The following is a 72,089-nucleotide window of genomic DNA, read 5'->3' on the forward strand; positions in this document are numbered from 1 at the left end:
GGGCTCACCCTGTTATCCCCCAAACTGCTTGGGAGAATCACAGGGGAGCTCTACCTCTATCCAGGCAGGCTCGCCTCTCCCTCTTCTCCCAAGGAAGAAGCTCCAGCGCCGCGGAACAGCTGATTTTCGCTGCCTCCGGGCGTTTTGACGCTTCCCAGGATCGGGCGGCTTCAGAACGCCGCCATTCAGCGTGGCAGCGCTACCGGAAGCTCGATTATAGCTCGGCTTTCAATACCATTTTGCTGAGCACTCTCATTGAAAAGCTGACTGACTTGAAATTTCCCCCCTCCATCTGCGATTGGATTCAAGACTTTCTCAGAGACCAGTTACAAACAGTGAGGGTCGGATCTGCTTTATCCACCCCGCTGAAGCTTTGCACCAGCTTGCCACAGGACTGCGTGCTTAGCCCCTACCTGTACTCATTGTACACATATGATTGTGTATAATCCGACCCATCTACTGTGATAATTAAGTTTGCAGATGATACTACTGTAGTGGGTCTTATTACAGGTGGGGATGAGACAGCATACAGGGGGGAGGTACAAAAACTATCCATATGTTGTTGCAACAACAACTTGCACCTGAACATCGGCAAGATGAAAGAGATGGTGCTAGACTTCCGGAGGAAAAAGGAGGAACCTGCCCCACTTTACATCAGGGGGGACTGTGTGGAGAGAGTTTCCTCCTTTAAATTTCTGGGAGTCTACCTCTGTGAAGATCTTACCTGGAAAGTTAATACAACCCAGGTGGCCAGAAAGGCCCAACAGAGACTTCACTTTCTCAGGGTCTTGCAGAAGAACAGGGTAGAACAACGGCTAATGACCTTCTTTTACCGGTCTACTATAGAGAGCGTCCTCTCGTACTGTATTGTGGTTTGGTATGCTGGTCTGACAGCTGTGTATAGGAAAGTATTACAGAGGATGGTGAGCACAGCACAAGACATTGTTGGCTGTCCCCTGACACCACTGGATGACATTGCCAGGGCTCGCTGCCTTGGAAGAGTGAGGAAAATTCTCAGGGATGACTCACACCCTGGACGGTATCTCTTTACTCTCCTACCATCGGGTAGGAGATATAGGAGTATAGCCAGCTGTACCAACAGGCTGAAGAATAGCTTTTATCCATGGGCTGTTAGGCTTTTGAATAGGAAATAATTTTATAAACTTTATGCATGATTGACTTGTGAGGCCAGTGTGTTGTGCAATTAGCTCACATGGTGTAATAAGATGGAGGGTTTGTGTCATTGTGAGTTGGGGGTGGGGGCACTCAGGGAGGCTCAGCCAATCTCAATGTATACATGGTTGTACTTTGACAATAAAGGTTCATTCATTCATGTCATTAATGCCATTTTTTCAGTTTATATATATATTAATTCCAAATTAGTCTTGTAGGTTTCTCCATTTTTCCCAAGTAATTAATTCACCGCTTTTCTTTTCCTGAGGGAATGGGGTGGAAATTCCCTTTCCCTCCTCATCGGGGGGAGTGATTTGGGCAGATTTTCAGGAAGAGGTCTTAAAGTCATAAAGAGAGGCTCAGGTCTCACCCAGTTTCAACCACATTGCTGTAAGATTGATTGTTAGTGCTTGTTGTCTTCTGTTGACAGCAGCTTCTGACTGGCTACACCAATGTAGCCAGTCTTTCCCCCGCTGGTTTGGAGGGCTTCCTTGGATCAAATGGGAGGGCTGCCATCCCCCGCAATCAATGAGTTTCCCCTCCTTCCTTGTCGCCTCTACGGGGCAACTTTTGACCCTTTCCATGGTCCCACAGTGGGGCGAAATTAAACACAAAAGACGGAGCCCCATCTTCCTGTGTCTGCATCACCACGACGTCAAACCCAGAAGCCCGTCTCACTAGGGTTTTATAAAGTGGTATTTGTTGTGATTCATGGTCAGCCTGTGGGTTCGGCAGTTGGGTCGGATGACTCAGAGGAGGAGGGGGGTGTTGAAGACCTTGCTGAGGGGGTTGAAGATCTTGCTGATGATAGCCCTCAGCCAGGCCCCTCCCACTTGGTCACCACAGAGACCCAGCTGTGTGAGCCTGACAGTGTGGATGAATATGACCCACAGCTGGCCCTGTTCAAGGACGCCCGACGCAGGAGGCAGTCAATTAGGAGTAAACAGAGGAAGGCAATGGGGCTTCTCAGAAGGAGGCAGAGAGAAGCCACGCCCTGAATTCTATATAAGGGGAATGTGTGGGGAGGGCTGGTTTGCTGAAGGCAACCGCTCGGATAGTGTTTCAAAGCTCCTGTTTCTTGGTTCGTGTCTTGTTTGTTTTTGTAGTAATAAATTTGGCAGGCGTAATTCCAGCCTCTTGCCGTTTGTAAAGGGGTTGACTTTTCTGCAGGGCCGGTAGCAGGCTGGTACAGAACAGTTTGCCTTCAGCCTCCCACCCCTTACTAATATTATGGAGCAGCTACGTGCTGAGAATGCCCAGCTCACCCAGCAACTCACTTTGCTGGCAGCTCAGGTGGCTCAACTGCAAGCTCAGGTTCATGCTGCACCCCCACCATCACCCCCACCCAGGAGAAAATGCCAAGTTGCAATGCCGGATAAATTTACAGGCACTCCAGAACTGTTTCCTGCTTTCCTGGGACAATGCCAGCTCTTTATCAGCGTGAGAGCAGCTGATTTCCCCACTGACCGGGATAAGGTGGGGATTGTGTTAAGCCTTCTTTCGGGTGATGCAGCTCGTTGGGGCACGCCTCTGCTGGCTCAACCTAGCCCATTGTTGGACATTTTTGTGGGGTTTTGTGATCATATGCATCTGATGTATGAGGACCCTATTAAGACGCAGACTGCTACTCAACGCCTGAAAGCTCTGAGGCAGGGTCAACAGGGCTATATCAGCGATTTTCAGCTGCTTAGCCAGGATTCCGCCTGGAATGAGGCTGCGCTCGTGGATGCCTTCCAGGATGGATTGTCGGAGGAGATGTTGGATGAGCTGGCCCGTGTGGATATTCCCTCAGACCTGAATGGGCTGATCCATCTCTGCCTGCGGATCGATGCTCGGTTGCAGCAGCGAAGGAGTCGCCGTGCCACCCCACAGACCCCTGCAGCCCCTGTTGTGCGTGAGCCCCCAGTTCAAAGGGAGGAGCCAATGGAGCTGGGAGGCATCATCTGGAGGGAGCGCGGCATCAAATCGAGGTCCGGACGGACCATAAGAATTTGGAAAGCCTGCAGACCGCTCGGAATTTGAACCAACGCCAGATCCGGTGGTCTCTTTTCTTTGCGAGGTTTGACTTCCGGGTTCAGTACATACCTAGCGGGCACAATCAAAGAGCGGATGCTCTGTCCAGGAAGCCCGAATATTCCCGAGTGGAAGACAAGCTTCTGCCCAGGACAGTGATCCCCGTTGAGTCTTTTGCTGCGGTGCGGGAGCCGGTTGATATACGGGCTCGGATCCGGGAGGCACAGCAGCAGGAGGTGTGGGTGGCTCAGCGGAAGGAGGAGGTGGGGCCAGATTCTCCTTGGACGGTCACGGATGGACTCTTGTATTATCGTGACCGGCTCTACGTTCCGGGAGGGCCACTCAGGGGACTCATCCTCAGCCAGTGTCACGATAACCCGGCGGCGGGGCATTTTGGCCTGTTCAAGACCCTGAACCTGGTCTCCCGTACCTTCTGGTGGCCCCGGGTCCGACACGACGTCCAGTCCTATGTTACCTCCTGCATCCCATGCAGGCAGGCCAAGTCAGCGACAGGGATTACTGCAGCCTTTGCCGACACCCAAAAGACCCTGGGGGGCTGTGTCCATGGACTTTCTGACGGATTTACCCCCATCCTCTGGTTTTACGACAGTGTATGTGGTGGTGGACATGCTGACCAAGATGGCGCACTTCATCCCCTGTCACGGCTTACCGTCAGCCCGCGCCACTAGTCGTATGTTCATTCAGCAGGTGTTTCGGCTGCACGGCATCCCTGATAGAGTCGTCTCTGATAGGGGGGCCCAGTTTACAGCCCGCTTCTGGCAGGAGTTGATGCATGCGTTGGATATCAAGATTTGCCTCTCGTCCGCGCATCATCCTCAAACTGACGGGGGAACCGAGAAGGTCATTGGTATCCTGGAACAATATCTGCGCTGCTATGTCAATCTGCAGCAAAACAATTGGGTGGACTATCTGGCCATAGCTGAGTTTGCATTTAACAATTCACAGCACACCTCCACACAGATGACACCGTTCTTGGCCAATGTGGGATATCACCCCCGGTTTTTCCCCCTTTCTCCCGTGGACTCACCGGAGCCGGCAGCGAACGACTTCATGGCAGAGTTACAGGCGATCCATCGATTGGTGCGACGTCAGTTAGAGAAGGCCAAGGCTGATTACAAAAGGTTTGCTGATCGGTCAAGACGGGATACGCCTCCACTATCGGTGGGAGATCGGGTCTGGTTGTCCACCAGGAACCTACCGTCAACACGGCCGGTGAGAAAGTTAGATCACCGATATTTAGGACCGTTCCCAGTCGAGGCTGTCATCAATCCTGTCGCCTATCGCTTAACTCTGCCACATTCCCTGCGCGTGCACCCAGTCTTTCATCGGTCTCTGTTGGTCCCCGAGCAACCGGCCTGTCCACTCCGCCGAGCGGAACCTCCCCCATCAGGACCTTGTGATGGAGGCAGCACCCCCGAGTACGAGGTCTCCAGCATCAGGGATTCCCGTTGGCTGAAAGGCCGTTTCCAGTACCTGATTGAATGGAAAGGTTACGGACCAGAGGACTTCACCTGGGAAGACGCGACCGCCGTTCATGCCCCTGCATTGGTGACCGCTTTTCATGAACAATTTCCATCCCGACCGCATCCGGATCAGCAGACCCGGGGGAAGGGCCCTGCGGTGCGGGATAGTGTTGTGATTCAGGGTCAGCCTGTGGGTTCGGCAGTTGGGTCGGATGACTCAGAGGAGGAGGGGGGTGTTGAAGACCTTGCTGAGGGGGTTGAAGATCTTGCTGATGATAGCCCTCAGCCAGGCCCCTCCCACTTGGTCACCACGGAGTCCCAGCTGTGTGAGTTTGACAGTGTGGATGAAGATGACCCACAGCTGGCCCTGTTCAAGGACGCCCGACGCAGGAGGCAGTCAATTAGGAGTAAACAGAGGAAGGCAATGGGGCTTCTCGGAAGGAGGCAGAGAGAAGCCACGCCCTGAACTCTATATAAGGGGAATGTGTGGGGAGGGCTGGTTTGCTGAAGGCAACCGCTCGGATAGTGTTTCAAAGCTCCTGTTTCTTGGTTTGTGTCTTGTTTGTTTTTGTAGTAATAAATTTGGCAGGCGTAATTCCAGCCTCTTACCGTTTGTAAAGGGATTGCCTTTTCTGCAGGGCTGGTAGCAGGCTGGTACAGAACAGTATTCATACTTCGTGTGATCTTGATTCTATGCCTCTGTTTATACAACCCATGATTGTATTAGCTTTTTGGGCTGCTGCTGCACACTGCTGCTTCATAGTCAAGTGATCGTCCACTAGAACTCCAAGGTCCCTCTCACAGTTACTGTTTTTGAGCCAGGTCTCACATAATCTATACTTATATCTTTGATTTTTCCTACCTAAATGTAAAACTTTGCTTTTCTCCCCATTAAAATTAATTTTGTTGGATAGGGCCCATTGTTCAAGTTTGTCAAGATCTTTTTGGATCCTGAGCTTGTCTTCTGGGGTGTTGGCTATTCCTGCCAGTTTAGTGTCATCTGCAAATTTGATGAGTTCCCCTTCAATTCCCTCATCTAAGTCATTGATGAAGATGTTGAAGAGTACTGGGCCTAAGACGGAACCTTGTGGTACCCCACTGCTTACTTCTCTCCATGTGGACATGGTACCATTGAGGACCACTCATTGAGTACGGTTTGTCAGCCAGCTACAAATCCATCTGGTGGTGATGTTGTCTATTCCACCTTTTTCTAGCTTACCAAGCAGTAGATTGTGGTCTACTTTGTCAAATGCCTTAGTGAAATCTAAGTATACTATGTCCACAGCGTTTTGCTGGTCTACTAATTTGGTCACTTTATCAAAGAATGAAATAAGATTGGTTTGGCATGATCTGTTTTTAAAAAACCTATGGTGGCTACCAGTTATAACTTTGTTTGCTTCTAGTTGTTCACAGATCTGTTTTTTGATTATCTTTTCCAGTATCTTCCTGGGTATTGATCTTAGACTGGTTGGTCTGTACTTTCCTGGGTCTATTTTTTTCCCTTTCTTGAAGATGGAAACCACATCAGCCCTTTTCCAATCCTCAGGTACTTCCCCGGTGCTCCAGAATTTTTGGACAATATGGCGCAATGGTTCTCAGATAACATCTGCCAGCTCCTTCAAAACTCTGGGATGTAATCTGTCAGGTCCTGGTGATTTATATTCGTCAAGGTTGGATGGGTGTCCTCTTACCATTTTCTTGCTTATTTTAATTTTTGTTTCTAGTTTGTCTTTCGCAGTATTATTTTTTTTTGTATCTTGGGCTATAATTTCTTTTTGTGTGAAGACTGATGCAAAGAATGAGTTGAGCAGCTTGGCTTTCTCCCTACTGCCTCTTACTTCCTTGCCATCTTCTCTCTTTAGTGGACCTACAGTTTCCTTGACTTTTTTCTTGTTATTAATATTATGAAAGAAACTTTTTTTAATTATCCTTGATTTCTGTTGAAAATCTTTGTTCATTCTGAGCCTTTGCTTTCCTGACTTTGTCTTTGCATGTTCTGGCTGTCTGCTGATAATTGGTCTTAGTTATATTTCCCTCTTTCCATTTTTTGTACTTGTCCTTTTTGTCTTTCAGTTTGTTGGAGAGATCTTTGTGCAGCCATGCTGTTTTCTTCTTGACTGACTTGTTTTTCTTTTTCAGTGGTATTGTGCTGGACTGGGCTTTTATGATAGCATATTTCAGAGTTTCCCATGCTTCTTCAGTTGTTTTTCCCTTTAGGATTTTCATCCATGGAATCTTTCCTAGGTTCTCTCTGAATTTGTTAAAATCATCTCTTTTGAAGTTTAAGACACTGGTTGAATTATTTTCTATTGCTAGTGTTTGCATTATATTGAATTCCAGTATGACGTGGTCACTTTCCCCCAAGGTTCCGGCAACTTCAACTCCCTCTATCACTTCTTCTCTATTAGTAAGAATTAGGTCCAGTATAGCTTTACTTCTAGTTCACTCCTCTTCCTTTTGGATGACAAAGTTGTCAGCTAGGTTGGTTAGGAATCCGTTTGATCTCCTGCTTGCTGCAGAGTTTGTCTCCCAGTTGATATCTGGGTAGTTGAAGTCTCCTATTACTACTGTGGTATGCTTCCTACATACATTTGTTAACTGGTGGGTAAAGAATCCATCTATTTCTTCTGATTGGTTGCATGGCCTGTAGTATACCCCCGTGGCAATGTCACTTTTTTTCCTTTTATATTGACCCATATACATTCTGGAGAGATTTTATCTTGGATCATGGGCATTTCTGTAGATATGCAGTATTCTCTTACATATAGTGCAACTCCCCCTGCTCTTTTTGTAATTCTGTTTCTTTTGAACAATTTGTATCCATCCATCAGTCCATTCCAGTCATGAGTTTCATCCCACCAGGTTTCTGTTTCTATGTCGTTCCCACCCTTGTGTACTATTGCTTCTAGTTCGCCCTGGTTCTTCCCCAAGCTTTAAGCATTAGTATATAAACATTTAAGACTTTTATGCCTGTCCGTGGGTGTGTTTCCTTGATCTTCTGATTGTTGTTTGATTTTTTCTCTTTTTTCTTTTTTTTATTGAAAAGTTTTACAATTTTTACATTTTTAAATACAATGAACTCCCCCCTCCCCCTCCCCTCTCCCCAACCCTCTCCTCCCCTCCCCTCCCCCCTCCCCGACTTCCCAGAGCTGAATACAGGGTATAATAATACAAACATAAACTAAAATATGCTAACAACAAAAATAAAACACTAAGTTCTATCGGACTTTAACTCTCCAGAATCATAATATTAATAATAATAAAGTAATAAATAACTAATCATACATCATAAAAATCCACTACTTATTCAAATGCTAAATGAAACTTTTTAGTCCCATATTTATTTTGAATATATTCAATCCATCTTCTCCATTCCACAATATATCTCTGTTGCGATTGGTCTTTCAAATATGCCGAAATCTTTGCCATTTCCGCCAAGTTGGAAACTTTCAAAGTCCACTCTTCTATAGTCGGCAATTCCTCCTTCTTCCAATATTGTGCAACTAAAAGTCTTGCCACCGTAATTAGATGCAACATCAACTTAGTGTCTATAACAGTAGTATCTGTAATAATACCCAATAAAAACAATTGCGGAGAAAACTTTTCTTAAATATCTTTTGCATATTCCACCAAATTTTAATCCAAAAGGCTTTAACCTTTTTACAAGTCCACCATATATGAAAATATGTTGCATCCTCACAACCACACCTCCAACATTTGGGCTGGCAGTTCGCATACATGCTTGCTACTTTTTTAGGGTCTAAGTGCCACTTATAAAATATTTTATAAAAATTCTCTCTTAAGTTTTGGGCCTGTGTAAATTTAACATTTCTAACCCAAATCTTTTCCCAAGTATCCATTGTTATAACTTCTTGAAAATTCTGGGCCCACTTTATCATACAATCTTTAACAAGTTCCGTTTCTGAGTCAATTTCTATCAATGCATAATATATCCTTTTAATATGTGCTTGACCTTGATCTCTAATTTGTTTTACCAAATTTTCATCAGTCATCGAAAAGCCAGCTTTCTGGTCCTCTTTCCATCTTGCCTGTAATTGCCCATACTGGAACCAAGTTTGTACAATCTTTTCTTCTTTTAAAATATTATATGGCTTTAATTGCCATACATTCCTTTCTAGACTTAAAATTTCCTTATATGTAGTCTCATCCTGTTTGAATCCCACATTTATACTTTCTATTGCATGTTTAGGTATTGCCCAAATTGGTATCTTATAATTTAACTTATGTCTATACTTTTTCCAAACTCGCAACAGAGCATACCTTAAAATATGTATCTTAAACACATTATCCACTTTCTTATCATACAATAAATATGCATGCCAACCAAATAACAAATCATGACCCTCAAGATTTAATAATCTCCCTTGTGTTAAATTAAACCAGTCACTTATCGATGACAAGGCTGTTAGATGTTTTGTGCCAGCCATGGCAGTTCCCCAAAAAGCCTCTTTGCTCCCACTGGTGGGTCAGGGGTCCCCGGCCCCTGCAGCCCCATTGGCGAGAGAGTTTTATGGTTAGGGAGGGGCTGAGACCCCCCATAAATACCTCTGCTCAAGGGGCTGCTCTTTGTCTAGTCTAGCTATGCTTGCTTGCTCTCTGTTCTCTTTGTTCTCTCTTCTGCTAGCTTACAATCCAGGCATGGAGGCCTCCATGCCAGAAAACTCTTTCTATTTACTTTATCGTTAAATAAAGCTTTGAATGATTGCATCCCTGCGTGATGCCTTTTTACTTGGAAGCACCTTAACGATCCATCGACCTCGTGAGACCGTCTCACAAATTGGTAGCAGAGGATGGTTTAAGGCAACGCTTCCAAGTCACGCAAGATGCCTGGAGGTTCAAAGAACCCATTTGAAACAGATGGCAGGAGGTCCCCGATTGTGACCAGGAGTCTTCAATCAAAGACGGCTGCCCTCCATCCAGCCCCTGACGCAAGCTCCGCTCCAGGTGAGAGCACAGATGACCTCTATTCCCCCAGAGGACCCAGCTCAGCGCCAGGGACCCCTTCGCATGACTCCCTACAGCTGCAAGCCACAGAGGGAAGCATGGAAGGCTACCCAAGACTGCCCAGACGCAGCGGAAGTGGCCCGGGCCGAAGACAAGCGCCGCGTGGGGCAGATGACTGGACAGGAATGCGAGGAACTGCTCTTAACGCTTCTTGCAGCTCAAAGGACGTCACAAGCCTCTCCACAGGCGATGCCAGTGCACGAGGCCCCCTAACATGGCGCCGGCCACCCTGAGTGACCCCGGGACCCCAGGGCTTTTGGCATGAAATTTCCTGCCAAACTGTGACCTACAGCTTCCTGGGGCAACCGGAAGCAAGATGGCGGCCCCTAGGACACCCACATGGCCCGATATTGATAGGCCCCAGCCAAGCCTCGAGGCCCAGCAATCGATAGCATCCAGCCGAAGCAGCATGGAAACCCCCTGGTCCTCCCCACCGGAAAGCCTCAAGGCCTATGATAGCCTCAAAGCCTGCCCAGCCGAGACTGCTACAGCAGAGCTTGAAGCAGCCATCCAGGTCCTGGTTGCGGCCCTGGAAGCCAAAAGGACCGCAGCCTCAACATCGGGGGTAGCCAGCCTCCCTCGCCAACCCCAGGGGGCTCCCGAAAGAGTTCCAAGGCCTCCAATCCTCTCCCCGGGGCCTAACTGCTGGGAGGGGTCCGTCCTGGGGCCTCCCAACTACGCGCCCAGACGCCCTGCTTGCCAGATGGTCTTCGGGGGGGCTCCGGATGAGGCCCCCTCCTCCAGCAACGTCTTCAGCCGCCTCCAGGATCTTCAGGACCAGCGATGGGCTTCTCAGGGCAATCCGTGCAATCCAGGCAATCCATGTGTCATCCAAGCTCCATCCTGCGATCTTCGCCCCCCGGTGAGTGTTCCAGTGCCGGGGGGGCTTCAGGAGGAATCTTCGGGGCTGCTGTAGCCTTCAGTCCCTCTTCCAAACCAAATTCCGGCCTACAAGCCTAGGGCTGGGCCTAGCACAGAAGCAGAAAGCTCTCTTTCCGCCTCCCAGGCCCAAATGAGCTCTGAGCATGCCCAGTCGGGGGCATCCAAAAATCAGAGAAAAATACCACAATCTACCAGCAGAGGGGTCCCTCTTCCATTCAGTTCAATGGAAAGTTCACAGATCTATGAAAATGCATATAGAGCTATGAAAGATTCTCCCCCTTCTGCTCCTGCATTCTTAAATAAATTCGAGAAACTGCAACTTGGGGAGGGAAATTTCAGCAGATGGAGTAAAGAAGTGCAGATGTATCTATTAGAGCAAGGGACTCTAGAGATGGTTCTGGACCCCCCACTTCTTCCCTGGGGACCCCAAAAAGAGTGGTATCATAGGAAAGCATATACCACTCTACTGAGTTCACTGGATACTAACTTGTATTCCAGCATTCCAGATGGGCTCACAGCTGGTGAAGTTTGGCAGTTATTATACAATTTATTCAACAGCAACAGCATCGGTTCGATCACCAGACTCACAACTGAGTTTTACACCTATAGACTCAGATTTGGAGCTAGCATGCCTGAACACCTGGGAAAGTTGAAAACACTCAGGGCAGAACTGATGTCCAGAGACTACCTTGTACCTGAGCCTAACATGGTCGCTGTCATTCTGGCTTTGTTGGACAGAAGTTGGAGCAACTTCATTGTTTCACTGGAGGGGACAACGAAGGAAGCCATGACTCTATCCTACCTCACAGGCAGACTCATTGAGGAAGATAGGAGATGGAGAGATGCAGGAGAATACGCCAGAGTCACCACCCAGCATGCCAGCAGGAGGCACCACAGCTCAGAGCAGGTTAATGCTCTACTTAAGTGTTTCATCTGTGGCTCTGAGGGGCATCTGAAGAAGGACTGCCCCCATCAACAACAAGGCCCCAAATGTGGTCCCAATCAAGGAAGGGGCAAGGGGCAAGGAAGGGGGCGTGGCGGGGGCAAAGGTTGTGCCAAGGGCAATTTTGTGCATACTTGTCCTCTCACCACCACCACAAAGACTGATAGCCCCACTGACTTATGGTTACTGGACTCTGGGGCTTCATCTCACATTACCAATATGAAACAAGGGTTTAAAAGGTTAAAGAAAATTAACTCATCTGTCAAGGTGGCCAATGGAGATAAGGCTTTGGTTGTTGGGGAGGGCACTGTTTCTGTACCCGGGCTGGGAAAAGTTGAAGGGGTATTGCATGCTCCCTCCATTGCCAACAACCTATTAAGCATTATCAAATTATGTGACGATGACAGGGTGGAAGTTTTATTTCGCAAAGGGGGAGGTCATGTCACCCGGAACCAGAGGGTCATTGGAAGTATTGCCATCATTAATGGTTTGCCATACTTCTCCCCTGAGAACTCAGATGGGGCCTGCGCACGGGAAGAGAGAGAGCCCCCACAGCCAGCCCCAAGGCTGTCTAAGGAGCGCAAGGCCGAAGCGGTTGCACCCAAGCCACCTCAGCCAGCCCCACGACTTTCCAAGGGCAGTGTGGACAAGAAACCCGAATCTCAGCAGGCACCTACAGCACCGCTCAAGGCAACCAGAGCCAAGAGGGTGTCAGTGGGGAAGCCGCTCCACGATAAGTGTGCCCATCTCTTACACAGAAGATTAGGTCATGCGAGCTTCCCTGTGGTTAAAAAGATGGGAGAGTTTGCTGAGGGAGTCCAGCTCAAGGATTGTGAGGTGTTCCTGGACTGTGCCATCTGTAAGGGGGCAAAGAGGAAGGCTGCCCTCATCCCTAAGGTGTCACTGCGTAAGGCCCAATACCCGTACCAACTAGTACATGTTGATTTGGTTGGGCCATTCACACCATCCCTAGGGAAAAGACAGTATTTTCTCACTGCCGTTGATGATTTTTCACGATACGGCCACGTGTATACCCTCACAGAAAAATCCGAAGCCTTTGACACCATTAAATCACTGTATGACTTTGTAGAGACCCAGTATAAGACCAAGATCGCACAACTGCAGAGCGACCGCGGGGCAGAGTTCATGTCCCGAAAATTCCAGGACTGGGTAAGGCGTAAGGGCATCCACCATTTTCTTACCGCGCCATTCATTCCCTCTCAAAATGGCATGGCAGAGAAAAGAAATGGAATCCTGCAAACTATTATGTGTAGTCTGATTGCAGATGCTGGGGTCGCAGAATCATACTGGGCAGAGGCGGTGCACTACGCCAATTACACCTTAAACCGCACCTGGAGCAGTGTTGTGGACCAGACCCCATATTTCCTGGTCCACGGTAGGAAACCAAGTCTGGGACACTTGTGTGTGTTTCGCTCCTACGCTTGGGTGCACATCCCCAAGCAGCTGCGGAAGAAGGGGAGATCTGTCTCCCAGAGACTGAGGTTCTTGGGATATGCTCCTGGCTCCAAGGCCTACCGTTTCCTGGGAGAAGGGGGCAGGACTGTGACTTCCCAATCTGCCTCCTTCGAAGAGGACTCCAATTGGACCCAGATCCACTTGAATGATCTGAGCCCATATGTCAACCGACCCAGCAAGGACACACCAACCACGACATCACTTGAGACGACCACATACCCTGCCACCGACGAAAGTGAGGAACAAGACGAAGATGTCATCCTACCTGGATCAGATGGGGAGGATGAGTCGTCCAGTCCAAAGGGGGAAGACACGCCGTCTTCACCCCCAGCGACGCCTCAGAGACCCGCGGAAGAAAATGGACATTGGGCACATCGCGTCTGTCAACAGCGTTGTGGTCACCCCAAAATCCTTCTCTGACATCCAGGAGCTGTCCATCGAAGAACAGGAGAAATGGCAGCTCGCGATGGAGAAGGAAATGGAGAGCCTCAAGAAACTCAAGGTCTTCACCCCCCAGCAACCACCAAAGGAGAGGAAAGTCATTGGCACAAGGTGGGTTTACAAGGCCAAACCACTTGCCAATGGCCTCTACCTGTATAAGGCCCGTTTAGTAGCTCTGGGGTTCGCTCAGCGCTACATGGAGGACTACGGGGAGACCTACTCTCCAACCGTCTGGGCAGAGAGCGTCAAGGCCGCCCTCGTAACTGCAGCCGCTCTGTGGGAGGAAGTCTTCCAATTCGACATCCAGATGGCTTACCTCCACGTCAATTTGGACCGGCAGATCTACGTGAGGGCCCCTCCTGGCTACCAGCAGGAAGGGCGAAATACATGGTTGCTCCACAAAGGGTTATATGGCCTTAAGCAGTCGGGGAAACTATGGTACGACTGCCTTAGAAAAAGTTTAGAACGAGTTGGTTTCACTGCGTCCCATGCAGATGAATGTGTTTTCATACGCAACTCCAAGGGTACCACAGAACGGGTGTTAGTTTATGTGGACGACCTCCTATATGTAGGGCCTGACAAGGAAGGGTGTGATGAATTTGCCAAGGCCCTGGAAGAAAAATTTACCCTGAAGTCTTTGGGGCGGGTTGACAAGTACTTGGGTGTGCACATCTTGGCCACTAAGGGGGGGTTCGCCCTATCTCAGAAAGAAAAGATAGAGGAGTTATTGGCCAAATGCAAAATGGCAGAATCTAACCCAACGCGTAGCCCGATACAAAGTGACTATTACAATCACACTCACAAGGACGGTCCTGAGTTCACAGATAATACGCTTTACAGATCTGTGATCGGCTCCTTGCTATATATCAGCAATTGGAGCAGGCCTGACATAGCTTTAGCTGTGAATCTACTGTCCAGGCATGTGGAACACCCAAAAGAATTCCACTGGACTGCTGTTAAAAGGGTACTTAGGTACCTCAGGGGCACGACCGATGCTCTCCTTGTGCTGGAACCAGAGAAGGGGAAGATGGCCCAGCTCTCCGCTTACTCAGACGCAGACTGGGCTGGCGACACCAAGAGTAGACGGAGCACCTCTGGTTTCCTCATATTGCTAAATGGCTGTCCTATCCATTGGCATGTTAGGCAGCAAAAATTTGTTTCTTGCTCCATGGCTGAGGCGGAATATGCCAGCCTGTCAGACACGGCCAATGATTTGATTTGGTTCGATGCTCTGATAACGAGCATCTGGGCATCTCCCCCTCTGCCCATCCAAATTCAAGAGGATAATACGGCTGCAATTGCAATCTCGGGGGCATATGCAGTGGGCTCTAGGTCCCGCCACATAGACATACGCTATAAAAATGTTAGGCAGCTTGCCAAAGAGGGGTTTATACATGTTGAGCATTGTAACACAACTGACCAGATAGCTGATCTGTTCACCAAACCTGTTCCCATTGACCGGCACAACCTTCTGTGTAAGCATTTATGTTTGGTCTTCTGAACGTGTTTATGCATGTCTATGACACCTGCTCACCCCCTCACACACATTCACTGGTCCCTGTCATTGGCTGGCAAGAAGGGGAATTGTTAGATGTTTTGTGCCAGCCATGGCAGTTCCCCAAAAGGTCATCAGATGGGAGCAAAGAGGCTTCTTTGCTCCCACTGGTGGGTCAGGGGTCCCCGGCCCCTGCAGCCCCATTGGCGAGAGAGTTTTATGGTTAGGGAGGGGCTGAGACCCCCCATAAATACCTCTGCTCAAGGGGTTGCTCTTTGTCTAGTCTAGCTATGCTTGCTTGATCTCTGTTCTCTTTGTTCTCTCTTCTGCTAGCTTACAATCCAGGCATGGAGGCCTCCATGCCAGGAAACTCTTTCTATTTACTTTATCGTTAAATAAAGCTTTGAATGATTGCATCCCTGCGTGATGCCTTTTTCCTTGGAAGCACCTTAACGATCCATCGACCTCGTGAGACCGTCTCACAAAGGCAGCAGCCTCATAATATAAATTGCCAGTCCAATTGATCAAAAGCTTTTTCAGCATTCAAAAACATCAGCGCTGCGGGGATCTGATTATTTCTTTCCAAGAATTCCAATAGATCTACAATATGTCTCACATTATTCTTCATTTGTCTGCCACTTATAAATCCAGTTTGATCACTATGAATCACTTGTTGCATTACCTTCATTAATCTGTTGGCTAAAATTTTTGCAAATATCTTATAGTCAGTATTTAAAAGCGATATTCGTCTGTAGTTTTTGGCTTGGGTAGCATCCTGATCTTCCTTCGGGATCAACGAAATAAAGGCAGTTTTCCACAATGGAGGCACTCCTCCTCCCAATTCAATTGTCTTAAACAATTCTCTTAAAGGTTCCACCATTTCTAACTGTAAATTTTTATAATAAACGGCAGTCAAATCATCAGTTCCCAGTGCTTTACCCACTTTTAATTGTTTAATTGCTAGAAAAATTTCTTCGTCAGTTATCAATTGGTTCATCCCTTCCTTTTGTTCTTGCGTAAGAACAGGAATATTAGCTTTTATCAAATATCCATCTATATCTACATCTCTAATCTTATCTCTAGCATTTTATTAGCATTACAAAAAGTGTTGTGTCTAGCATACCGTAGGTTAGTTGCCACTTGATCTGCCATTAACATATCAAACTGACCCCTTAGTAAAGTAATTACCTCTTTGATCTTCCCATCAGATGGATTCAGAATTAAAGCCTTTTCTTTTTCCTTAATTTCATTCTCTAATTCTTTCCTCTTAAATTCCAATTTACGTCTATGTTTATTATTCAAATATATTAATACACCTCTCATATAAGCTTTACTTGGATCCCAAACCATCTCAATAGAAGTACCTTTATGCATATTAATTTTAAAAAATTCTTTCATCTGCTTTTTACACTCTTCCACATTTTCCTGATATCTAAACAAATTTTCATTTAAACGCCAAGACCGTCTGTCTCCATTATCTTTCTCTATCTCCAACCATACTGGACTATAATCAGATATAGTTCTTGGACAAATCTTGATCTTCTTAATCCTAGGAAAAAAATCATTAGTAATTAATACAAAGTCAATCCTGGAGAAAGATTGATGCCTGTCGGAGAAAAAAGTAGTCTTTTTCTTGCAAGTTCCTTTCTCTGCAAACATCTCTCAATTCCAAGTCATCCTTCATCTCAAAAAAAGATTTAGGCAGTTTAGCATGACTTGGCGTGCTTTTAAAAAGACCTCCCTTGTCCATTTGTACATCCAAGACGCCATTCCAATCTTCCATAAAAATACAAGATTTATAATCCTGCTGAATAATCTTGCTGTGTAATAAATTGTAAAAATCTCCTTGCTGTTGATTAGGAGCATATAATCCAACCAAAAGCGTTTTCTTGCCTTCTATTAATAATTCAATTATAACATATCTTCCTTGTTTGTCTGCTTCAATTAAACTCACTGTTAAAGTATTCTTGACATAAATAACAACTCCATTTTTCTTATCAGGCGCAGAAGCAATAAACTGTGTGCCGAACCTAAAGTTTACCAAGTACTTTTGATCAACCGCTCGAATATGTGTTTCCTGTAAGCAAATAACATCATTTTTAAATTGCTTTAGATATTGAAATACTTTCTTTCTCTTATGTGGTGAATTTAGACCATTAACATTCCAGGTTAGAAGCTTTGTCGCCATCTTTTGCGACCTGAAGCTTTTGGAGCGCCTCTTCCAACATCACCTGCACTCTCTTTGGCTTCGCTCCTCCCACTGCTTCACTGTAAGTAAGTTTTTGAGATGCAATCATAACTCTCTGCTGTTCTTGCTCTTGTCTCATTCGTCTAGCTGCAGCGCGTGTCATTCTTTGGTCTCTGACCTCCTCCGTTGGTACTGAAATCTGATCCACTCCTCTAGCTTTCTGGAATTCTCCATCTTTCAACTGCGTAACTCCTTCAGCACCTTGTATACTCTCACTTTGTGGTTGACGCTCTCCTTCGCCATTCTTCCTTTTAGATTCCAGAAGTGGTATGGGGCCTGCCTTCAAAATATTGGCATAAAAATCACATGCCTGTAAAACTGTGAGAAGGCGGTATCTCGTGCCTGCATGCATCACCACCATAACTACTGGAATCTCCCATCTGAACTGGATATCCCGTCTTCTTAATTCTTCTGCCAGAAAAGCAAATTCTTTCCTTCTCCTTAAAATTCTTGGAGGAATCTCTTTCAAAATTAAAACTTCTTGCTCTGCAACTGTAAATTTATTATTATAAAAGGCTTGAATAACCTCATTTCTAATTGCTCTCTTTCTAAAATAAACCACCACATCTCTAGGTAGCTTCCTTTGTCTTGCAATCCAGGAATTAACACAAAATATTTTATCTATATCCACCATAATATCTTCTGCTGAGCGCCCCAGAACCTGTTCAAGAGCTTCTGAAACTACTTTTTTCAAATTTTCCTTAGGGTCTTCCTTCAACCCTCTAATTCTCACAGCAAACTCCATCTCTCTATGCTGGACCAATAATAAATCGTCATCAATCTTTTCCATCACTGTTTCAGCATCCGTCATTTTGGCATCTAATCTCATATTATTTTGACTAAGTTCTTCCACTTTCTCATCCAGACGTTCAATACAAACAGCCATGCCTTGAAATGCAAGTAAGATGTCTGCCCTTATTTCTGTATTCTTCTCCTCAATAAGCTCAGCTAATTGCTGAGATTGCTTTTTCAAAGCCTCTTGCAAAACATCCTGCAGATCTTTTATTGTCAAGGCTGGTGCAGGTGCAGGTGCCGGAGGGGGGGCATTAAAGCCTGTAATGAAGATTGCTGAACTGGCGAAGCCCCCGCGCTTCTAGGAACTTTAGTTGACTTGGCAGCCATTTTCACCCACTTAATTCTATTGCGCACTTTCACTTTCCCTCCACTTAAAAGTCTCCACAAAGATTACTGAGTTAAAGTTCAAATACTTGCTCTGATAGCATTCTCCTGCACAGCTCTGCCTGCATCCAAGTAATCCAAAATTCACTCTCGCTGGCAGGGATGGTTGCAGTGTCCTGCTCTGCTCCAAAGCCTTGGAGCAGAGGCGTCCCGGAGTCCGGAGCAAACTCAGACTTTGGGGGGGCTCAACCCTTCAACCACCAGAGTTTCAACTCTGGCGGTCTGGGGGAGCTCTACCCCTGCCTGGGTGCTCACCCCCTCCTCTTCTCCTGAGGAGCGGGCTTCCGAGCCGCCAAACAGCTGATCATCGCTGTTTTAGGCGGCTCTACGGAGACAGCGGGGCTGACAGCCAAAATAGCTGCCATCAACGGAGCCTTGCCACCAGGAAGTCCCCTCTTTTTTCATCACTCCCTACCTCATTGTTTGATTTGTTTTCTTGGGATTTGAGATTGGTTTTTTGTTGTAGAGATTCTAAAGATTGGTCAGCCTTCCCCTTCAATTTTAGTTTAAAGCCCTTCTAATGAGTTGTGCCAGTCTTTTTCGGAGTACATTTCCCCCCCATTTTTGTGAGGTGCAGCCCATCCCTTTTTGTTATGCTGCAGCCTGATTCTACAGTTGTTGACATTCATTTTTTTCCTCATTAAACTACACTCAGTACCCCATAATGGACAAAGTGAAAACAGAACTTAAAAAATGTCTGTAAATTTATTACAAAGAAAAAAAACCTGAAATATCACATTGGCATAAGTATTTAGACCCTTCACTCAGTACTTTGTTGAAGCACCTTTGGCAGCAATTACAACCTGGAGTCTTTTTGGGTGTTCTGTACCAGCCAGCTACCGGCCCTTCAGAAAAAGCAGGGACAACCCCTTTACAAACGGCAAGAGGCTGGAATAAAGCCTGCCAAATTTATTAATATAAAACAGACACCAACCATGAAACAGGAGCTATGAAACAGGAACTATTCAAGCGGTTGCCTTCAGCAAACCAGCCCTCCCACGCATTCCCCCTTAAATACAGTTCAGGGCGTGGCTTCTCTCTGCCTCCTTCCGAGGAGCCCCATTGCCTTCCTCTGTTTACTCCTGATTGACTGCCTCCTGCGTCGGGCGTCCTTGAACAGGGCCAGCTGTGGGTCATCTTCATCCATGCTGTCAGGCTCACACAGCTGGGTGTTCTGAACCAGCCTGCTACCGGCCTTGCAGAAAGGCAACCCCTGTATAAACAGTAGAGACTGGAGAGCGTCTGAGGCTGGAAAGCGTCTGCCAAGATTTATTACACAAACAACAGATCAAGAAACAAAACACTGGAACTAGAATCCTCAAACAGAACGGTTGCTTTCAGCAACCAGCCCTTCCCCAAACACTCCTTTTATTTAGAGTTCAGGGCGTGGCCTCCCTGTGCCTCCTCCCGAGGAGTCCCACAGCCTTTCTCTGCTTGTTCCTGCTTGACTGCCTCCTGCGTCGGGCGTCCTTGAACAGGGCCAGCTGTGGGTCATCATCCTCCGCACTCTCGGGCTCGCGCAGCTGAAAAGAGGGCCCTGGCTGGGGGCTCTGCGAAGCCTCCAAGCCATCATCAGCAAGTTCGTCTTCAACACCCTCCTCCTCCCCCTCATCTGAGTCATCCGAGACATCCGAGCCAGCTGCCGGACCCACAGGCTGGCCCTGAATCACAACACTATCCCGCACCGCAGGGCCCTTCCCCCGGGGCTGCCGATCCGGATGCGGTCGGGATGGGAATTGTTCGTGAAAAGCAGTCACCAACGCAGGGGCATGAACGGCGGTCGCGTCTTCCCATGTGAAGTCCTCCGGCCCGTACCCTTTCCACTCGATCAGGTACTGGAAACGACCTTTCAACCAACGGGAATCCCTGATGCTGGCGACCTCGTACTCGGGGGTGCTGCCTCCATCACGAGGTCCTGATGGGGGAGGTTCCGCTTGGCGGAGTGGACAAGCCGGTTGTTCGGGGACCAACAGGGACCGATGGAAGACTGGGTGCACGCGCAGAGAACGTGGCAGAGTTAAACGATAGGCGACCGGATTGATGACAGCCTCGACTGGGAACGGTCCAAGGTAACGGTGGTCCAGCTTCCTCGCCGGCTGTGTGGACGGTAGGTTCCTGGTGGACAGCCAGACCCGATCCCCCACCGATAGTGGAGGCGTATCTCGTCTCGACCGATCGGCAAACCTCTTGTAGTCGGCCTTGGCCTTCTCCAGCTGCCGTCGCACCAATCTATGGATCGCCTGTAACTCCGCCATGAAGTCGTTCGCCGCCGGCTCCGGTGAGTCCACGGGAGAAAGGGGAAAAACCGGGGGTGATAACCCACATTGGCCAAGAACGGTGTCATCTGCGTGGAGGTGTGCTGCGAGTTGTTAAAGGCAAACTCGGCTATGGCCAGATAGTCCACCCAATTGTCCTGCTGCAGGTTGACGTAGCAGCGCAAATACTGCTCCAGGATACCGATGACCTTCTCGGTACCCCCGTCAGTTTGAGGATGATGCGCGGACGAGAGGCAAACCTTAATGTCCAACGCACGCATCAACTCCTGCCAGAAGCGGGCTGTAAACTGGGCCCCCCTATCGGAGACGACTCTATCGGGGAGGCCGTGCAGCCGAAACACCTGTTGGATGAACATGCGACTAGTGGCGCGAGCTGACGGTAAGCCGCGACAGGGGATGAAGTGCGCCATCTTGGTCAGCATGTCCACCACTACAAACACTGTCGTGAAGCCGGACGATGGGGGTAAATCCGTCAGAAAGTCCATGGACACAGCCCCCCAGGGTCTCTTGGGTGTTGGCAAAGGCTGCAGTAAACCAGGCGGGGCCCCTGTCGCTGACTTGGCCTGCCTGCATGGGATGCAGGAGGTGACATAAGACTGGACGTCGTGTCGGACTCGGGGCCACCAGAAGGTACGGGAGACCAGGTTCAGAGTCTTAAACAGGCCAAAATGCCCCGCTGCCGGGTTATCATGACACTGGCTGAGGACGAGTCCCCTGAGTGGCCCTCCTGGAACATAGAGCCGGTCACGATAATACAAGAGTCCATCCGTGACCGTCCAAGGCGAGTCTGGCCCCACCTCCTCCTTCCGCTGAGCCACCCACGCCTCCTGCTGCTGCGTCAACATATATCAACCGGCTCCCGCACCGCAGCAAAAGACTCGACGGGGATCACTGTCCTGGGCAGAAGCTTGTCTTCCACTCGGGTATATTCGGGCTTCCTGGACAGAGCATCCGCTCTCTGATTGTGCCCGCTTGGTATGTACCGAACCCGGAAGTCAAACCTCGCAAAGAAAAGGGACCACCGGATCTGGCGTTGGTTCAAATTCCGAGCGGTCTGCAGGCTTTCCAGATTCTTGTGGTCCGTCCGGACCTCGATTTGATGCCGCGCCCCCTCCAGATGATGTCTCCAAGCCTCGAACACCGCCTTGATGGCCAGCAGCTCCTTCTCCCAGATGGTATAGTTGCGCTCCGAGGGGTTCAATTTCCGAGAGTGATACGCGCAAGGGAAAAGGGTACCGCTGGGCGTCGTTGCCTGGAGTAACACGGCCCCAATGGCAATGTCGGAGGCGTCCGCCTCCACGACAAACGGCCGTTGCGGGTCAGGATGCTTCAAGATGGGCTCCTTCATGAAGGCGTCCTTCAAAGCCTGGAACGCCTGTTGTTCTGGTGCGTTCCACTGGAACCGAGTCTTCTTCTGCAGGAGCCGGGTGAGGGGGGCTGTCAAGGCGGCAAAGCCAGGGATGAATGTTCGATAGTAGTTGGCAAATCCAAGAAGTCGCTGAACATCCTTCACGCGACGCGGGGGTTGCCAACTCTGCAACGACTCAACTTTACTCGGCTCCATGGCGATGCCCTCAGGAGAAATGCGGTGACCCAGGAAATCGATGGTCACCTGGTAGAACTGGCACTTCTCCAACTTGGCAAACAGCCGATGTTCTCGGAGGCGCTGCAGGACCTGACGGAGATGCTGATGATGCACTTCACGCGACGGGGAGTAAATCAGGATGTCATCCAGGTAGATCACGACAAACTGGTCCAACAGATCCCGAAAGATGTCGTTCATAAAATGTTGAAACACAGCGGGGGTGTTGGTCAGGCCAAACGGCATCACCGTGTACTCGAAATGTCCATAGCGAGTACCAAACGCCGTCTTCCACTCATCACCCGGCCGAACTCTGACGAGGTTGTAAGCTCCACGCAGGTCCAGTTTCGTGAAGATCTTAGCCTCCCGGAGTCGGTCCAAGAGCTCGGGGATGAGGGGCAGCGGGTAACGGTTGCGCACCGTGATGGCGTTGAGTTTCCGGTAGTCACAGCAAAGCCGTAACTCGCCCGACTTCTTTTTGACGAAGAGCACGGGCGCAGACACTGGCGAGGACGAGGGCCGGATAAAACCGCGAGCCAAATTCTTTTCCAGGAAGTCCCGCAATGCAGCCAACTCGGGCTCCGACATGGAGTACAAACGCCCCACTGGGAGAGGCGCATCAGGGACTAAATCAATGGAGCAGTCATAGGGCCTGTGCGGGGGTAATTGATCCGCCTCTGACTCGCTGAACACATCAGCAAAGTCGGACAGTTCGGGAGGCAAAGAAACCCCTGGGGAACCCTCCACCTGGCCGGCACAGATATGGCGGGAGTGGTCCACGCACTGCAAGCTTGGGAAGGTGACCAAGTTCTGAGACCAATAGATCTGTGGATCATGCGCCCGGAGCCACGCCAGTCCCAAGACCACGGGGAAGTGCAGATCCGAAGTGATGTAGAACTGGATGGCCTCCACATGGGAACTGATGGCCATACATAATGGTTGCGTGGCGGCCGTAATAGGCCCGGACAGGAGCACTCGACCATCGATAGTCTCCACTAACATGGGCGGATCCACCGGACACTGGGGAACAGCCCATTTGGCCACAAAGGCCGAGTCCATAAAGTTTGTGGTAGCCCCAGAGTCAATTAAGGCATGGACTGGAATCCCCTCTGGCTTGCCAGGAAGGATCAGACGTGCCTCCAAAATCAAATGCCGTGGAGGTTCACAGGCACCATCGGAACGGCGTCGCTCGGTGTGGTTGTTGTGGGTCGCCCGATCTATCACACCGTCTAGATCGGGCTCGGGGCGTTTCCCGACAGCAAAGTAGGGGACTTTCTCGGGGCAGGCTTGGTCACTGATGCCCGCTGACGCTTCTTTGGGCAAGAAGCAGCCAAATGTCCAAAGTCCCCACAGTAAAAACACAACCCCCCCGATCGTCGTCTGTCCATTTCCGTCACCGATAGACGAGACCTGGCGGCACCCAGCTCCATTGGCTCCTCCCTTTGGACTGGGGGATCACGCACAACAGGGGCGGCAGGGGTCTGTGGGGTGGCACGGCGACTCTTTCGCTGCTGCAGCCGGGCATCGATCCGCAGGCAAAGATGGATCAGCCCATTCAGGTCTGAGGGAATGTCCACGCGGGCCAGCTCATCCAACATCTCCTCCGACAATCCATCCTGGAAGGCATCCACGAGCGCAGCCTCATTCCAGGCGGAATCCTGGCTAAGCAGCCGGAAATCGCTGATATAGGCCTGTAGGGGGCGTTGACCCTGCCTCAGAGCTTTCAGGCGTCGGGTGGCAGTCTGCGTCTTAATTGGGTCCTCGTACATTAAGCACATATGGTCACAGAACCCCACAAAGTTATCCAACAAAGGGCTAGGTTGTGCCAGCAGAGGCGTGCCCCAACGAGCTGCATCCCCCGAAAGAAGGCTTAACACGAATCCCACCTTATCCCGGTCAGTGGGAAAATCAGCTGCTCTCACGCTGATAAAAAGCTGGCATTGTCCCAGGAAGGCAGGAAACAGTTCTGGATTGCCAGCAAATTTATCCGGCATTGCTATCTGACATTTCCTCCTGGGTGGGGGTGCAGCATGTACCTGAGCTTGCAGTTGAGCCACCTGAGCTGCCAGCAAAGTGAGTTGCTGAGTGAGCTGAGCATTCTCGGCACGTAGCTGCTCCATCGTAGTAGTAAGGGGTGGGAGGCTGAAAGCAAACTGTTCTGAACCAGCCTGCTACCGGCCTTGCAGAAAGGCAACCCCTGTATAAACAGTAGAGACTGGAGAGCGTCTGAGGCTGGAAAGCGTCTGCCAAGATTTATTACACAAACAACAGATCAAGAAACAAAACACTGGAACTAGAATCCTCAAACGGAACGGTTGCTTTCAGCAACCAGCCCTTCCCCAAACACTCCTTTTATATAGAGTTCAGGGCGTGGCCTCCCTGTGCCTCCTCCTGAGGAGTCCCACAGCCTTTCTCTGCTTGTTCCTGCTTGACTGCCTCCTGCGTCGGGCGTCCTTGAACAGGGCCAGCTGTGGGTCATCATCCTCCGCACTCTCGGGCTCGCGCAGCTGAGAAGAGGGCCCTGGCTGGGGGCTCTGCGAAGCCTCCAAGCCATCATCAGCAAGTTCGTCTTCAACACCCTCCTCCTCCCCCTCATCTGAGTCATCCGAGACATCCGAGCTGGCTGCCGGACCCACAGGCTGGCCCTGAATCACAACACTGGGTCTCAGTCGTGACCAGGTGGGAGGGGCCTGGCTGAGGGCTCTGCGGAGCCTCAAGGCCATCATCAGCAAGCTCTTCAACACCCCCCTCCTCCTCCTCTGAGTCGTCCGACCCAATTGCCGAACCCACAGGCTGACCCTGAATCACAACATTGGGTATGATGCAACAAGCTTTCCACACCTGGATTGGCAGATTTTCTGCCATTCGTCTTTGCAAATCCTCTCAAGCTCAGTCAGGCTGGATGGTGACTGTTGGTGGACAGCCATTTTCAGGTCCCTCCAGAGATGTTCAATAGGATTCAAGTCAGGAAGGTGTGTGGAATATGTTCAGTTACTTGAGTTATTTAATAATAAATGCAGGATTAAAATAAATAAATAAATGAAAAAGAACTTTGAACAGAGACAAAATGAAAGCAATGAAAATCTAAAAGAAACGGAGAGAAGAGAAAAAAATGAGAATGAACTATGACAATGATGATGAAAGTAGACACAAAGAACTCAAGGAAGATAGAGCGACAAGAGCGACAAGATCAAAACATAGGCAGTAATGTGGAAATATTAACAATATTATCATTAAATGTAAATGGACTAAACTCCCCGGCTAAGAGAAATATAATTTTGAATAAGCTCAGTAAGAAAAACTTAGACATAATAATTTTACAAGAAACACATATAAGGAACCAAGACCAAGATCTACTAAACCACTCTAAGCTAGGAATCAAATCTGTATCGCTTTCACAGCAGAAGAAAGGAGGAATAGTGATATATGTTAAAGAAAGAATCCCAGCAAAACAAATCTATCGAGATGAGGAAGGTAGAATACTGATCACTGAAATTTCCCTGAATAAAAAAAAGGTCGCCCTGGTAGGAATTTATGCCCCCAATGAAAAACAAAGACAATTTTATAAGAAACTGCATAAGGTTATTGCCGATATTGAATATGAGAACATTTGTTTAATTGACGATTTTAATGCAATTATAGACAGAGAATTAGACTATAAGAGTGAGGAAGTAAAGAAACGAATCAGAAGAATATTACCTGGTACTTTTTTAAAGGGACGTGGTGGCTCAGTGGGTTAGGACGCTGAACTTGTCGATCAGAAGGTCGGCAGTTTGGCGGGTCGAATCCTGAGTGCCTGTTACTCGTCCCAGCTTCTGCCAACCTAGCAGTTCGAAAGCACGTAAAAATGCAAGTAGAAAATAGGGACCACTACAGTGGGAAGGTAACAGCATTCCATGCGCCTTTGGCGTCTAGTCATGCCGGCCACATGACCACGGAGACGTCCTCAGACAAGCGCTGGCTCTTCGGCTTTGAAACGGAGATGAGCACCGGCCCCTAGAGTTGGAAATGACTAGCACACATGTGCGGGGGAACCTTTACCTTTACCTTTTTACTACTTTTTTAAAATGGCAGAAGAATTAAATATTCAAGATAGTTGGAGGAAGAGAAATCTGAAGGAAAAGCAATTTACATATTATTCAGGGCGGCACCAATTGTGGTCCAGAATTGATATGGTCTGGACAATGAAAGAATTAAATTCAGATATTGATGACATAGTAATAGACATTAATACTTGGGCAGACCATAATCCCATTATAATTAAATGGAAAGAACAGAAGACAACAAGGAGGTGGACTCTAAAAAAGGCAATCCTAAACCAAACAGAATTTAAGCATAAGATGGAAGAACAAATGCGGATATTCTTCCAGACAAATAAGAAAGAGGAGACTAGCACTCAAAATTTATGGGACACGGCCAAGGCCATTATGAGAGGAACTGCAATTGCATACATGGCCATTGAATATAAAAAGAAAAGGCGATATCAAAAAAGTTTAGAGGAAGAACACAAAAAATTAGAATTAGAACTACAAAAAACCCCCACAATGTAGAGACCTAAAACAACTAGTTTTAAATAAGCATAAATTGAACATTATAGAAAAGGAAGAAATGGTGACTTCCTGTTTGGCAGCTGTCGGGACAACTGGGAAAAGCCGGTGCTCGGCTTTCCAGCTTGGTTTTTGTTCGTCTAGCCACCCTTAAAGGGTCGAAAAGTTGCCCTGGAGGGGCAATGAAGGAGGAGAGATACTTCAGGAGCTCAGATCAGGGGGCACCCGATCGGAGCGAACTGTAGGACCCTCTGAAAAAACGAAGAAAAAGTCGTCTCCAGCAGGAAGGAAAGGAATATAAATCAGCTGATTCTCAACTGCATGCTGAAGCTGGGTGAGCAAGAATTTTTCTTTCCTTCTCCTTGAGGATTATAAATGTTGTGCCCCTGATGGGAAAGGGCTGAAAAGTAAAGACTTCCAGAAGGATTAAAGTTAAAAGTGGCAGGTAATTACAAAGAAGGGGAAAGACTCTTTGTTAAAAATATCGGACATTGATAAATAAGCCAAGGAGGACATCTAGTGGCGAAAGAAGAACAAAATTTCTGATATATTGTGAGAATTGAAAAAATTGTTGTTGATTGAAGTAACCTTGTGAGGAAAAGACTCTTCAAAGTTACTTTTATTGAATTTGGCTAAATCTAAACAGATGTTGTTTTGGCTTTAGATTGTAAGCTGTAAAATGACTTCATCAAATATTACCAGACTTATGAAGAAAACCTCTTCTGCACCCTCAGTAGGACAACTAGTCCTACAACACAGGGATCTATTGAAGCAATGCTGCAACGTGAAAAAATAAGGACTGCTCAAAGTGAAACACAGACTTCATTAAAATTCCTTCAAGAACTTATGTTAAAAAATCAAGAGGCATTGGAAAGAAACCACCTGGAAATGCAGGAAAATCACAAAGAAATACAAAGTAAACTTGAGAAAGTAAGTGAAGAAATTTTGGATATAAAGGGAAAATTTGAAGCTCAGAATCAAATGATAATTAAAAACCAACAGAAAATACACAAAATTGAAGAAAAAACAGATGAGAACGATAAAAAGATAGAAATGTTATTACAAGAAAATGAAAAACTAGAGAATGCAATTAAGACTTTAGAGATGGAAAAAGCGGAACATTATTTAAGATTTCAAAATATCCCTGAGGATAGAGAAGAAAACATAGTGGAGGTGATTATTGACATCCTGGAGGAGGCTTTAAAGGCAGAACGAGGAGGAATTCAGCTAGAGGTAGATGAGATATTTCACTTCAATTCAAGCTACGCAAGAAGAAATAAATTGCCAAGAGAAGTACATGTACGGTTTACAAAGAAGACAACAAGAGATAAAGTACTACGGAAAGTTAGAGATGAGCCAATGCAATACAAAAATAAAGAAATTGTGGTCTTAAAGCAGATACCCAAGAGAGTTAGAGACACACGAAGACAGTATCACTTTCTGACCATGAAGCTGATTGCCAATGGTATAAACTTCAGATGGCTGATGCCGGAAGGCATCTTAATAAACTGGAACAATACAAGATATAGATTGGACTCAATTTGGAAGGCAGAAGATTTTGAGTATTAGAGGTCTGAAAGAAAATCCACAAGAAAATTTGGAGGAAATAGTGGCAAAAGCTGTGGCACCTATTTTGGGTTGGCGAGTTGAAGATGTTATATTGGAAATAGATAAAATATTTCACGTCAACTCTTGGATTGCTAGGCAAAGAAAATTGCCAAGGGATGTGGTTGTTTATTTTACAAAGAGAACGATCATAAATGCGATTATTCAAGCTTTTTATAACAACAGATTTAAAGTGGCTGATCAAGAGGTTTTAATTCTGAAAGAAATTCCACCAAAAATTTTAAGAAGAAGGAAAGAATTAGTTTTTCTGTCAGATGAATTAAAAAAACGACAGATTCAGTTTAGATGGGAGATACCAACCAGGATAGTGGTGAATTATGTTGGTACAAGGTATCATCTTAATACAGTTCTTGCGGCCCGAGACTTTTATTTTAATATACTGAAGGCAGGCTCACCGCCATCCCCAGAAATTAAAAGGAGAGAGGAAAAAGAAGTGCGACAGACACAATTGGAAGGTACACAACGAGATGAAGGAATCAGCTCGCTGATTTCAAAAGAAGTACAGCAAACTTTGGAAATTGCACAGCCCTTAGTCCCATTAGAAGATCCAAGGGCTCAAAGAGTGACACGAGCTGTGACTAGACGCAAGGAACAACAACAACAACAGAAACAATATTCTACAATTACAACTCAAGAATCTACTAATACAGAAGCAGTGGGAGGAGCGAGACCAAAGAAGCAGATGTTTGTGAATCTGCAAGACATGCTCCGAAAGCTTCAAGTCGCAAAAGATGGCGACAAAGTTTCTGACATGGAATGTTAATGGTTTAAATTCACCGCAAAAGAGAAAGAAAATATTTCAGTACCTGAAACAATTTAAAAATGATATTATATGCTTGCAGGAAACGCATATTCGTGTAGCTGATCAAAAATATTTGATAAACTCTAGATTGGGTATACAGTTTATTGCATCTGCTCCAGAAAAGAAAAATGGTGTAGTCATTTATGTGAAGAAGAATCTGACAGCCAATCTAATTGAAGCAGATAAACAAGGACGATATGTTATAATTGAACTCTTAATAGAAGGAAAGAAAATACTTTTAATTGGACTATATGCACCTAATCAACAGCAAGGAGAATTTTATAAACTTCTACATAACAAAATAATTCAATGGGATTATAAATCATGTATTTTAATGGGAGACTGGAATGGAGTGCTGGATACTCAAAAAGATAAAAAGGACCTTTTAAAACTACTCCAAATCATGCTAGATTACCTAAATCCTTTTTTGATATGACAGACGATTTGGAACTGAGAGATGTTTGGAGAGAACGAAACATGGATGAAAGAGATTTTACTTTTTTTTCTGATAGACATCAATCCTTTTCCAGGATTGATTTTGTATTAATTACTAATGATTTTTTTCTAGGGTTAAGAAGATCAAAATATGTCCAAGAACCTTATCAGACCACAGTCCTGTATGGATGGAATTGGACAAGGGAAAGGGAGATAGGAGATCTTGGAGGTTAAATGAAAATTTGTTTAGATATGAAGAAAATTTGGAAAAATGTAAAAAACAAATGAAAGAATTTTTTTGTTATAAATATGCATAAGGGTACACCCATTGAAATGGTTTGGGATGCAAGTAAAGCTTATATGAGAGGAGTGTTAATATATATGAATAATAAATATAGACGTAGATTGGAATATAAGCGTAAAGAATTAGAGGAGGAAATAAAGATGAAAGAGAAGGCTTTTATTTTGGATTCATCTAATAAAAGGCTGAAATAAGCAATTAATTTGCTAAGAGGGCAGTTTGATATGCTGATGGCAGATCAGGTGGCAACCAATTTACGATATGTCAAACATAATACTTTTTATAATGCTAATAAGCCATGTAGATGGTTAGCTTATTTGTTAAGGAAAAAACAAAAATCACGTAACATAGATAAGATAATATAAGGATAAAGAGGTGTTTCAGCAAAATCTTATTAAAAAGGCTTTTAGTGAATTTTATTCTAAATTATATGCGAGGGATATAACTCAAGGTTTAGATATAGATAGGTATTTACAAGAAGTGAATATCCCTATACTTACACAGGAGCAGAGGGAAGGGATGAACCAACCAATAACTGCTGAAGAAATTATTTTAGCAATTAAACAATTAAAAGTGTTAGAATATTTGGAAAGAAATAATCAAGTCCCTGCAGCGCTTATTTTCTTGGATGCTGAAAAGGCGTTTGATCAATTGAATTGGCAATTTTTATTTATAGTTTATAGTTTATTATTATATTTGTATACCGCCCTTCTCTCGAAGGACTCAGGGCAGTGAACAGGGCACATATAAAATACAAAATACAAAAGTTAAAAGAGAATTAAATACAAAGCCCGAGCTAAAACAATAAATAATAATGTAAAAAACCACAATAAAAACCCCAACACATCTCCCATCTGGCCAGGCCGGCTTGTTCAAATAAATAGGTCTTCAGATCGCATCGGAAGGAGCGAAGGCCAGGCGCCATCCGGAGCTCAACCGGCAACTGATTCCATAAGTCCGGGGCGCCCACAGAGAAGGCCCTCCCCCTGGGGGCCACCAGACGACATTCTCTGACCGGTGGCACCCTGAGGAGGCCCTCTCTGTGGGAACGCACAGGGCGGAGGGAAGTTGACGGCGGCAGCAGGTGATCCCTGAGGTACTCCGGACCCATGCCATGTAGGGCCTTGAAAACCATTACCAGAACCTTGAATCTCACTCGGAAGACAACTGGTAGCCAATGCAGCTCGCGGAGCAGAGGTGTAACATGGGAGTATCGGGAGACTCCCAACACAACTCTCGCGGTTGCATTCTGTACCAGTTGGAGCCTCCGAGTGGTCCTCAAGGGAAGCCCCATGTAGAGAGCGTTGCAGTAGTCCAAACGACTACTGTCCAAACGACTAACAAAGATGCATGAGTGTCCGAGAAAATCCAGGAGAGGCAGTCCCATAATTGATAAATCAGTTAGGAGGATCAAAACAGAGGATAAGTGGGTATCTGGACCATCACCCAGTTTTAGAGAAGATGGAGTTTGGCGATAAGTTTTTAAAACCTATTAGGGCAATATATCAGAAACAAAAAGCTCAAATAATAATTAATGGTAGTTTAACAGAAGTTTGTAAAATTGAAAAGGGTACAAGACAGGGATGTCCGTTGTCACCATTGCTGTTTGTTTTAACATTGGAAATATTATTGATTAAGATACGTGACTCAAATAAAATAAAGGGAATTAAAATTAAAGATCAAGATTACAGATTGAGAGCATTTACAGATGACTTGGTTATTACATTAGCTCAACCGACTCATTCGGTTATAGATTTAATGGAAATAATTTCGCAATATGGGCAAGTTTCTGGATTTAAGTTTAATAGACAAAAAACTAAACTTTTGTCTAAAAATATGACTATGGAACAAAAGGTATTTTTAGAAAAATTAACAGGATTTGAAATAGCTAAAAAGATTAAATATTTGGGGGTATATCTTACAGACTCAAATGTGAAATTATATAAGTGAGGAATAGGTCAATTTTAGATGAAGGAGTGAAACTAAGCCAAGGGGAGAGTAAGGAGCAGAAACAAACAGAAGAGAGGACCCAAGGAGCAACCGCACAAACAGAAGAACAGAAAGAGGAAGATGACCAAAAGGGCAAGGATGAAGGACTTGCCAGAGAACAAAGGACTACTAGATCTACCAGACTTAAATATAAATAAATGGAAATGGAGAAAGAAAATGGAATCTTCTCAGTAAACATAAATGGACTGAATTCCCCAATTAAAAGAAATATGATTTTTAGGAAGTTACAGAAATTGAATTTAGATATAATCTGTTTGCAAGAAACGCATATAAAAGAACAATATCATAAATTATTGGAATATCCAAAAATTGGGAAACTTTATTATGCATCAATGCAACAGAAAAAAAGAGGAGTCGCTATATACATTAAAGAGATAATAGATTCTAAAATGGTATATTCAGATAAAGAAGGAAGAATTTTAATGGTAGATTTCAATGCAATAATAGATGGAAAAATTGGCTATAAAAGTAAAAAAGCAGGGAAAAGTGGAAGAGGAAGATTACCTAAGACATTTTTTGATATGTCGGAGGAAATCGGAATTCAAGATGTTTGGAGGGAAGTTAATCCACAAAAATTGCAATATACTTTTTATTCAAATAGCCAAAAACCTTGGTCAAGGATTGATATGATTTGGATGACTGATGATGTGAGAATGAACGTACAGGACATTGAAATAGAAACAGGCACATGGGCAGATCATAACCCTTTGAAAATGACCTGGAAAGGAATACAAAAAAGGCCAAGATGTACTTTAAATCGTTCCATATTAAAAGAAAAAGAATGTATAGAGTTAACAAAAAAAGAAATGGACTTCTTGTTCAAACAAAATAAAAACGAAGACACAACAGTACAAAATGTATGGGATACAGCTAAAGCATACTTTAGAGGTATAGCTATAACATATATGGCAAGGAAAAATAAACAGAGAAAACAGCAATATGTATTATTAAAAGAAGAATTTGGAAAGTTAGAATTAGAACTGCAAAAAAATCCACAAAAAAAGACTTTGAAAAGAGAAATGGATATAATAAAACATAAATTAAATCTGTTAGACTCAGAAAAAGTGGCAGAACAGATAAAAAGAGTGAAACAACATTTTTTTGAAAATGCCAATAAGCCGGGAAGATGGTTAGCTTATAAACTTAAAAAACAGGGGGGGGAAAAGATACATAATTTACTCAATGGGAAAGGTTATTTACAATATAAAAATGAAGAAATAAAAAAGATAGTTAAAGAATTCTATAAGGAATTGTATGACAAGGAGGAGACTTCAAGAGAGAAAACTGTAAAATATCTGGAAGAAAGTAATCTTCCAAAGATTTCAGAGACATTTAAAATTATGTTAGATGAAGGGGTTACAATAATGGAAATATCAGAGGCCATAAAGAGACAAAAAAAAATGGGAAAAGGGCAGGTCCAGATGGGCTTCCGGCGAAGTTATATAAAAATTTACAAGAGATACTAAGCGAACCATTGAAAGACGTTTGTAATGGACTTTTATTAGAAGCTAAAATGCCAACGACGTGGATTGAAGCAAATAAATTTAATACCAAAAGAAGATTCGGATTTGACCCAGATTAATAACTATAGACCGATCTCATTGCTAAATGTGGATTATAAAATTTTTACTTGAACAATGGCAGAGAGATTGAAAAAATATTTAGTTGAATTTGTACACCCAGATCAAAATGGCTTTTTACCAAAGAGACAAATTAAAAATAATCTAAGAGTGATAATAGATGTATTAGAATACTATGAGTTAGGTGTACGAACAGAGGGCCGTATCGACATCCGGGAGGGCATCTCCGCTATTTACAAGCGGTGAGGCGCTCCGACCCTCTGCTTCCGCCCCGAGGTCCTGGGAGCGAGGATGTGCAGCCACCTGAGCTCCGGCTGGTGTACTTGAACGCCAGGTCCGTTGTTAATAAGGCTCCTCTTGTCCGGAATCTGGTTGAGGGTGAGCATGCGGACCTGGCTTGCATCACGGAGACTTGGCTGGGCCCAGAGGGTGGTATTCCTCTGGTTGATCTTTGCCCACCAGGTTTCCGGGTGCTACACCGGCCTCGGGCTCAGGGTAGGGGCGGGGGAGTGGCGGTAGTTATGAGGGAGACCTTGTGTCCGCGGGAGGCCACCGTTCTCCAGATAGTCGGGTGTGAGTCTCTCCTCCTGAGATGTCGTCCTGGGGCGCAGTTGGGCTTGCTGCTGGTGTACCTTTCGCCTAGTCGTGCAGCAGCAGCCCTGCCTGAGCTTCTAGACAGCTTCTCGGGGTTGGTGATTGAGTTCCCCAAACTTATAGTTTTGGGTGACTTCAATCTACCATCCCTGGGAGGATCATCTGAGTTAGCTCGGGAGTTCATGGCTTCCATGACGGCCATGGACCTGACGCAAGTAATTCATGGACCGACTCATGTGGGAGGACACACACTTGACTTGGTTTTCTTATCTGGATGGTGGTTAGATGATCTTGGTGGGGGCTCCCCAATTGTTATGCCCCTGTCATGGACCGATCATCATCTCCTGCACCTGGTTTTCTGTTTTGCCACTCCCCGCCTGTTGTGATTCAGGGTCAGCCTGTGGGTTCGGCAGTTGGGTCGGACGACTCAGAGGAGGAGGAGGAGGGGGGTGTTGAAGAGCTTGCTGAGGGGATTGGACAGCTTGATGAGAGCCCTCAGCCAGGACCCTCTCATCTGGTCACGATGCAGACCCAGCTGTGTGAGCCTGACAGCGTGGATGAAGATGACCCACAGCTGGCCCTGTTCAAGGACGCCCGACGCAGGAGGCAGTCAATCAGGAGTAAACAGAGGAAGGCAATGGGGCTCCTCGGAAGGAGGCAGAGAGAAGCCACGCCCTGAACTGTATTTAAGGGGGAATGCGTGGGAGGGCTGGTTTGCTGAAGGCAACCGCTTGAAAAGCTCCTGTTTCTTGGTTCGTGTCTTGTTCTATTTGTTTTTGTAGCAATAAATTTGGCAGGCGTAATCCCAGCCTCTTGCCTTCTTGTAAAAGGGGTTGTCCCTGCCTTTTCTGCAGGGCCGGTAGCAGGCTGGTACAGAACACTGCCGTGGGTGTGTGGAGCCAACTAGATGGTACCACCCCAGGTGCTTAATGGACCCTGATAGGTTCCAGGCAGCGCTGGGGTCCCCACCTGCCTCCGTTGCTCACAACTCGGCGGATGCCTTAGTGGAAGCCTGGGAAAGGGCAGCCATGGAGGCACTTGACCAAGTTGTACCCTTGCGGCCCCTGACCCGGTGCAGATCCCAGTGAGCTCCATGGTTTTCCGTGGAGCTTCGGGAGATGAAGCGTCGGAGACGGGGCCTAGAGAGCTGTTGGAGATCCAGCCGATCCGAATCCAACCGATTGCGACTAAGAACCTATATTTTATATTATTTATTTATTTATTTTAATTCCATTTATATCCCGCCCTTCTCCGAAGACTCAGGGCGGCTTACAAGCTTAGCAGTTAGGTCTTATTAGGTCTTATCTCGCAGCGATAAGGGCGGCGAGGTCTAATCACTTCGCTACCCTTATCGCGTCCGCAGATAACCGCCCGGCCGCCCTGTTTAGGGTGACCCGCTCCCTCCTTAATCAGGAGGTGAGGGAGGAACCCTTGCAGGGTCGTACCGAGGAGTTTAGTCAACATCTGTCGGACAAAATCGCTCGGATTCGGACCGGTCTGGACTCCGACTGGGCAGAGTCTGACGATCAGGACACGGGCGGTCTTGTCGATGTTATCTGGGAGGAGTTTGATCCTGTGACTCCGGAGGAAGTGGACAGGATTATGGGGAGGTTGAGCTCCACCACATGTTTATTGGACCTGTGCCCTTCCTGGCTGGTTTATGCGGCTCGGTACGGAACACGAGGCTGGTTCCAGGCTGTTATAGCTGCCTCTTTGAGTGAGGGCAGTTTCCCCGCCGTCTTGAAGGAGGCGGTGGTGAGACCTCGCCTCAAGAAGCCTGCCTTGGACCCAGCTGTGTTAAATAACTTTTGTCCGATCTCCAACCTTCGCTTTCTTGCAAAGGTTGTTGAGAGTGTGGTGGCGCATCAGCTCACTCTGGTCCTGGATGAAGCGGATTATCTAGACCCGTACCAATCGGGTTTCAGGCCCGGGTACAGCATGGAGATGGCATTGGTCGCTCTGGTGAATGATCTCTGGAGGGCCCGGGACAGGGGATATTCCTCTGTCCTAGTCCTATTAGACCTCTCAGGAGCTTTCGATACCATCGACCATGGTATCCTGCTGCGGCGTCTCAGGGGATTGGGAGTGGGAGGCACAGTTTTTCAGTGGTTCTCCTCCAAATCTCCTGGGACGTTTGCAGTCGGTGTTGGCAGGGGGGCAGAGGTCGACCTCGAGGCCTCTCGCTTGTGGAGTTCCTCAGGGGTCGGTCCTCTCGCCTCTCCTGTTCAACATCTACATGAAACTGCTGGGTGAGATCATTCGTGGCTTTGGAGTTGGGTATCATCTGTACGCTGATGATACCCAGCTTTTTATTTCGACCCCAAACCACCCCAGTGATGCCCTCGACATGATGTCCCGTTGCCTGGAAGCGGTTCGGGTCTGGATGGGGAGGAACAGGCTTCAACTCAACCCCGACAAGACTGAGTGGCTGTGCATACCAGCATCCCGGGATATTCAGAATATTCCATCTCTTTCTATGGAGGGTGAGCTATTACCCCCCATAGATAGGGCTTGCAACTTGGGAGTCCTCCTAGATTCACAGCTTACTTTGGAAGACCACATAGTAACTGTGACTAGGGGGGCCTTCACCCAGGTTCACCTGGTGTGCCAGTTGCAGCCCTATCTAGACCGGGATGCCCTGCCTACGGTCACTCATGCGCTCGTGACCTCTCATTTAGACTACTGCAACGCTCTCTACATGGGGCTGCCCTTGAGGACCACTCGGAGGCTCCAACTGGTACAGAATGCAGCCGCGAGAGTTGTGTTGGGAGTCTCCCGATACTCCCATGTTACACCTCTGCTCCGTGAGCTGCATTGGCTCCCAGTTGTCTTCCGAGTGTGATTCAAGGTTCTGGTAATGGTTTTCAAGGCCCTACATGGCATGGGTCCGGAGTACCTTAGGGATCACCTCCTGCCAGCATCAACTTCCCTCCGCCCTGTGCGTTCCCACAGAGAGGGCCTCCTCAGGTATGAGTTGGGCCAACTCCAAAGGGAGAGACCAGATCCAGAAAACTCTATTTTGGAGGGTTTCCGTGACCTGCGGGAACATAAATATGTTTTTCTTCTTCAAATTTGAGCTCTATCTGTAATTTGCACTTTTCCTGGTATATGGGATTTTTCCTAACAAATGCGAGTTATCTCATCTGTCCCTTTTGAGTTGGCCCAGGGAATAACTTGCATATGTTAGGAAAAATCCCATATACCATGAAAAGTGCAAATAACAGATAGAGCTCATATTTGAAGAAGAAACACATATTTATGTTCCCCCAGGTCAGGGGGAACGCTCTGGTCTTTCCCTTTGGAGTTGGCCCAACTGATATCTCGCATTTGTTAGGAAAAATCCGTTATACCATCAATCGTGCAAATTGCAGATAGAGCTCAAATTAGAAAAACAAAGATATATTCATATTCCCACGGTTCAGGGAAGCCCAAAAAAACATGAATTTTCCAGATCTCATCTTTCCTTGTGGAGTTGGCCTAGGACATATCTCGCATTTGTTAAGAAAAATACCTTATACCATTAATAGTGCAAATTGCAGATAGAGCTCGATTGTGAGCTCTATCCCGAATTTGCACGATTCATGGTATAAGGGATTTTTCCTAACATATGCAAGTTATGCCCTGGGCCAACTCCAAAGGGAAAGACAGGTCCCAAAATCTCATGTTTCTTTGGGTTTCCGTGACCCGGGGGAAAATGAATATGTGCTTGTTTTTCGAATTTGAGCTCTATCTGCAATTTGCCCTTCTCATGGTTTAAGGGATTTTTCCTAACAAATGCGTGTTATGCTTTTTGCCAACTCCAAAGGGACAGATCAGATCCAAAAACTCACATTTCGTAAGGTTTCCCTGACCCAGGGGAGCATGAATACTTCTTTGTTTTTCGAATTTCACCTCTATCTGCAATTTGCAATATTGATGATATAAGGGATTTTTCCTAAGAAATGTGAGATATGCCCTGGGCCAACTCCAAAAAGACAGATCAGATCCCCAAAACTCAACTTTTTTGGGCTTCCCTGACCTAGGGGAACATGAATATGTGCTTGTTTTTCGAATTTGAGCTCTATTTGCAATTTTCATTTCTCATGGTATATGAGATTTTTCCTAACAAATGCAAGTTATGCCATGCGCCAACTGCAGAGTGAAAGATCAGGTCCCGAAAACTCAAGTTTTTTTGGGTTTCCCTGACCCGAGTGAACATGAATATGTCTTTCTTCTTCAAATTTGAGCTCTATCTGTAATTTGCACTTTTCATGGTATAAGGGATTTTTCCTAACAAATGCGAGTTATGCCCTGGGCCAACTCGACAGGGAGAGATCAGATCCGAAAAAGTCATTTTTGGGGGGGCTTCCCTGACCCGGTGGAACATAAATATGTCTTTGTTCTTCAAATTTGAGCTCTATCTGCAATTTGCACTTTTCATAGTATATGGGATTTTTCCTAACAAATGCAAGTTATGCCATGGGCCAACTGCACAGGGACAGATAAGATCCAGAAAACTCATGTGTTTTTGGGTTTCCCTGACCCGACGGAACATGAATATGTCTCTGTTTTTCGAATTTGAGCTCTATCTCCAATTTTCACTTCTCATGGTATAAAGGATTTTTCTTGACAAATTCGAGATATGCCATGGCCAAACTCCAAAGGGAGAGATCAGATTCCGAAAACTCATGTTTTTGTGGGCTTCCCTGACCCGGGAGAACATGAATATGTGCTTGTTTTTCGAATTTGAGCTCTATCTCCAATTTGCACGATTGATGGTATAAAGGATTTTTCCTAACAAATGCGTGTTATGCCCTGGGCCAACTCCAAAGGGACAGATCAGATCCTAAATATTCATGTTTGTTTCGGCTTCCCTGACCCAGGGGAATATGAATATGTGTTTCTTTTTTGAATTTGAACTCTATCTCCTATTTTTATAGTATAATGGATTTTTCCTAACAAATGTAAGATATGTCCTTGGCCAACTGCCCAGGGACAGATCAGATCTGGCGAATTCATGTTTTTTTGCGCTTCCCTGAAGTGGGGGAATATGAATATGTGTTTGTTTTTTGAATTTGAGCTCTATCTCCTATGTGCACTTTTCAAGGTATAATGGACTTTTACTAACAAATGCAAGATATGAGTTGGGCCAACTCCAAAGGGACAGATCAGATCCTAAATATTCATGTTTTTTTGGGCTTCCCTGACCCAGGGGAATATGAATATGTGTTTTTTTTTAGAATTTGAACTCTATCTCCTATGTTCACTTTTTATGGTATAATGGATTTTTCCTAACAAATGCGAGATATCAGTTGGGCCAACTCCAAACGGAGAGACCAGATCCAGAAAACTCTTTATTTGGAGGGTTTCCCTGACCTGGGGGAACATAAATATGTGTTTCTTCTTCAAATTTGAGCTCTATCTCCAATTTTCACTTGTCATGGTATATGGTATTTTTCCTAACAAATGCGAGATATGCCCTCAGCTAACTCCACAGGGACAGATCAGATCTGGAGAATTCATGTTTTTTGGGCTTCCCTTAACTGGGGGTATATGAATATGTCTTTGTTTTTCGAATATGAGCTCTATCTATTATGTGCACTTTTCATGGTATATGGGATTTTTCCTAACAAATGCGAGTTATACCCTGGGTAAAAAGGGACAGATCAGATCCTAAATATTCAAATTTTGGGGGGTTTCCCTCACCCGAGAGAACGTGAATATGTCTTTGTTCTTCAAATTTGAGCTCTATTTGCAATTTGCACAATTGATCGTATAAGGGATTTTTCCTAAGAAATGTGAGATATGTCCTGGGCCAACTACACAGGGACACATCAGATCCCAAAAACTCATGTTTTTTTGGGTTTCCCTGACTTGGAGGAACATGAATATGTCTAGTGCAAATTGCAGATATAGCTCAAATTCGAAAAAGAAAGACATATTCATATTCCCCCAAGTCAGGGAAAACCAAAAATCATGAGTTTTCAGGATCTCATCTGTCCCTGTGGTGTTGGCCCAGGGCAAATCGTGCATTTGTTAGGAAAAATCCCTTATACCATCAATATTGCAAATTGCAGATAGAGGTCAAATTCAAAAAACAAAGACATATTCATGTTCCCCCGGGTCAGGGAAACCGAAAAAAACATGAGTTTTTGTGATGTGATCTGTCCCTTTGGAGTTGGCAAAGGGCATAACTTGCATATGTTAGGAGTTTTCTGGAGCTTATCTGTCCCTGTGCAGTTGGCCCAGGACATATCTTGCATTTGTTAGGAAAAATCCCATATACCATGAAAAGTGCAAATAGGAGATCGAGCTCAAATTTGAAAAACAAAGACATATTCATGTTCCCCCGGGTCACAAAAACCCAAAGAGATTTTTCCTAACAAATGCGAGATATGCCCTGGGTCAAGTCCAAAAAGACAGATCAGATCCCAAAAACTCAACTTTTTTGGGCTTCTCTGACCCAGGGGAACATGAATATGTGCTTGTTTTTCGAATTTGAGCTCTATTTGCAATTATCATTTCTCATGGTATATGGGATTTTTCCTAACAAATGCAAGTTATGCCATGCGCCAACTGCACAGGGAAAGATCAGGTCCCGAACATGAATATGTCTTTCTTTTTTGAATTTGAGCTCTATCTCCAATTTGCACGATTGATGGTATAAAGGATTTTTCCTAACAAATGCGAGATGTCTCCTGGGCCAACTGCACAGGGACAGATAAGATCCAGAAAACTCATGTATTTTTGGGTTTCTTTCAGCCAACGGAACATGAATATGTCTCTGTTTTTCGAATTTGAGCTCTATCTCCAATTTTCACTTCTCATGGTATAAAGGATTTTTCTTGACAAATTCGAGATATGCCGTGGCCAAACTCCAAAGGGACAGATCAGATTCCGAAAACTCATGTTTTTGTGGGCTTCCCTGACCCGGGAGAACATGAATATGTCTTTGTTTTTCGAATTTGACCTCTATCTGCAATTTTCAATATTGATGGTATAATGGATTTTTCCTAACAAATGCGAGTTATACCCTGGGCCAAGTCGAAAGGGACAGATCAGATCCTAAATATTCATGTTTTTTGGGCTTCCCTGACCCAGGGGAATATGAATATGTGTTTGTTTTTCGAATTTCGAATTTGAACTAACTAACTATGTTCACTTTTCATGGTATAATGGATTTTTCCAAACAAATGCGAGATATGTCCTGGGCCAACTGCACAGGGACAGATAACATCCAGAAAACTCATGTATTTTTGGGTTTCCCTAACCCAGGGGAACATGGATCTCTCTTTGTTTTTCGAATTTTAGCTCTATCTGCAATTTGCACTTTTCATGGTATAGGGGATTTTTCCTAACAAATGCGAGATATGCCCTGGGCCAACTCCACAGGGACAGACCACATCCAGAAAACTCTTTTTGGAGGGCTTCACAGACCCGGGGGAACATAAATATGTGTTTGTTCTTTAAATTTGAGTTCAATCTGCAATTTGCACTTTTCATTGTATAAGCAATTTTTCCTAACAAATGCGAGATATGCTCTGGGCCAACTCCACAGGGACAGATCAGATGCTGGGTTTTTTGGGTTTCCCTGACCCAGGGGAATATGAATATGTCTTTCTTTTTTGAATTTGAGCTGTATCTGCAATTTGCACTTTTCATGGTATATGGGATTTTTTTTTAACAAATGCAAGATATGCCATGCGCCAACTGCAGAGTGAAAGATCAGGTCCCGAAAGCTCAAGTTTTTTTGGGTTTCCCTGACCCGAGTGAACATGAATATGTCTTTCTTCTTCAAATTTGAGCTCTATCTGTAATTTGCACTTTTCATGGTATAAGGGATTTTTCGTAACAAATGCGAGTTATGCCCTGGGCCAACTCGACAGGGAGAGATCAGATCCGAAAAAGTCATTTTTGGGGGGGCTTCCCTGACCCGGTGGAACATAAATATGTCTTTGTTCTTCAAATTTGAGCTCTATCTGCAATTTGCACTTTTCATAGTCCCATATTTGTTCTGGATATAGAATTTTCCAGATCTCATCTGTCCTTGTGGAGTTGGCCTAGGACATATCTCACATTTGTTAAGAAAAATACCTTATACCATAAATAGTGCAAATTGCAGATAGAGCTCGAATGTGAGCTCTATCGCGAATTTGCACGATTCATGGTATAAGGGATTTTTCCTAACAAATGCGAGATATGTCCTGGACCAACTGCACAGGGACACATCAGATCACAAAAACCCATGTTTTTTTGGGTTTCCCTGACTTGGAGGAACATGAATATGTTTTTGTTTTTTGAATTTTTCCTAACAAATGCATGATATGCCCTGGGCCAACTCCACAGTGACAGATGAAAGCCCGAAAACTCATGTTTTTTTGGTTTTCCCTGACGGGGGAATACGAATATGTCTTTTTTTTTAATTTGAGCTCTATCTCCAAATTTCACTTTTCATCATGTATGAGATTTTTCCTAACAAAAGCGAGTTATACCCCGGGCCATCTCCAAAGGGGCAGATCAGATCCTAAATATTCATGTTTTTTGGGCTTCCCTGACCCAGGGGAATATGAATATGTGTTTGTTTTTCGAATTTGAGCTCTATCTCCTATGTGCACTTTTCAAGGTATAATTGATTTTTCCTAACAAATGCGAGATATGAGTTGGGCCAACTCCAAAGGGAGAGACCAGATCCAGAAAACTCTATTTTGGAGGGTTTCTGTGACCTGCGGGAACATAAATATGTGTTTCTTCTTCAAATTTGAGCTCTATCTGTAATTTGCACTTTTCATGGTATATGGGATTTTTCCTAACATATGCAAGTTATGCCATGGGCCAACTCCAAAGGGAAAGATCAGGTCACAAAAACTCATGTTTTTTTGGGTTTCCGTGACCCGGGGGAACATGAATATGTCTTTGTTTTTCGAATTTGAGCTCTATCTCCAAGTTCCACTTTTCATGGTATATGGGATTTTTCCTAACATATGCGAGATATGCTCTGGGCCAACTCCACAGGGACATATCCGAACCAAAAAACTCATGTTTTTTGGGCTTCCCTGAACCGGGGAACGTGAATATGTCTTTTTTTTCGAATTTGACCACTATCTGCAATTTGCACTATTGATGGTATAAGTGATTTTTCCTAAGAAATGTGAGATATGCCCTGGGCCAACTCGACAGGGAGAGATCAGATCCGAAAAAGTCATTTTTTGGGGGGGCTTCCCTGACCCGGTGGAACATAAATATGTCTTTGTTCTTCAAATTTGAGCTCTATCTGCAATTTGCACTTTTCATAGTATATGGGATTTTTCTTGACAAATTCGAGATATGCCATGGGCCAACTGCACAGGGACAGGTAAGATCCAGAAAACTCAGGTGTTTTGGGGTTTCCCTGACCCGGGTGAAAATGAATATGCCTTTGTTTTTCGAATTTGACCTCTATCTGCAATTTGCAATATTGATGGTATAAGTGATTTTTCCTAGGAAATGTGAGATATGCCCTGGGCCAGCTCCAAAGGGAATGATCAGATCCCAAAAACTCAGGTTTTTCTGGCTTCCTTGACCCAGGGGAACATGAATATGTGCTTGTTTTTCAAATTTGAGCTCTATCTGCAATTTCCACTTTTCATGGATTTTTCCTAACAAATGCGAGTTATACCGTGGGCCAAGTCGAAAGGGACAGATCAGAGCCTAAATATTCATGTTTTTTGAGCTTCCCTGACGTAGGGGAATATGAATATGTGTTTGTTTTTCGAATTTGAGCTCTATCTCCTATGTGCACTTTTCAAGATATAATGGATTTTTCCTAACAAATGCGAGATATGAGTTGCGCCAACTCCAAAGGGAGAGACCAGATCCAGAAAACTCTATTTTGGAGGGTTTCCGTGACCTGCGGGAACATAAATATGTGTTTCTTCTTCAAATTTGAGCTCTATCTGTAATTTGCACTTTTCATGGTATATGGGATTTTTCCTAACATATGCAAGTTATGCCCTGGGCCAACTCCAAAGGGAAAGATCAGGTCCCAAAAACTCATGTTTTTTTGGGTTTCCGAGACCCGGGGGAACATGAATATGTCTTTGTTTTTCGAATTCGACCACTATCTGCAATTTGCACTATTGATGATATAAGTCATTTTTCCTATGAAATGTGAGATATGCTCTGGGCCAACTCCACAGGGAAGGATCTGATGCAGGAAACTCATGGTTTTTTCGGTTTCCCTAACCCAGGGGAACATGAATATGTCTTTGTTTTTCGAATGATAGGCGCCCCCTGGGAGCCCCTCACAAGCCTTATGGCTTGCTGAGATGGGATTGGGGTTATGTCGAGGGGCAGTGTGGCAACGCGGAGGCTGACGAAGCCGGCAGCGGTCTATTTGGATTTGTGTTGTTCGAGCGACCGGCTGCTGGCTGCTGGCCCTGCTACCTTCCGGCTGCTTCCTCCCGCCGTTTTTTACTTTCTCCGGAGTGTTTGGGCTGCTCATATCTGGCGTGGTGCTCCCTGCTGCTTTCGGGCCATCCGGGCCACTTTGGTTGTTCTCGGGCCGGCTCGGGCTGATGAGGAGGACGCCCGTCGGTGAGGAGTGTGCCCGTGAGGCCCGTTGGGCTGTCCGGTCGGCGGCGGTGATGATGGCGGCGGCGGCGTGGGTGGTGGCCTTGGCGCGGGTAGCAGCCTGCGCGACGATTTTTTGGGCCGCGCTCGGCGGTGATGGCGATGGCGGCGGCGGCCTGGGTTTGGCGGCGACGGTGACGACGATATGCTCCGGACGCTCGGGAATTCACCAGCTGGCTTTAGGGCCATTTTTGTTTGTGCCGGCGTTTCTGAGACTATTGCCCCGTCTGCGGGGGCCGGCTGCTGACTCTGGTGCCTTTGGGCTTTTGATCTTTTCGCCGGCGGCGGGACTTCCATGTGGCCCCAAGCCGCCTTGGCCCGCTTTGGTGGTGGTGTCGCCCTCGGGCCGTTTTGGCGGTGGAGAGGGCGACTATTATTATTCACCTTGGCGACGATGGTTGACCTATACCCTTGCTTCAGGCCGCCTCTTATGGCGACGGCGTCTTCGGACCGCTTGGGTGGCGAAGAGGACGACCGGGAGTTATCTTACCGGAGCAAGGACGACATGGGGCTCTTGCATCGTGTATCATCTTCGGACTGCTTTTGCAGTGACGCCGGTGATTCAGACTATTTTTATTCTGGCCTGCCTACCCTCCTTGCCTTGGATACACTTTCTTACCATCTGCCTGCCTACCCTCCCCCCTCTCCCTTTGGACTTTCGACATACCTGGGTATCGGCCACGGTGGGAGAGTGGCTGGACTTCTCCATTTGCAACCTCATAGAGGTGGGAGCTCTATGGGGTTTGCCTACCCAGAGGATACCTGGTCCACCCCCAGGAACGGAGTCTCAAACCGTTGTGAGAGAACGGGCTGCGGCCTGTCTTGGGGGCCACCCAACTGAGTGGCAGTGAAGTTGGGTGGGGATCCAGACTTCTGTCATGTTCAATCCTCCCATGGACAACTAAGGGATGCCTATCCTGGACTGTTTGGACTTTTTTATACTTATGCGGCAATATACGAGCACGCGTTTGTACGCCCTCAGGGGTGCCCCCCTCTCCTGGGTGCGACCCGCCTCCTTAAACGTTTATAACCTTGATGACGGGCCCGAGTCTTGGGTCTCTGAGAGATGGCTGGGCAGGGGCAGGGGCTGTCAATGTAAATCTAGAAAGCCTCTGATTATTTTTTTATCTAAATTTTTTATAGGGCTAGGGAGCGGGGTGGGAGATAGCGGTTGTTTGGCTATGGGGGGTGGCCGATCTACCATGGTTCAGACCAGACTTGGGTCTGATAGCACGGGGGGAGAACGGGGTGGTGTTGTCGCCGGGGCTCATGAGCGGGTCGTGGGATTATCAATTCCCACGACGGGGAATGGCAGCAGGCGGATAGACAGGGGGCCGTATCGCTACCGGGAGGGCCGTCCCCGCTACTTGCAAGCGGTGAGGCGCTCCGACCCTCTGCTTCTTCCCCGAGATCCCGGGAGCGAGGATGTGCAGCCTCCTGAGCTCCGGCTGGTGTACCTGAATGCCAGGTCCGTGGTTAATAAAGCTCCCCTCGTTAGGGATTTAGTTGAGGGTGAGCATGCGGACCTGGCTTGCATCACGGAGACTTGGTTGGGCCCAGAGGGTGGGGTCCCTTTGGTTGACCTCTGCCCACCAGGCTTCCGGGTGCTACACCGGCCACGAGCTCATAGTAGGGGTGGGGGAGTGGCGGTTACCATTAGGGAGACCTTATGCCCGCGGGAGACCACCGTTTCTCAGATAGTCGGGTGTGAGTCTCTCTTTATGAGATTTGGTCCTGGGGCGCAGTTGGGCTTGCTGCTGGTGTACATTTCGCCTAGTCGCACAGCGGCAGCCCTGCCCGAGCTGCTCGACATCCTCTCGGGTTTGGTGGTTGAGTTTCCCAAATTTATAGTTTTGGGGGACTTCAATCTACCATCCCTGGGAGGTTCATCTGAGCTAGCTCGGGAGTTCATGGCTTCCATGGCGGCCATGGACCTGACGCAAGTAATTTCAGAACCAACTCATGAGGGAGGCCACACCCTTGACCTGATTTTTTATCTAGACGGTGGTTGGATGATCTAGGTGGGGGCTCTCCATTTATTATGCCCCTGTCATGGACCGATCATCATCTCCTGCGGCTGGTCTTCCGTTTTGCCACCCCCCGCCGTGGGGGCACGGAGCCAATTAGATGGTACCGCCCCAGACGCTTAATGGATCCTGATAGATTCCAAGCGGCGCTGGGGTCCCCACCTGCCTCCACTGCTCACAGCTCGGTGGATGCCTTAGTGGAAGCCTGGGAAAGGGCAGCCACTGAGGCACTTGACCGGGTTGTACCCTTGCGGCCCCTGACCCGGCGCAGATCCCAGCGAGCTCCATGGTTTTCTGCGGAGCTCCGGGAGATGAAGCGTCGGAAACGGGGCCTAGAGAGCCGCTGGAGGTCTAGCCGATCCGAACCCGACCGGTTGCGGTTAAGAACCTATATTAGGTCTTATCTCGCAGCGATGAGGGTGGCGAGGTGTAATTACTTCTCCACCCTCATCGCGTCCGCAGATAATCGCCCGGCTGCCTTGTTTAGGGTGACTCGCTCACTTCTTAATCAGGAGGTGAGGGAGGATCCCTTGCAGGGTCGTGCCGAGGAATTTAGTCAACATCTGTCGGATAAAATCGCTCGGATTCGGACCGGTTTGGACTCCCGCTGGGCAGAGTCGGGCGGTCAGGACACGGGCGGTCTTGTCAATGTTATCTGGGAAGAGTTTGATTCTGTGACCCCTGAGGAAGTGGACAGGATTATGGGGAGGCTGAGCTCCTCCACATGTTTGTTGGACCCGTGCCCTTCCTGGTTGGTTTATGCAGCTAGGGAGAGGACACGAGGCTGGCTCCAGGCGGTTATATCTGCTTCTTTGAGTGAGGGTTATTTCCCCACCGTCTTGAAGGAGGCGGTGGTGAGACCTCTCCTCAAGAAGCCTGCCTTGGACCCAGCTGTATTGAACAACTTTCGTCCAGTCTCCAACCTTCGCTTTCTTGCGAAGGTTGTCGAGAGTGTGGTGGCGCATCAGCTCCCTCTGGTCCTGGATGAAGCGGATTATCTGGACCCCTACCAATCGGGTTTCAGGCCCGGGTACAGCACGGAGACGGCATTGGTCGTGCTGGTGAATGATCTCTGGAGGGCTCGGGATAGGGGATATTCCTCTGTCCTAGTCCTATTAGACCTCTCGGCGGCTTTCGATACCATCGACCATGGTATCTTGCTGCGGCGTCTCAGGGGATTGGGAGTGGGAGGCACAGTTTTTCAGTGGTTCTCCTCCTATCTCCTGGGATGCTCGCAGTCGGTGTTGGCAGGGGGGCAGAGATCGGCCCCTAGGTCTCTCGTTTGTGGAGTTCCTCAGGGGTCGGTTCTCTCGCCTCTCCTGTTCAACATCTACATGAAACCGCTGGGTGAGATAATTCGTGGTTTTGGAGTTGGGTATCATCAATACGCCGATGATACCCAACTTTTCTTTTCGACCCCAAACCACCCCAGTGATGCCCTCGCTGTGATGTCCCGTTGCCTGGAGGCGGTTCGGGTCTGGATGGGGAGGAACAGACTTCAACTCAACCCTGACAAGACTGAGTGGCTGTACATTCCGGCATCCCGGGAAATTCAAAATGTTCCATCTCTTTCTATGGGGGGGGTGAGCTCTTACCCCCCGTGGATAGAGCTCGCAACTTGGGAGTCCTCCTAGATTCACGGCTTACCCTGGAAGATCATATAGTGGCCGTGACTAGGGGGGCTTTCGCCCAGGTTCGCCTGGTGCGCCAGTTGCGGCCCTATCTGAACCGGGATGCCCTGTGTACGGTCACTCATGCGCTCGTGACCTCTCGCCTTGACTACTGTAATGCTCTCTACATGGGGCTTCCCTTGAAGACCACTCGGAGGCTCCAACTGGTACAGAATGCGGCCGCGAGAGTTGTCTTGGGAGTTTCCCGGTACTCCCATGTTACACCTTTGCTCCGCGAGCTGCATTGGTTACCGGTTGTCTTTCAGGTGAGGTTCAAGGTTTTGGTCATGATCTTTAAGTCCTTACATGGCATGGGTCCGGGTTACCTCGGGGACCACCTGCTGCCGGCATCAACTCCCCTCCGCCCTGTGCGTTCCCACAGAGAGGGCCTCCTCAGGGTGCCGCCAGTCAGGGAATGCCGACTGGTGGCCCCCAGGGGGAGGGCCTTCTCTGTGGGCGCTCCGGCATTATGGAACCAACTGCCGGTGGAGCTCCGGACGGCATCAGACCTCCGAACTTTCTGTCGTGGCCTGAAGACCCACCTATTTGAATTAGCTGGTCTGGCCTGACGGGGGATTATGGGTTTTAAATTGTTGTTTTTAGATTTGTATTACTGTTTTTAACTGGGCATGGGTTTAATCTTTTTTAATTTTTGTATTGTCTTTTTTATATATGCCCTGTGAACCGCCCTGAGTCCTTACCAAGGAGAAGGGCGGTATACAAATTAAATAAAACTTGAAACTTGAAACTTGAATTTGAGCTCTATCTCCAATTTCCACTTTTCATGGTATATGGGATTTTTCCTAACATATGCGAGATATGCTCTGGGCTAACTCCACAGGGACATATCCGAATCAAAAAACTCATGTTTTTTTGGGCTTCCCGGTACCGGGGAACGTGAATATTTCTTTCTTTTTCGAATTTGAGCTCTATCTCCAATTTCCACTTTTCATGGATTTTTCCTAACAAATGTGAGTTATGCCCGGTGCCAACTCCACAGGGAAAGATCAGATCCCAGAAACTCATGTTTTTTTTGGTTTCCCTGACCAGGGGGCACATGAATATGTCTTTGTTTTTCAATTTGACCTCTATCTGCAATTTGCAATATTGATGGTACAAAGGGATTTTTCCTAACAAATGCGAGATATGCTCTGAGCCAACTCCACAGGGATAGATCAGATGCCGAAAACTCATGTTTTTTGGGTTTCCCTGACCCAGGGGAATATGAATATGTCTTTCTTTTTTGAATTTTAGCTCTATCTGCAATTTGCACTATTGATGGTATAAGTGATTTTTCCTAAGAAATGCGAGATATGCCCTGGGCCAACTCCACAGGGACAGACCAGATCCAGAAAACTCTTTTTGGAGGGCTTCCCAGACCCAGGGGAATATGAATATGTCTTTTTTTTTAATTTGAGCTCTATCTCCAATTTTCACTTTACATCATATATGGGATTTTTCCTAACAAAATAAAGTTATACCCCTGGCCATCTCCAAAGGGACAGATCAGATCCTAAATATTCATGTTTTTGGGCTTCCCTGACCCAGCGGAATATGAATATGTGTTTGTTTTTCGAATTTGAGCTCTATCTCCTATGTGCACTTTTCAAGGTATAATGGATTTTTTCTAACAAATGTGAGATATGAGTTGGGCCAACTCCAAAGGGAGAGACCAGATCCAGAAAACTCTTTTTTTGGAGGGTTTCCGTGACCTGCGGGAACATAAATATGTGTTTCTTCTTCAAATTTGAGATCTATCTGTAATTTCATTTCATTTCATTTATTTGATTTCTATACCGCCCTTCTCCCTAGGGACTCAGGGCGGTTCACAAGGCATATATAAATAGCTATACAAAAGTTAAAAGAGAATTAAACCATGCCCAATTAAAATACAACAATAATAGAATAATAAAAACCAATTGAAAACCCATATTCCCCATCAGGCCAGACCAGCTAACTCAAACAAGTGTATCTTCAACCCGCGACGGAAGGATCGGAGGTCCGATGCCATCCGGAGCTCAACCGGCAGTTGGTTCCATAATGCCGGAGCACCCACAGAGAAGGCCCTCCCCCTGGGGGCCACCAGTCGACATTCCCTGACCGGAGGCACCCTGAGGAGGCCCCCTCTGTGGGCACGCACAGGGTGGAGGGGAGTTGACACCGGCAGCAGGTGGTCCTCGAGGTATCCCGGACCCATGCCATGTAAGGACTGAAAGATCATAACCAAGACCTTGAACCTCACCCGGAAGACAACTGGTAACCAATGCAGCTCGCGGAGCAAAGGTGTAACATGGGAGTAGCGGGAAACTCCCAAGACAACTCTCACGGCCGCATTCTGTACCAGTTGGAGCCTCCGAGTGGTCTTCAAGGGAAGCCCCATGTAGAGAGCATTACAGTAGTCAAGGCGAGAGGTCACGAGCGCATGAGTGACCGTGCACAGGGCATCCCGGTCCAGATAGGGCTGCAACTGGCGCACCAGGCGAACCTGGGCGAAAACCCCCCTAGTCACGGCCACTATATGATCTTCCAGGGTAAGCCGTGAATCTAGGAGGACTCCCAAGTTGCGAGCCCTATCCACGGGGGGTAACAGCTCACCCCCCATAGAAAGAGATGGAACATTTTGAATGTCCCGGGATGCCGGAATGCACAGCCACTCAGTCTTGTCAGGGTTGAGTTGAAGTCTGTTCCTCCCCATCCAGACCCGAACCGCCTCCAGGCAATGGGACATCACAGCGAGGGCATCACTGGGGTGGTTTGGGGTCGAAAAGAAAAGTTGGGTATCATCGGCATATTGATGATACCCAACTCCAAAACCATGAATGATCTCACCCAGCGGTTTCATATAGATGTTGAACAGGAGAGGCAAGAGAAACGACCCCTGAGGAACTCCACAAACGAGAGACCTAGGGGCCGATCTCTGCCCCCCTGCCAACACCGACTGCGAGCGTCCCAGGAGATAGGAGGAGAACCACTGAAGAACTGTGCCTCCCACTCCCAATCCCCTGAGACGCCGCAGCAAGATACCATGGTCGATGGTATCGAAAGCCGCCGAGAGGTCTAATAGGACTAGGACAGAGGAATATCCCCTATCCCAAGCCCTCCAGAGATCATTCACCAGAGCGACCAATGCCGTCTCCGTGCTGTACCCAGGCCTGAAACCCGATTGGTAAGGGTCCAAATAATCCGCTTCATCCAGGACCAGAGGGAGCTGATGCGCCACCACACTCTCAACAACCTTCGCAAGAAAGCGAAGGTTGGAGACTGGACGAAAGTTGTTCAATACAGCTGGGTCCAAGGCAGGCTTCTTGAGGAGAGGTCTCACCACCGCCTCCTTCAAGACGGTGGGGAAATAACCCTCACTCAAAGAAGCAGATATAACCGCCTGGAGCCAGCCTCGTGTCCTCTCCCTAGCTGCATAGACCAACCAGGAAGGGCACGGATCCAATAAACATGTGGTGGAGCTCAGCCTCCCCATAATCCTGTCCACTTCATCAGGGGTCACAGAATCAAACTCCTCCCAAATAACATTGACAAGACCGCCCGTATCCTGATTGCCAGACTCTGCCCAGCTGGAGTCTAAACCGGTCCGAATCCGAGCGATTTTATCCGACAGATGTTGACTAAATTCCTCGGCACGACCCTGCAAGGGATCCTCCCTCACCTCCTGATTAAGAAGGGAGCGAGTCACCCTAAACAGGGTGGCCGGGTGATTATCTGTGGACGCGATGAGGGTAGAGAAGTAATTACACCTCGCCACCCTCATCGCTGCGAGATAAGACCTAATATGGGTTCTTAACCGCAACCGGTCGGATTCAGATCGGCTAGACCTCCAGCAGCTCTCTAGACCCCGTTTCCGACGCTTCATCTCCCGGAGCTCCGCGGAGAACCATGGAGCTCGTTGGGATCTGCACTGGGTCAGGGGCCGCAAGGGTACAACCCGGTCAAGTGCCTCAGTGGCTGCCCTTTCCCAGGCTTCCACAAAGGCATCCGCCGAGTTGTGAGCAATGGAGGCAGGTGGGGACCCCAGCGCCGCTTGGAATCTATCAGGATCCATTAAACGTCTGGGGCGGTACCATCTAATACGCTCCGTACCCCCATGGCGGGGGGTGGCAAAACGGAAGACCAGCCGCAAGAGGTGATGATCGGTCCATGACAGGGGCATAATAAATGGAGAGCCCCCACCAAGATCATCCAACCACCGTCCAGATAAGAAAATCAGGTCAAGGGTGTGGCCTCCCTCATGAGTTGGTTCAGAAATTACTTGCGTCAGGTCCATGGCCGTCATGGAAGCCATGAACTCCCGAGCTAGCTCAGATGAGCCTCCCAGGAATGGTAGATTGAAGTCTCCCAAAACTATAAGTTTGGGGAACTTAATTTGCACTATTGATGGTATAAGTGATTTTTCCTAAGAAATGCGAGTTATGCCCTGGGCCAACTCCAAAGGGAAAGATCAGATCCCAAAAACTCAAGTTTTTCTGGCTTCCTTGACCCTGGGGAACAGGAATATGTGCTTGTTTTTCGAATTTGAGCTCTATCTACAATTTCCACTTTTCATGGATTTTTCCTATCAAATGTGAGTTACACCCTGTGGGACAGATCAGATCCCAGAAACTCACATTTTTTTTGGTTTCCCTGACCAGGGGGCACATGAATATGTCTTTTTTTTCCAAATTTGACCTCTATCTGCAATTTGCAATATTGATGGTACAAGGGATTTTTCCTAACAAATGCGAGATATGCTCTAGGCCAACTCCACAGGGATAGATCAGATGCCGAAAACTCATGTTTTTTGGGTTTCCCTGACCCAGGGGAATATGAATATGTCTTTCTTTTTCGAATTTGAGCTCTATCTGCAATTTGCACTATTGATGGTATAAGTGATTTTTCCTAAGAAATGTGAGATATGCCCTGGGCCAACTCCACAGGGACAGATCAGATCCAGGAAACTCATGTTTTTTGGGCTTCCCTGACCCAGGGGAATATGAATATATCTTTTTTTTTTAATTTGAGCTCTATCTCCAATTTTCACTTTTCATCATATATGGGATTTTTCCTAACAAAAGCGAGTTATACCCCGGGCCACGTCCAAAGGGACAGATCAGATCCTAAATATTCATGTTTTTTGGGCTTCCCTGACCCAGGGGAATATGAATATGTGTTTGTTTTTCGAATTTGAGCTCTATCTCCTATGTGCACTTTTCAAGCTATAATGGATTTTTCCTAACAAATGCGAGATATGAGTTGGGCCAACTCCAAAGGGAGAGACCAGATCCAGGAAACTCTTTTTTTGCAGGGTTTCCCTGACCCGGGGGAACGTAAATTTGTGATTGTTATACAAATTTCAGCTCTATCTGCAATTTGCACTTTTCATGGTATATGGGATTTTTCCAAACAAATGCGAGTTATGCCCAGGACCAACTCCACAGGGACAGATCAGATCCCAAAAACTCATGTTTTTTTGGGTTTCCCTGACCCAGGGGAACATGAATTTGTCTTTGTTTTTCGAATTTGATCTCTGTCTCCTATTTTTATGGTATAATGGATTTTTCCTAACAAATGCGAGGTATCAGTTGGGCCAACTCCAAAGGGAGAGACCAGATCCAGAAAACTCTTTTTTTGGAGGGTTTCTGTGACCTGGGGGAACATAAATATGTGTTTCTTCTTCAAATTTGAGCTCTATCTGTAATTTGCACTTTTCATGGTATATGGGATTTTTCCTAACATATGCAAGTTATACCCTGGGCCAGCTCCAAAGGGAAAGACAGGTCCCAAAAACTCACGTTCTTTACGGTTTCCCTGACCCAGGGGAGCATGAATACTTCTTTGTTTTTCGAACTTCACCTCTATCTGCAATTTGCAATATTGATGGTATAAGGGATTTTTCCTAAGAAATCTGAGATATGCCCTGGGCCAACTCCACATGGACAGACCAGATCCAGAAAACTCTTTTTGGAGGGCTTCCCAGACCTGGGGGAACATAAATATGTGTTTGTTCTTCAAATTTGAGTTCAATCTGCAATTTGCACTATTGATGGTATACGTGATTTTTCCTAAGAAATGTGAGATATGCCCTGGGCCAACTCCACAGGGACAGATCAGATCCAGGAAACTAATGTTTTTTCGGCTTCCCTGAACTGGGGAATGTGAATATGTCTTTCTTTTTCGAATTTGAGCTCTATCTGCAATTTGCACTATTGATGGTATAAGTGATTTTTCCTAAGAAATGCGAGTTTCCCAGACCTGGGGGAACATAAATATGTGTTTGTTCTTCAAATTTGAGTTCAATCTGCAATTTGCACTTTTTATTGTATAAGTAATTTTTCCTAACAAATGCGAGATATGCTCTAGGCCAACTCCACAGGGATAGATCAGATGCCGAAAACTCATGTTTTTTGGGTTTCCCTGACCCAGGGGAATATCAATATGTCTTTCTTTTTCGAATTTGAGCTCTATCTGCAATTTGCACTATTGATGGTATAATTGATTTTTCCTAACAAATGTGAGATATGCCCTTGGCCAACTCCACAGGGGCAGATAAGATCCAGGAAACTCATGTTTTTTGGGCTTCCCTGACCCAGGGGAATTGGAATATGTCTTTTTTTTTTAATTTGAGCTCTATCTCCAATTTTCACTTTTCATCATATATGGGATTTTTCCTAACAAAGATATGCCATGCGCCAACTGCACAGGGAAAGATCAGGTCCCGAACATGAATATGTCTTTGTTTTTTGAATTTGACCTCTATCTGCAATTTTCAATATTGATGGTATAATGGATTTTTCCTAACAAATGCGAGTTATACCCTGGGCCAAGTCGAAAGGGACAGATCAGATCCTAAATATTCATGTTTTTTGGGCTTCCCTGACGTAGGGGAATATGAATATGTGTTTGTTTTTCGAATTTCGAATTCAAACTAACTAACTATGTTCACTTTTCATGGTATAATGGAGTTTTCCAAACAAATGCGAAATATGTCCTGGGCCAACTGCACAGGGACAGATAAGATCCAGAAAACTCATGTATTTTTGGGTTTCCCTAACCCGGGGGAACATGGATCTCTCTTTGTTTTTCGAATTTGAGTTCAATCTGCAATTTGCACTTTTGATTTTATAAGGAATTTTTCCTAACAAATGCAACATATGCTCTGGGCCAACTCCACAGGGACATATCAGATGCTGGGTTTTTTGGGTTTCCCTGACCCAGGGGAATATGAATATGTCTTTCTTTTTCGAATTTGAGCTCTATCAGCAATTTGCACTATTGATGGAATAAGTGATTTTTCCTAACAAATGCGAGATATGCCCTGGGCCAACTCCAAAAAGACAGATCAGATCCAGGAAACTCATGAATATGAATGTCTTTTTTTTTAAATTTGAGCTCTATCTCCAATTTTCACTTTTCATCATATATGGGATTTTTCCTAACAAAATAAAGTTATACCCCGGGCCATCTCCAAAGGGACAGATCAGATCCTAAATATTCATGTTTTTGGGGCTTCCCTGACCCAGGGGAATATGAATATGTGTTTGTTTTTCGAATTTGAGCTCTATCTCCTATGTGCACTTTTCAAGCTATAATGGATTTTTCCTAACAAATGCGAGATATGAGTTGGGCCAACTCCAAAGGGAGAGACCAGATCCAGGAAACTCATGTATTTTTGGGTTTCCCTAACCCGGGGGAACATGAATATGTCTTTGTTTTTTGAATTTTAGCCCTATTTGCAATTTGCACTTTTCATGGTATAAGGGATTTTTCCTAACAAATGCGAGATATGCCCTGGGCCAACTCCACAGGGACAGACCAGATCCAGAAAACTCTTTTTGGAGGGCTTCCCAGACCTGGGGGAACATAAATATGTGTTTGTTCTTCAAATTTGAGTTCAATCTGCAATTTGCACTTTTTATTGTATAAGTAATTTTTCCTAAGAAATGCGAGATATGCCCTGGGCCAACTCCACAGGGGGCACATTTCCACTTTTCATGGATTTTTCCTAACAAATGTGAGTTACACCCTGTGGAACAGATCAAATCCCAGAAACTCACATTTTTTTTGGTTTCCCTGACCAGGGGGCACATGAATATGTCTTTGTTTTTCAAATTTGACCTCTATCTGCAATTTGCAATATTGATGGTACAAGGGATTTTTCCTAACAAATGCGAGATATGCTCTAGGCCAACTCCACAGGGATAGATCAGATGCCGAAAACTCATGTTTTTTGGGTTTCCCTGACCCAGGGGAATATGAATATGTCTTTCTTTTTCGAATTTGAGCTCTATCTGCAATTTGCAATATTGATGGTATAAGTGATTTTTCCTAGGAAATGTGAGATATGCCCTGGGCCAACTCCACAGGGACATATCCGAACCAGAAAACTCATGTTTTTTTGGGCTTCCCTGAACCGGGGAACGTGAATATGTCTTTCTTTTTCGAATTTGAGCTTTATCTCCAATTTCCACTTTTCATGGATTTTTCCTAACAAATGTGAGTTATGCCCTGTGCCAACTCCACAGGGAAAGATCAGATCCCAGAATCCCAGAATATGTCTTTGTTTTTCAAATTTGACCTCTATCTGCAATTTGCAATATTGATGGTACAAAGGGATTTTCACTTTTCATTATATATGGGATTTTTCCTAACAAAAGCGAGTTATACCCCGGGACATGTGCAAAGGGACAGACCAGATCCAGAAAACTCTATTTTGGAGGGTTTCCGTGACCTGCGGGAACATAAATATGTTTTACTTCTTCAAATTTGAGCTCTATCTGTAATTTGCACTTTTCATGGTATATGGGAGTTTTCCTAACATATGCAAGTTATGCCCTGGGCCAACCCCAAAGGGAAAGATCAGGTTCCAAAAACTCATGTTTTTTTGGGTTTCCGTGACCCGGGGGAACATGAATATGTCTTTGTTTTTCGAATTTGAGCTCTATTTCCAATTTCCACTTTTCATGTTATATAGGATTTTTCCTAACATATGCGAGATATGCTCTGGGCCAACTCCACAGGGACATATCCGAACCAGAAAACTCATGTTTTTTTGGGCTTCCCTGAACCGGGGAACGTGAATATGTCTTTCTTTCTCGAATTTGAGTTCTATCTCCAATTTCCACTTTTCATGGATTTTTCCTAACAAATGTGAGTTATGCCCTGTGCCAACTCCACAGGGACAGATCAGATCCCAGAAACTCATTTTTTTTTGTTTCCCTGACCAGGGGGCACATGAATATGTCTTTGTTTTTCAAATTTGACCTCTATATGCAATTTGCACTATTGATGGTATAAGGGATTTTTCCTAAGAAATGTGAGATATGCCCTGGGCCAACTCCAAAGGGAGAGACCAGATCCAGGAAACTCATGTATTTTTGGGTTTCCCTAACCCGGGGGAACATGAATATGTCTTTGTTTTTCGAATTTTAGCTCTATTTGCAATTTGCACTTTTCATGGTATAAGGGATTTTTCCTAACAAATGCGAGATATGCTCTGGGCCAACTCCACAGGGACAGATCAGATGCTGAAAACTCATGTTTTTTGGGTTTCCCTGACCCAGGGGAATATGAATATGTCTTTCTTTTTCGAATTTGAGCTCTATCTGCAATTTGCACTATTGATGGTATACGTGATTTTTCCTCAGAAATGTGAGATGTGCCCTGGGCCAACTCCACAGGGACAGATCAGATCCAGGAAACGCATGTTTTTTGGGCTTCCCTGAACCGGGAAATGTGAATATGTCTTTCTTTTTCGAATTTGAGCTCTATCTCCAATTTCCACTTTTCATGGTATATGGGATTTTTCCTAACATATGCGAGATATGCTCTGGGCCAACTCCACAGGGACATATCCGAAACATAAAACTCATGTTTTTTGGGCTTCCCTGAACGGGGGAACGTGAATATGTCTTTCTTTTTCGAATTTGAGCTCTATCTGCAATTTGCACTATTGATGGTATAAGTGATTTTTCCTAAGAAATGTGAGATATGCCCTTGGCCAACTCCACAGGGACAGATCAGATCCAGGAAACTCATGTTCTTTGGGCTTCCCTGACCCGGGGGAATTTGCACTTTTCATGGTATATGGGATTTTTCCAAACAAACGCGAGTTATGCCGAGGGCCAACTCCACAGGGACAGATCAGATCCCAAAAACTCATGTTTTTTTGGGTTTCCCTAACCCGGGGGAACATGAATTTGTCTTTGTTTTTCGAATTTGATCTCTGTCTCCTATTTTTATGGTATAATGGATTTTTCCTAACAAATGCGAGGTATCAGTTGGTCCAACTCCAAAGGGAGAGACCAGATCCAGAAAACTATTTTTTGGAGGGTTTCCCTGACCTGGGGGAACATAAATATGTGTTTCTTCTTCAAATTGCAGATAGAGCTCAAATTAGAAAAACAAAGATATATTCATATTCCCACGGTTCAGGGAAGCCCAAAAAAACATGAATTTTCCAGATCTCATCTGTCCTTGTGGAGTTGGCCTAGGACATATCTCGCATTTGTTAAGAAAAATACCTTATACCATCAATAGTGCAAATTGCAGATAGAGCTCGAATGTGAGTTCTATCCCGAATTTGCACGATTCATGGTATAAGGGATTTTTCCTAACAAATGCGAGATATGTCCTGGACCAACTGCACAGGGACACATCAGATCACAAAAACCCATGTTTTTTTGGGTTTCCCTGACTTGGAGGAACATGAATATGTTTTTGTTTTTTTGAAGTTGACCTATATCTGCAATTCGGAATATTGATGGTATAAGGGATTTTTCCTAACAAATGCATGATATGGCCTGGGCCAACTCCACAGGGAGAGATGACAGCCCGAAAACTCATGTTTTTTTGGTTTTCCCTGACTTGGGGGAATATGAATATGTCTTTTTTTTAATTTGAGCTCCAACTTTCACTTTTCATCATATATGAGATTTTTCCTAACAAAAGCGAGTTATACCCCGGGCCATCTCCAAAGGGACAGATCAGATCCTAAATATTCATGTTTTTTGGGTTTCCCTGACCTAGGGGAACATGAATATGTGCTTGTTTTTCGAATTTGAGCTCTATTTGCAATTTGCACTTTTCATGGTATATGGGATTTTTCCTAACAAATGCGAGTTATGCCCTGGGCCAACTCGACAGGGAGAGATCAGATCCAAAAAATTCATTTTTGGGGGGGCTTCCCTGACCTGCTGGAACATAAATATGTCTTTGTTCTTCAAATTTGAGCTCTATCTGCAATTTGCACTTTTCATAGTATATGGGATTTTTCCTAACAAATGCGAGATATGCCATGGGCCAACTGCACAGGGACAGATAAGATCCAGAAAACTCATGTGTTTTTGGGTTTCCCTGACCCGACGGAACATGAATATGTCTCTGTTTTTCGAATTTGAGCTCTATCTCCAATTTTCACTTCTCATGGTATAAAGGATTTTTCTTGACAAATTCGAGATATGCCATGGCCAAACTCCAAAGGGACAGATCAGATTCCGAAAACTCATGTTTTTGTCGGCTTCCCTGACCCGGGAGAACATGAATATGTCTTTGTTTTTTTGAATTTGAGCTCTATCTCCAATTTTAACTTTTCATGGTATAAGGGATTTTTCCTAACAAATGCGAGTTATGCCCTGGGCCAACTCCAAAGGGAAAGATCAGATCCCAAAAACTCAAGTTTTTTGGACTTCCTTGACCCAGGGGAACATGAATATGTGCTTGTTTTTCGAATTTGAGCTCTATCTGCAATTTGCACTTCTCATGGTATAAGGGATTTTTCCTAACAAATGCGTGTTATGCCCTGGGCCAACTCCACAGGAACAGACCAGATCCAGAAAACTCTTTTTTGTAGGGCTTCCCTGAAACGGGGGAACTTAAATATGTGTTTGTTCTTCAAGTTTGAGCTCTATTTGGTACAGATCAGGTCCCGAAAACTCATGTTTTTTCCTAACAAATGCGAGATATGCCCTCAGCTAACTCCACAGGGACAGATCAGATCTGGAGAATTCATGTTTTTTTGGGCTTCCCTGAACCGGGGGAATATGAATATGTCTTTGTTTTTTGAATTTGAGCTCTATCTCTTATGTGCACTTTTCCTGGTATATGGGATTTTTCCTAACAAATGCGAGTTATACCCTGGGCCAACTCCAAAGGGACAGATCAGATCCTAAATATTCATGTTTGTTTGGGCTTCCCTGACCCAGGGGAATATGAATATGTGTTTCTTTTTCGAATTTGAACTCTATCTCCTATTTTTATAGTATAATGGATTTTTCCTAACAAATGCAAGATATGTCCTTGGCCAACTGCACAGGGACAGATCAGATCTGGCGAATTCATGTTTTTTTGCGCTTCCCTGAACCGGGGGAATATGAATATGTGTTTGTTTTTTGAATTTGAGCTCTATCTCCTATGTGCACTTTTCAAGGTATAATGGACTTTTACTAACAAATGCAAGATATGAGTTGGGCCAACTCCAAAGGGACAGATCAGATCCTAAATATTCATGTTTTTTTGGGCTTCCCTGACCCAGGGGAATATGAATATGTGTTTTTTTTTAGAATTTAAACTCTATTTCCTATGTTCACTTTTTATGGTATAATGGATTTTTCCTAACAAATGCGAGATATCAGTTGGACCAACTCCAAAGGGAGAGACCAGATCCAGAAAACTCTTTTTTTTTTTATATTTTATGTTCCTTTAAAAAAAACCCCTTCCCCCTCCCTCCTCCCCCCCTACCTCCCCCCCTCCCCCCCTCCCTCCTCTCCCCCTACCTCCCCCCCTCCCCCCGTCCCCCCCCCGACTTCCCAGAGCTAAATACAAGGTATATATATAAAAAAGCAATCATAAACAATCATATACTAACAACTATAAATTCTAAAATCCATCACTCTCTAGCTTATATAGGATAAAACAAACCTTAGCAATATTAAATATATATAAAAAACTAGAAAAGAAAAAGAAAAAAAAACGAAAGAAGACTTATTCGAATGCTACATAAAACTTCTTAACCCTATACTTGTTCTGGATAAACTCAATCCATTTTCTCCATTCCATAATGTAACGTTCTTGCGAATGATCTTTCAAATAGGCCGAAATCTTCGCCATCTCTGCCAGGTCAGAAACCTTTAAAGTCCACTCTTCTACAGTCGGCAGTTCCTCTTTCTTCCAATATTGGCCTATCAAAAGTCTTGCTGCCGTAATTAAGTTCAACATCAACTTGGAGTCCACAACTGTAGCATCAACAATTATTCCCAACAAAAAAAATTGCGGACAAAACTTTATCCTCCGTTTAAAAATCTTCTGCATATTCCACCAAATTTTTATCCAAAAAGCCTTAGGATCTAAATGCCATCTGTAAAACTTTTTATAAAAGTTCTCTCTTAAATTTTGAGCTTGTGTGAATTTTACGTTCCTCACCCAAATCCTTTCCCACGTGTCCATTTTAATAACTTCTTGGATGTTTTGGGCCCATTTAATCATACAATCTTTAACAAGTTCTGTTTCTGAGTCAATTTCTATCAAAGCAAGATATATCCGTTTAATATGTGCTGGACCCTGATTTCTGATTTGCTTTATCAGATTTTCATCAGTCATTGTAAAACCATTTTTCTGATCTTCTTTCCACCTGGCCCGTAGCTGAGTATATTGAAACCAAGTTTGAACAATCTTCTCATCTCGCAAGAGGCTATATGGTTTCAAACACCAGACATTTCTTTCCAAGCTTAAAATCTCCTTGTACGTAGTCACATCATGTTTAAAATCAACATTTATATTTTCTATTGCGTGTTTTGGGATTGCCCACAATGGTATCTTACAATCTAGCTTATGTCTGTACTTCTTCCAAACTCTCAACAATGCCTGTCTTAAAATATGAACTCTAAACACATTATCTACCTTCTTATCATACAACAAATATGCATGCCAGCCAAACAACAAGTCGTGGCCCTCAAGATTTAATAATCTCTCTTGTGTCAAATTGATCCAATCACTTATTCCTGCTAACGCAGCAGCTTCATAATATAATTTAAAATTAGGCATTTTAAGACCACCTCTTTCACGAGTATCCTGCATAATCTTAAGTTTAACTCGCGGCCTTTTCCCTGCCCAAACAAATTTATTGATACCTCGCTGCCATTCCTCCAAATTAGAATCTTTCTTAAGAACCGGTATCATTTGAAATAAAAATAAGAATTTAGGCAGGACATTCATTTTCACTGCTGCGATTCGCCCCAACAAAGACAATTGCAATTTTTCCCAGCTCTCCATTTCTTTTTGAATTTTCCCCCATAATTTTTCATAGTTATTTTTATATAACTTTGTATTAGAGGGCGACAGAAGCACCCCCCAAATATTTGACCCTTTTAACAATCTCAAATCCAGTTAATCCTTCTAAGAGAGCCTTTTGCGAAGCTGTCATATTTTTGGCCAGGATTTTAGTTTTTTGTGTATTAACTTGAAATCCAGAAACCTTCCCATATTGTTTTATTATCTCCATCAGGTCCACAACAGAGTTCTCCGGCTGGGTCACTGTAACAACCAGATCGTCTGCGAACGCTCTCAATCTATAATCCTGATCTCTAATTTGTATACTCTTAATTTTTTCCGAATTCCGTATTTTAACCAATAATATCTCCAATGTTAACACAAATAACAAGGGCGATAACGGACACCCTTGCCTTGTGCCCTTCTCAATATTACATGCTTCTGTCAGGCTATTATTAACTATTATTCGGGCAGTTTGTTTTTGATATAATGCCCTAATTGGTTGCAAAAAATTATCCCCAAAATTCATTTTATCTAAAACTTTCATCAAAAATTGCCAATTCAATTGATCAAAAGCTTTTTCAGCATCTAAAAAAATTAGCGCTGCAGGGATCTGGTTGTTCCTTTCCAAAAACTCTAACACATCAACTATATGCCTCACATTATTTTTCATTTGCCTACCACTAATAAACCCCGTTTGGTCCCCATGAATCACCTGTTGCAGAACCCTCATCAGTCTATTAGCCAACACCTTAGCAAATATCTTGTAGTCTGTATTTAAAAGTGATATCGGTCTATAATTTTTAACTTGAGTAGCATCTTGGTCTTCCTTCGGAATCAAAGAAATAAAAGCAGTTCTCCAAGACGGAGGCACCTTTCCCCCCCTCTGAATTGTCTGGAACAGTTCCTTTAACGGTTATATCATCTCTAATTGTAGATTTTTGTAATAAGCCGCAGTCAAACCATCCGTACCTGGCGCTTTGTCCACCTTCAATTCCTTAATTGCTATAAGAATTTCTTCTTCTGTTATCAAATGATTAATCCCCTCTTTTTGTGCTTGCGTAAGAACCGGGATGCTAGCATTCTCCAAATATACATCAATGTCTTTTTCATTAATCTTCTCCTTAGCATATAATTTAGAATAAAAATCCACAAAAGCTTCCTTAATAAGATCCTGTTGAAACACAACCCTTCCCTTATGCTCAATTTTATCTATATTAGAAGCCCTTTGCTTTTTCCTCAGTCTATAAGCTAGCCAACTTCTTCAAATTTGAGCTCTATCTCCAATTTTCACTTGTCATGGTATATGGTATTTTTCCTAACAAATGCAAGATATGCCCTCAGCTAACTCCACAGGGACAGATCAGATCTGGAGAATTCATGTTTTTTTGGGCTTCCCTTAACTGGGGGAATATGAATATGTCTTTGTTTTTCGAATATGAGCTCTATCTCTTATGTGCACTTTTCCTGGTATATGGGATTTTTCCTAACAAATGCGAGTTATACCCTGGGCCAACTCCAAAGGGACAGATCAGATCCTAAATATTCAATTTTTGGGGGGGTTTCCCTGACCCGAGAGAACGTGAATATGTCTTTGTTCTTCAAATTTGAGCTCTATTTGCAATATGCACGATTGATCGTATAAGGGATTTTTCCTAAGAAATGTGAGATATGTCCTGGGCCAACTGCACAGGGACACATCAGATCCCAAAAACTCATGTTCTTTTGGGTTTCCCTGTCTTGGAGGAACATGAATATGTCTTTGTTTTTCGAATTTGACCTCTATCTGCAATTTGCAATATTGATGGTATAAGGGATTTTTCCGAACAAATGCACTATATGCCCCGGGCCAACTCCACAGCGACAGATGAGAGCCCGAAAACTCATGTTTTTTTGGTTTTCCCTGACTTGGGGGAATATGAATATGTCTTTCTTTTTCGAATTTGAGCTCTATCTGCAATTTGCACTATTGATGGTATAAGGGATTTTTCCTAAGAAATGTGAGATATGCCCTGAGCCAACTCCACAGGGACAGATCAGATCAAGGAAACTAACATTTCTTTTGGTTTCCCTGACCTTGGAGAACATGAATATGTCTTTGTTTTTCGAGTTTGAGCTTTATGTGCAATTTTAACTTTTCGTGGTAAATGGGATTTTTCCTAAAAAATGCGAGATATTCATGTTCCTCCAAGTCAGGGAAACCCCAAAAAACATGAGTTTTTGGGATCTGATCTGTGCCTGAGGAGTTGGCCCTGGGCATAACTCGCATTTGTTAGGAAAAATCCCTTCTACCATCAATCCTGGAAATTGGAGATAGAGCTCAAATTCGAAAAAGAAAGACATATTCATGTTCTCCCGGGTCAGGGAAACCCCAAAAACCATGAGTTTTCGGGACCTGATCTTTCCCTGTGGAGTTTGCCACGGGCATAACTCGCATTTGTTAGGAAAAATCCCATATACCATGAAAAGTGCAAATTGCAAATAGAGCTCAAATTTGAAGAACAAAGACATATTTAAGCTCCCCGGTTTCAGGGAAGCCAACCAAAAAAAGAGTTTTCTGGATCTGGTCTTTCCCTGTGGAGTAGGCCCAGGGCATAACATGCATTTGTTAGGAAAAATCCCTTATACCATGAGAAGTGCAAATTGCAGATAGAGCTCCAATTTGAAAAACAAGCACATATTCATGTTGCCCTTGGTTACGGAAACTGAAAAATCCAGGAGTTCCCTGGATCAGATCTTTCCCTGTGGAGTTGGACTAGGGCATATCTAACATTTCCTAGGAAAAATCACTTATACCATCAATAGTGCCAATTGCAGATAAAGCTCAAATTCGAAAAAGAAAGACATATTCATATTCCCCCAAGTCAGGGAAAACCAAAAAAACATGAGTTTTCAGGATCTCATCTGTCCCTGTGGTGTTGGGCCAGGGCAAATCGTGCATTTGTTAGGAAAAATCCCTTATACCATCAATGTTGCAAATTGCAGATAGAGGTCAAATTCAAAAAACAAAGACATATTCATGTTCCCCCGGGTCAGGGAAACCGAAATAAACATGAATTTTTGTGATGTGATCTGTCTCTTTGGAGTTGGCAAAGGGCATAACTTGCATATGTTAGGAGTTTTCTGGATCTTATCTGTCCCTGTGCAGTTGGCCCAGGACATATCTCGCATTTGTTAGGAAAAATCCCATATACCATGAAAAGTGCAAATTACAGATAGAGCTCAAATTTGAAGAAGAAACACATATTTATGTTCCCCCAGGTCAGGGGGAACGCTCTGGTCTTTCCCTTTGGAGTTGGCCCAACTGATATCTCGCATTCGTTAGGAAAAATCCGTTATACCATCAATCGTGCAAATTGCAGATAGAGCTCAAATTAGAAAAACAAAGATATATTCATATTCCCTCGGTTCAGGGAAGCCCAAAAAAACATGAATTTTCCAGATCTCATCTGTCCTTGTGGAGTTGGCCTAGGACATATCTCACATTTGTTAAGAAAAATACCTTATACCATCAATAGTGAAAATTGCAGATAGAGCTCGAATGTGAGCTCTATCCCGAATTTGCACGATTCATGGTATAAGGGATTTTTCCTAACAAATGCGAGATATGTCCTGGACCAACTGCACAGGGACACATCAGATCCCAAAAACTCATGTTTTTTTGGGTTTCCCTGACCCAGGGGAACATGAATTTGTCTTTGTTTTTCGAATTTGATCTCTGTCTCCTATTTTTATGGTATAATGGATTTTTCCTAACAAATGCGAGGTATCAGTTGGGCCAACTCCAAAGGGAGAGACCAGATCCAGGAAACTCTTTTTTTGCAGGGTTTCCCTGACCCGGGGGAACATAAATATGTGATTGTTATACAAATTTCAGCTCTATCTGCAATTTGCACTTTTCATGGTATATGGGATTTTTCCAAACAAATGCGAGTTATGCCCAGGACCAACTCCACAGGGACAGATCAGATCCCAAAAACTCATGTTTTTTTGGGTTTCCCTGACCCAGGGGAACATGAATTTGTCTTTGTTTTTCGAATTTGATCTCTGTCTCCTATTTTTATGGTATAATGGATTTTTCCTAACAAATGCGAGGTATCAGTTGGGCCAACTCCAAAGGGAGAGACCAGATCCAGAAAACTCTTTTTTTGGAGGGTTTCCCTTACCCAGGGAAATATGAATATCTCTCTTTTTTTTGAATTTGAGCTCTATCTCCAATTTTCACTTTACATCATATAAGGGAATTTTTCCTAACAAAATAAAGTTATACCCCAGGCCATCTCCTAAATATTCATGTTTTTTCGGCTTCCCTGACCCAGAGGAATATGAATATGTGTTTGTTTTTCGAATTTGAGCTCTATCTCCTATGTGCACTTTTCAAGGTATAATTGATTTTTCCTAACAAATGCGAGATGAGTTGGGCCAACTCCAAAGGGAGAGACCAGATCCAGAAAACTCTATTTTGGAGGGTTTCCGTGACCTGCGGGAACATAAATATGTGTTTCTTCTTCAAATTTGAGCTCTATCTGTAATTTGCACTTTTCATGGTATATGGGATTTTTCCTAACATATGCAAGTTATGCCCTGGGCCAACTCCAAAGGGAAAGATCAGGTCACAAAAACTCATGTTTTTTTGGGTTTCCGTGACCCAGGGGAACATGAATATGTCTTTGTTTTTCGAATTTGAGCTCTATCTCCAAGTTCCACTTTTCATGGTATATGGGATTTTTCCTAACATATGCGAGATATGCTCTGGGCCAACTCCACAGGGACATATCCGAACCAAAAAACTCATGTTTTTTGAGCTTCCCTGAATCGGGGAACGTGAATATGTCTTTTTTTTTCGAATTTGACCACTATCTGAAATTTGCACTATTGATGGTATAAGTGATTTTTCCTAAGAAATGTGAGATATGCCCTGGGCCAACTCGACAAGGAGAGATCAGATCAGAAAAAGTCATTTTTTGGGGGGGCTTCCCTGACCCAGTGGAACATAAATATGTCTTTGTTCTTCAAATTTTAGCTCTATCTGCAATTTGCACTTTTCATAGTATATGGGATTTTTCTTGACAAATTCGAGATATGCCATGGGCCAACTGCACAGGGACAGGTAAGATCCAGAAAACTCAGGTGTTTTGGGGTTTCCCTGACCCGGGTGAAAATGAATATGCCTTTGTTTTTCGAATTTGACCTCTATCTGCAATTTGCAATATTGATGGTATAAGTGATTTTTCCTAGGAAATGTGAGATATGCCCTGGGCCAGCTCCAAAGGGAAAGATCAGATCCCAAAAACTCAAGTTTTTCTGGCTTCCTTGACCCAGGGGAACATGAATATGTGCTTGTTTTTCGAATTTGAACTCTATCTGCAATTTCCACTTTTCATGGATTTTTCCTAACAAATGTGAGTTACACCCTGTGGCACAGATCAGATCACAGAAACTCACATTTTTTTTGGTTTCCCTGACCAGGGGGCACATGAATATGTCTTTGTTTTTCAAATTTGACCTCTATCTGCAATTTGCAATATTGATGGTACAAGGGATTTTTCCTAACAAATGCGAGATATGCTCTAGGCCAACTCCACAGGGATAGATCAGATGCCGAAAACTCATGTTTTTTGGGTTTCCCTGACCCAGGGGAATATCAATATGTCTTTCTTTTTCGAATTTGAGCTCTATCTGCAATTTGCACTATTGATGGTATAAGGGATTTTTCCTAAGAAATGTGAGATATGCCCTTGGCCAACTCCACAGGGACAGATAAGATCCAGGAAACTCATGTTTTTTGGGCTTCCCTGACCCAGGGGAATAGGAATATGTCTTTTTTTTTTTAATTTGAGCTCTATCTCCAATTTTCACTTTTCATCATATATGGGATTTTTCCTAACAAAGAAATGCCATGCGCCAACTGCACAGGGAAAGATCAGGTCCCGAACATGAATATGTCTTTGTTTTTCAAATTTGACCTCTATCTGCAATTTTCAATATTGATGGTATAATGGATTTTTCCTAACAAATGCGAGTTATACCCTGGGCCAAGTCGAAAGGGACAGATCAGATCCTAAATATTCATGTTTTTTGGGCTTCCCTGACGTAGGGGAATATGAATATGTGTTTGTTTTTCGAATTTCGAATTCAAACTAACTAACTATGTTCACTTTTCATGGTATAATGGAGTTTTCCAAACAAATGCGAGATATGTCCTGGGCGAACTGCACAGGGACAGATAAGATCCAGAAAACTCATGTATTTTTGTGTTTCCCTAACCCGGGGGAACATGAATATGTCTTTGTTTTTCAAATTTGAGTTCAATCTGCAATTTGCACTTTTGATTTTATAAGGAATTTTTCCTAACAAATGCAACATATGCTCTGGGCCAACTCCACAGGGACATATCAGATGCTGGGTTTTTTGGGTTTCCCTGACCCAGGGGAATATGAATATGTCTTCCTTTTTCGAATTTGAGCTCTATCTGCAATTTTCAATATTGATGGTATAATGGATTTTTCCTAACAAATGCGAGTTATACCCTGGGCCAAGTCGAAAGGGACAGATCAGATCCTAAATATTTATGTTTTTTTGGGCTTCCCTGACCTAGGGGAATATGAATATGTGTTTGTTTTTCGAATTTCAAATTTGAACTAACTAACTATGTTCACTTTTCATGGTATAATGGATTTTTCCAAACAAATGCGAGATATGTCCTGGGCCAACTGCACAGGGACAGATAAGATCCAGAAAACTCATGTATTTTTGGGTTTCCCTAACCCGGGGGAACATGGATCTCTCTTTGTTTTTCGAATTTTATCTCTATCTGCAATTTGCACTTTTCATGATATAAGGGATTTTTCCTAACAAATGCGAGATATGCCCTGGGTCAACTACACAGGGACAGACCAGATCCAGAAAACTCTTTTTGGAGGGCTTCCCAGACCCGGGGGAACATTAATATGTGTTTGTTCTTCAAATTTGAGTTCAATCTGCAATTTGCACTTTTGATTGTATAAGGAATTTTTCCTAACAAATGCGAGATATGCTCTGGGCCAACTCCACAGGGACAGATCAGATGCTGGGTTTTTTGGGTTTCCCTGACCCAGGGGAATATGAATATGTCTTTCTTTTTTGAATTTGAGCTCTATCAGCAATTTGCACTATTGATGGAATAAGTGATTTTTCCTAACAAATGCGGGTTATGCCCTGGGCCAACTCCAAAGGGAAAGGTCAGATCCCAAAAACTCAAGTTTTTTGGGCTTCCTTGACCCAGGGGAACAAGAATATGTGCTTGTTTTTCGAATTTGAGCTCTATCTGCAATTTGCACTTCTCATGTTATAAGGGATTTTTCCTAACAAATGCGTGTTATGCCCTGGGCCCACTCCACAGGAACAGACCAGATCCAGAAAACTCTTTTTTGTAGGGCTTCCCTGAAACGGGGGAACTTAAATATGTGTTTGTTCTTCAAGTTTGAGCTCTATTTGGTACAGATCAGGTCCCGAAAACTCATGTTTTTTCCTAACAAATGCGAGATATGCCCTCAGCTAAATCCACAGGGACAGATCAGATCTGGAGAATTCATGTTTTTTTGGGCTTCCCTGAACCGGGGGAATATGAATATGTCTTTGTTTTTTGAATTTGAGCTCTATCTCCTATGTGCACTTTTCAAAGTATAATGGACTTTTACTAACAAATGCAAGATATGAGTTGGGCCAACTCCAAAGGGACAGATCAGACCCTAAATATTCATGTTTTTTTGGACTTCCCTGACCCAGGGGAATATGAATATGTGGTTTTTTTTTAGAATTTGAACTCTATCTCCTATGTTCACTTTTTATGGTATAATGGATTTTTCCTAACAAATGCGAGATATCAGTTGGGCCAACTCCAAAGGGAGAGACCAGATCCAGAAAACTCTTTATTTGGAGGGTTTCCCTGACCTGGGGGAACATAAATATGTGTTTCTTCTTCAAATTTGAGCTATATCTCCAATTTTCACTTGTAATGGTATATGGTATTTTTCCTAACAAATGCGAGATATGCCCTCAGCTAACTCCACAGGGACAGAATAGATCTGGAGAATTCATGTATTTTTGGGCTTCCCTTAACTAGGGGAATATGAATATGTCTTTGGTTTTCGAATATGAGCTCTATCTCTTATGTGCAATTTTCCGGGTATATGGGATTTTTCCTAACAAATGCGAGTTATACCCTGGGCCATCTCCAAAGGGACAGATCAGATCCTAAATATTCATGTTTTTTGGGCTTCCCTGACCCAGGGGAATATGAATATGTGTTTGTTTTTCGAATTTGAGCTCTATCTCCTATGTGCACTTTTCAAGGTATAATGGATTTTTCCTAACAAATGCGAGATATGAGTTGGGCCAACTCCAAAGGGAGAGACCAGATCCAGAAAACTCTTTTTTTGGAGGGTTTCCCTGACCTGGGGAAACATAAATATGTGTTTGTTCTTCAAATTTGAGTTTAATCTGCAATTTGCACTTTTGATTGTATAAGGAATTTTTCCTAACAAATGCAAGATATGCTCTGGGCCAACTCCACAGGGACAGATCAGATGCTGTGTTTTTTGGGTTTCCCTGACCCAGGGGAATATGAATATGTCTTTCTTTTTCGAATTTGAGCTCTATCAGCAATTTGCACTATTGATGGAATAAGTGATTTTTCCTAACAAATGTGAGATATGCCCTGGGCCAACTCCACAGGGATAGATCAGATGCCGAAAACTCATGTTTTTTGGGTTTCCCTGACGGGGGAATATGAATATGTCTTTTTTTAAATTTGAGCTCTATCTCCAACTTTCACTTTTCATCATATATGAGATTTTTCCTAACAAAAGCGAGTTATACCCCGGGCCATCTCCAAAGGGACAGATCAGATCCTAAATATTCATGTTTTTTTGCTCTTCCCTGACCGAGGGGAATATAAATATGTCTTTCTTTTTCGAATTTGAGCTCTATCTGCAATTTGCACTATTGATGGTATAAGTGATTTTTCCTAAGAAATGTGAGATATGCCCTTGGCCAACTCCACAGGGACAGATAAGATCCAGGAAACTCATGTTTTTTGGGTTTTCCCTAACCCGGGGGAACATGAATTTGTCCTTGTTTTTCGAATTTTATCTCTGTCTCCTATTTTTATGGTATAATGGATTTTTCCTAACAAATGCGAGGTATCAGTTGGGCCAACTCCAAAGGGAGAGACCAGATGCAGAAAACTCTTTTTTTGGAGGGTTTCCCTGACCTGGGGGAACATAAATATGTGTTTGTTCTTCAAATTTGAGTTTAATCTGCAATTTGCACTTTTGATTGTATAAGGAATTTTTCCTAACAAATGCAAGATATGCTCTGGGCCAACTCCACAGGGACAGATCAGATGCTGGGTTTTTTGGGTTTCCCTGACCCAGGGGAATATGAATATGTCTTTCTTTTTC

Source organism: Vipera ursinii, assembly GCF_947247035.1.
Source record: "Vipera ursinii genome assembly, chromosome: W".
NCBI classification, from domain to species: domain Eukaryota; kingdom Metazoa; phylum Chordata; class Lepidosauria; order Squamata; family Viperidae; genus Vipera; species Vipera ursinii.